This window comes from Crassostrea angulata, chromosome 10 (assembly GCF_025612915.1).
Source record: "Crassostrea angulata isolate pt1a10 chromosome 10, ASM2561291v2, whole genome shotgun sequence".
In the NCBI taxonomy this organism is placed as follows: Eukaryota; Metazoa; Mollusca; class Bivalvia; order Ostreida; family Ostreidae; genus Magallana; species Magallana angulata.
Window position 1 is genome coordinate 4,699,216 of NC_069120.1, and position 71,412 is coordinate 4,770,627.

General features: G+C 35.2%; 6 protein-coding genes across 9 annotated transcripts; 2 read left to right on the forward strand and 4 right to left on the reverse strand.

The window, feature by feature from the left end:
* Positions 1-567: 567 nt before the first annotated feature.
* Positions 568-1,960, reverse strand: LOC128166854 (serine/arginine-rich splicing factor 2-like). Of its 2 annotated transcripts, XR_008241178.1 has the most exons (3): positions 1,540-1,960; positions 1,155-1,445; positions 568-907 (listed from the first exon to the last, which is right to left on the reverse strand). XR_008241178.1 is itself a non-coding variant. In XM_052832280.1 (2 exons), the coding sequence occupies exons 1-2, from the start codon at positions 1,881-1,883 to the stop codon at positions 1,238-1,240; spliced, it is 552 nt and encodes a 183-aa protein (XP_052688240.1). In that variant the 5' UTR covers positions 1,884-1,960; the 3' UTR covers positions 937-1,237. The 2 variants fall into 2 exon arrangements, 1 of the variants encoding a protein (XP_052688240.1); XM_052832280.1 differs by lacking the exon at positions 568-907 and having other exon boundaries at positions 937-1,445.
* A 307-nt stretch (positions 1,961-2,267) lies between these two features.
* On the forward strand, positions 2,268-13,533 carry LOC128166851 (UNC93-like protein MFSD11). 2 transcript variants are annotated; one of them, XM_052832276.1, is made up of 14 exons: positions 2,268-2,417; positions 3,549-3,613; positions 3,710-3,817; positions 7,152-7,231; positions 7,423-7,519; positions 7,617-7,799; positions 7,952-7,989; positions 8,106-8,171; positions 8,724-8,849; positions 8,985-9,153; positions 9,336-9,399; positions 9,604-9,675; positions 10,408-10,572; positions 12,937-13,533. In XM_052832276.1, the coding sequence occupies exons 1-13, from the start codon at positions 2,316-2,318 to the stop codon at positions 10,564-10,566; spliced, it is 1,329 nt and encodes a 442-aa protein (XP_052688236.1). In that variant the 5' UTR covers positions 2,268-2,315; the 3' UTR covers positions 10,567-10,572; positions 12,937-13,533. The 2 variants fall into 2 exon arrangements, with proteins under 2 accessions (XP_052688236.1, XP_052688237.1); XM_052832277.1 differs by lacking the exons at positions 2,268-2,417; positions 3,549-3,613; positions 3,710-3,817 and adding an exon at positions 7,053-7,071.
* A 1,775-nt stretch (positions 13,534-15,308) lies between these two features.
* Positions 15,309-26,930, reverse strand: LOC128166850 (transmembrane protein 184B-like). The gene is made up of 8 exons (XM_052832275.1): positions 26,779-26,930; positions 25,929-26,150; positions 21,367-21,532; positions 20,913-21,003; positions 19,936-20,011; positions 19,726-19,817; positions 19,047-19,216; positions 15,309-18,843 (listed from the first exon to the last, which is right to left on the reverse strand). The coding sequence occupies exons 2-8, from the start codon at positions 26,148-26,150 to the stop codon at positions 18,290-18,292; spliced, it is 1,371 nt and encodes a 456-aa protein (XP_052688235.1). The 5' UTR covers positions 26,779-26,930; the 3' UTR covers positions 15,309-18,289.
* Positions 26,931-26,969: 39 nt separating this feature from the next.
* On the forward strand, positions 26,970-50,716 carry LOC128166849 (DNA ligase 1-like). Its single transcript, XM_052832274.1, has 24 exons — positions 26,970-27,064; positions 30,447-30,500; positions 30,724-30,913; positions 31,438-31,534; positions 31,626-31,834; positions 33,629-33,740; positions 33,837-33,899; positions 36,722-36,788; positions 43,057-43,161; positions 43,299-43,355; positions 43,807-43,979; positions 44,082-44,146; positions 44,696-44,797; positions 45,022-45,190; positions 45,356-45,455; positions 45,559-45,644; positions 45,915-46,030; positions 46,176-46,382; positions 46,547-46,763; positions 46,991-47,073; positions 47,210-47,362; positions 47,609-47,806; positions 50,070-50,162; positions 50,548-50,716. The coding sequence occupies exons 1-24, from the start codon at positions 27,048-27,050 to the stop codon at positions 50,626-50,628; spliced, it is 2,814 nt and encodes a 937-aa protein (XP_052688234.1). The 5' UTR covers positions 26,970-27,047; the 3' UTR covers positions 50,629-50,716.
* LOC128166853 (complement C1q tumor necrosis factor-related protein 2-like) lies at positions 36,795-40,833 on the reverse strand. 2 transcript variants are annotated; one of them, XM_052832279.1, is made up of 4 exons: positions 40,139-40,833; positions 39,370-39,582; positions 38,004-38,138; positions 36,795-37,312 (listed from the first exon to the last, which is right to left on the reverse strand). In XM_052832279.1, exons 2-4 carry the CDS (start codon positions 39,569-39,571, stop codon positions 36,903-36,905), a joined length of 747 nt encoding a protein of 248 aa, XP_052688239.1. In that variant the 5' UTR covers positions 39,572-39,582; positions 40,139-40,833; the 3' UTR covers positions 36,795-36,902. The 2 variants fall into 2 exon arrangements, with proteins under 2 accessions (XP_052688239.1, XP_052688238.1); XM_052832278.1 differs by having other exon boundaries at positions 37,995-38,138.
* A 5,734-nt stretch (positions 50,717-56,450) lies between the features above and the next one.
* LOC128167496 (protein Tob1-like) lies at positions 56,451-60,129 on the reverse strand. Its single transcript, XM_052833253.1, has 2 exons — positions 59,969-60,129; positions 56,451-58,693 (listed from the first exon to the last, which is right to left on the reverse strand). Exon 2 carries the CDS (start codon positions 58,600-58,602, stop codon positions 57,442-57,444), a length of 1,161 nt encoding a protein of 386 aa, XP_052689213.1. The 5' UTR covers positions 58,603-58,693; positions 59,969-60,129; the 3' UTR covers positions 56,451-57,441.
* Between the last annotated feature and the right edge of the window lie 11,283 nt (positions 60,130-71,412).

Consider the following 71,412-nt stretch of genomic DNA (forward strand, 5'->3'; position numbering starts at 1 on the left):
TTTTTTCGTGTAGCTTTATTTCGTTGTTTTACGTGCGTTTACATTTACCTGCATGCATTATTAAACCAAGGTTTAATAATACGAGGTCTGCTTTAAATTAAAAAGGAAAATAACTTTGGGTAGCTTTTAACTATATTAACTTTTTTGCTTCACCAATTCAAGACTTTACTTGGTTAATTATTGTGACCGTAATGGTTTTACATGAAGATTTGTTCAATACCTCAAATCACTTCCGACATAGTACAAATGGAGTTTAAGACGATAGGACAATTGCCAAGGTCTGTCTGGACACCCAACATACAGTAGTACATTCTTCATAACTTATAATAAACTTCGTTTACATGTGCCAATATATATTTTTGCTGTCCCCGTTTAATTACTTGAACTAGTATATGTACAGATCACTATCCAATACGTTAACAAATGTTTAAACCATGGAGTAGGGACTCCAAGACCTAACTTGTAATACTGGATTAACACTGGTCACATTAAATCAAAATAATGAAATATCATTCCTACAGAATCCTACTTCCCTTTTTAAATACAAAAGATTTTAATCACTATCTATACCCGATGAACATTTTTAATTTATAATCGTGATAGTATCCATTTGTTATTATTTTTACAACACATCATCCCCTCATAAAATTTCACTGCTCCCACCCCAAAACCTGTTTTTGTTCGTTTTTTCCCCCCAAACGCATTATTTCCCAATTAAACTGAACTGCTCCCGCCCCAAAACCCATTGCTCTGCAATCAGGAACAGCATGAGGTGGGTCAGCCTCCCCACTGCATTACTGCACACAACCAGACCGCTACTGCACAATACTGCAACTGCACAGCACTACTGCAATACTGCTACTGCACAGCACAAGCAGTGACCTGCATACCAGCAGCTTATATACTCCTACAGCACATGTGAAATAGAAGAAACAATCATGTTAAAACCTTTACATTACTTCAGAATATTCTGTGTTAAAACCATCTATAACATATTTATTTACAAAACATCATGAAGTCATATGATTGTTAAAATTGTCAATGATCAATAATAAAAATATATCATTACTGAATGTTTCCACACAATTTTTACCATTTTGCCACCCGATTTGATAATTCAAATAAAAGTGCAAACATTTGTGGCACGTATTAACCTTTTATAAACGGGAGTATGTCAAGAGAGAAACTGCTTTTAGTTTCAGTCAAGGCGAGTAATGATTTCGAGTAGTGCACTGGTTCAATCTTCTTCTCGCTGCACATCATCAGTTCTGTCTGGAGATCTGGAGGCCGACTTGCTTCGTGATCGACTCCTACTTGGACTTTTACTGTTGCTCCTGCTCCTTGACCTGGATCTACTGTAGGACCTGCTCCTGGAACGCCTGCTCCTGCGTCTTGAACGGGATCGTGATCTTCTCCTAGATCTGGAACGCGATCTAGATCTTGACCTGTTAAAATATGAACATTTCAACCATTTAACCGTAAGCGATCTATTTGAAACTGGGTCATTAAAAATCTATAAAACATAAATCAAATTCTAACCTGTATCTTGATCTGTAACCACTATTGCGTCTCGGTGGTCCCCTTCTGTAAGGTTCGGTTGGTCGACCATATCTTGCCATCTGTACTCTTAATTCTCTGCCGTCCATTATGGCACCATCCATGGAATCCAACGCATCCTCGGCATCACGTTTGTCGTAAAATCTGACAAAGGCAAATCCGCGGCTTTCTCGAGTGAATCTGTCTCGGGGTATGTAAACATCGCCTACATCACCATATTTGTCGAATGCCCGACGAAGATCTTCTGGCGTTGTTCTGTAAGTTAAATTATCAACCTTCAATGAGGTCATACCATCAATTTCGGGGGGTCCTCTTCCGTAACTCATTTTCGGGGTTTTTTTTCCACAAGTTTGGCTGCACCTTTCTCCTTCGAAAGCGTGCGTTGCAACTGCGCATGTGTAGTGAATGCGCATGCGTAAATTAAATCATGTGTACAACGTTTGTCACATGTTAGGCCAATCGCAATTTTCGGTCTTTTCCGTTTCATTTTGTGAATGGCCCGAGGAACTACGATTGTTTGGGGTTTCCGGATTACCTTAGAATTTAAGGTTACTGAAATGACCAAAAAGTTACGATTAAAATTTTGATCTACTTGGCCTTGTTATTGAATTATTGCAATGACTTACACCATTGGATAGCACTATCTTGACACATGCACAAAAGCATATTATGAAAAAAGGGCTCTAATAACATTTGACCGGGAATGTTTCTTATTTTACTAATTCCTTGATCATGTGACAGCAGATTATAAACCAAAAATGGCGGAGTCATTATTTGACGTTCGCTTGTACAATATTATTATTTTGGGGGTGGGGTTTATGTTATTGTTTACGGCATTTCAAACAGCTTCAATGGCAGAGGTAAGTGTAGCCGATGTTTAATTTTTAAATTTTTGAAGCTGTGAATCGAGGTCCATATAAGTTGGGGGGTGCAAGACGTGAAAACCAAATGCTTACCCACTTTAGCTATTGCTAGATGTGTTACGTGACGATATATTAGGCTCTTTCAGTCTTTAGCATTCGTCCCTTGTGAGTTTGTAGATCATAATATCTCCTTCTTAATTTTCTATTTTCTTCCTTGTGTCTAAAGAACTTCTATTCATTGGGATGAAAAAAGTCCCAGGAATTTCTTTTAAGCGCCTCATAATAAGGGACACAGCTAAAATAAAAGTCTTAATTCGGGAATGGTGACCATATCATGCATAACTTTGATAGCTAAGATAAATTTGCAACCTTTTGTTTGAAACTATTAAAAGCCAGAAGTTTTATATAGACTGATCTGAAGCGTATCATCACTATATAATAAACAGAGGACTTTGAATGTGCTTAAAAAAAATAAAAATATAAAAATACAAATGAAAGCATAACTCTGATAACCTTTCCTTAAACTTAAGGTCAGATGACACGTTCCTCAATTTTATATAAGTTTTTCCAGGAATTTGCTCATGGTTTACTACTACTTTGACAACCTTTTTGCAAAAAATTAGGATACCTTACCAGGCATTTCTGCAAAATACTAGAGTATGCAATTTCCTATATAATCTTCTGAAAATACACTTGAATTGCTGATATCATAATAAATAGATATACAGGACAGCGAAATTCACTATATTGAAATTCTATCTCGGGCGAAGCCAGGCTTTGAACTCACAACCTCTAGAAGTTACGCTCATGACGGTGAGCGGCCATGGCTCTAACCACTCGGCCATCTAGGCACTTCTCCATACACAAGTAAATTTTAATCATTCTAAAATTAATTATGAAAATAATAATTCTTATTGGAACTCTTTATTACAAGGAGATACTAAAAAAGATGCTCGAGGAACGTGTCATCTGACCTTAATTCTCTTCTTCCATGAACAAGATATCACATTTTGTTCATTTCTATCTGTCCCTAGATTTGGTGACATTCCAGTCACTGAGGTAGTCAACCCTGCATACTGCTATTCCTAGTTCATAATTAGCATCAGAACTATTGTTTTATTTTCATAGCAAAGTGTTTTGTCAAGTGAAAAAACAAATACTAATGGAACATTCACGGGAAATGGATATACAAGGTTAGTTATTCATACAGAGATTAGAATGTTTATTCTAAATCATCTGTCATAGTCTTCTTGTCACTAATGCTTTATAATTTGTCTTCTTTTTTATAGTTTGAGCATCATCTATATTGTTTTCTCGGCAGCTAATTGGATTGCCCCACCTATTGTGGCAGTTCTTGGTCCAAAATTTACAATGTTTGTTGGCAGTATTCTTTACTTGTAAGAACATTTTTTACCATATTTATTAAATCTGTTTTGCATAGAACCAAATATTTATGTTTTAATTTCAATTAGCATGACACATACTGAATAAAATTCATCTTACCTGCAGGTTTTTAGCTCACGGTCTGGATTGACAACCTTTGAGTTACAGTGCCTCCCATAATAAAAAAAAAAACTGCAATCTATAGTGCACAAGAAATTGTGCTAGTTTTGGACTGATACACCTTATTATACCCCCACAAACGAAGGTTAGGGGGGTATATTGGTTTCACCCTGTCCGTCTGTCTGTAGACGCAACTTTGTCCCCCCTGTAGAATTTTTTACTACTGCATGGAACAGTTTAAAAATTTGTGCATGTGTTGATCACCATCTGAAGATGTGCACCTGCAATTTTTTTTAAAGATCAGACAAGATTTAATGATTTTATGACAGTTTTCATTTTTCTTATTCTATATATTGTACACTGATGTTGAAAAGTTAGGGAGGCAATCCTTACAGATTTTATTAATTAATTAATAGTATTAAAACACTCTAAAATATATTTATATAAATACATCCAGATGGAGGTTTTTTGTCTTAACTAAATTTATTTTTTTTATAAGTATTCTATCAGCTGACAATGCAAATTCTTTTTTTTTTTTGTCAATGATAAATTCTTAGGTGCTAATAAGAACATCAAAGACAAGTGTGGCTGAATTCATTTGTCCCAAGGGGGCCATTATCTGAGCCATGGTTTAGATGGGGCATGTGTTTAGGGAAAATTGATAATCAGTAAAATGAGTGGTGGCTTTGGGGCTATTTTTAGACTGTTTCATGTAAACCAAAAGTTTTTATCATTATAAGGATTGGAATAAATAATATCATTATTAATAAAGAAGTTAACTATTTTTAGAAGTTGTTTAAATTTATTAGTCAAGTAAATTGATGAAGTGACCCTATAGGGCATTAATTTAAATGAATTTGAAAATTACTTACCGGTATATGGTCGTTGTGTTTCGGCAATTTCAAAATTGCTTCTATGTATTAATATTAAATTTTCTTTTTTACATATTTTTCATAGTATGGTAATTATAGTTATGTTTTGGGAGTTTATTAAATTGAACAAGCTAATTAAAGAAAATCACAGTCCTATGGGATCAATTTTCTGATATTGAGTTCCATTGTACCACAGGAGAAAGTGGGGAAAATTTGAAACAACTAATTGCATCTGTCAAGACTTTTATTAGAAAGATATTCAAAGTTTTATCAACAGAAGAGCATTGCTTAGCTACTGGTATTTCCATTTACTGCACAGGGAGGGGTTATTGTCATTTTGTTGGTTTTTCTTTAAAACAATTGAATTTAAAAAAAAATATCATTAGATACATAAATTTGTAAATGTATTACTGTTATACATATGTATTTACAGTGAAATTCTGACAGTTTTGATTTTTTTTTGTTTTTGTTAACTTTTTCATTTTTTTTTACAATTCTAGAATTTTTTTTATTTGTATGTGGTCCAAACCTTTATTATTCAATTCAATTAATTTTCCCATTTAAAATTAGCCTTGCGGGGGTATTAGTCCCATTAGGACAGTTCTAGTTTTCACAGAAACTCTGTGTAAAAAAAATTTAGTAACAATAAATTCTTCAGTCAATTTACTACTTATATCAGTATATTGCATCAAACTTTCTCTTAAACATGCTAATTAACCTCTGAAATTGAAGTATGTTAAATTCACGTCAAGATTGGGAATCCCACCTTTACATTTTTTCAATTCAATGGTTTATTGACATCACCATGTTGGCATACAGTCAAAATGAAATCAAATGACAGACAAAAGAAAATTGTAACATAGAGGCTACAGCATGCAAGACAGTTTTATACAATACTTCATAGTCCCTGGAACTGTTTTCTCTGCATAAAACATTTATCCAAGTAGATACATTGACGTTTTGTAGTATTATAATCACCTGAATTAACAATTTCTTTTATGGGATCAATACCACAGTACAATTTATCATTGAAAATATCACAATAATGAAATCGAAGATTGTCATACACAGGACAGTAAAGTATAAAATATTTTTCATTTTTGACTAATAATTTACAAGCATAGCATAAACGTTTTTCCTTTGGAATAATTGGTTTAGAATATCTACGGTACCTGTTTCAATGAATAGTGAATGTGCACTTTTTCTTAATCTTGTTAGCTGGGATCTTTCATGCTTTTTCAAGGAAAACTTTAAGTAATCTTGCAACTTGTACTCGTTAGTATTTAATATTTTACTGTAAAAGTGAAGTTTTCCGAGTTAGAGGATGAGATTTTATTCAATTGCTCAAAGATCATATCAACAAAAAATTTATTTAACTTAAACCTCAAATCCTTATGAGAAATATCTAAAGATGTTAAGTTTAGTTTTTGTTGGAGATTAAAAATCTTGTTTTGCCACGAAGTATACCCGGTAACTCTTTTTCGAAGCTAACTCTTTGTCTTCTTTAAAAGCTAGATACTAACAGTGCATTATTATATGTGGTATTTGATTTCATATTTCTTAGTCTGATATAGTATTTAAACATGTTTTCAAAACAAAAATAGTAAAGTGGATAAGAACCTAGTTCAGCATTGACTGCTGAATTTGATGCTTTTCTATGTACACCTAGAATATCTTTGAATATATGATTTGGAATTTTTTCAAATGAAAAACATTTTGAGGATTTTAGATCTAGTTTATAGTCTGAGATCCATATTATTTCAGATCCATATGTTATAATTGGTACAATCATTGAATGCTATAGTTTAACTAACACTTGAACTGAAAGGTTATAATTTCCAGGTATACTTGATTTTAGTGCACATGTTACATTTTAGTTACATGTAAACAATCTGCACCACTTCACTTTAGGGGACTGGTGATGGTGTTTAAAAGGTAATCGGAGGGAAGTAAAGTGATGATATATGTAGTAAAATGGCAGAGGATTTTTTTTAATCAAATATTTGTATAGAATGTGTTCGGAAATAAGTTTATTCAGTCCAAAATTAGCACAATTTTTCGTGGGCCGTAAATTGCAGATTTTTTTGATTTTTTTTTATCAGACTCTTGGAGGCACTGTAGCTCCTTGGTCGTCCATTGGAATTTTTTCACACTGGGAATTACAGACCTGCAGCTAGATTTATCTTTGCTAGCCAAAGGTGACTGGGTGATGATCCTTCTTTGTTCATTACAGTAACACTGGGATCATCACCCTTGGCTAGCAAAGATGGAATAAGGTTATGGTTTGCTAAACATTATTTTCTCTTTTGAGTCAGTAACACAGACATCTTTATGTACCCTGTACTTCTGTTTGTAGTGTCTTTATCTTGTCCTTCCTAAAACCAATGGTTTGGGCCTTGTATCTTGGATCAGTTCTTGTTGGTATAGGAGCTGCAAGTAAGTTCTGATGAGGTTTCATCTCATTTTTGTTTAGCAATTAATTGTTTTCCTCAGTATGAAACTTCTGAAAACCAAATTGTTTTGAGAAAAATTGCAATCAGTGAACATTGATTAATGAGTCAGCCCTGTAGTGGTTTTCCTACTTTGTATTCATGCATCTTTTTTTCCCCCATTTCTTTGCCATTCAGTATTGTGGACTGCGCAGGGGAACTTTCTGACCATCAACTCTGACTCTGACACGGTTTCTAGAAACAGTGGCATATTTTGGGCACTTTTACAATGCAGGTAGTTAGATTCATGATTCAACACCAAATACTTAAACAACGTTCTGTATTCAACATTGGATTTTTTAAAATCATTTTGTGATTTTTTTTGGTTATAGTTTGTTGTTTGGGAACATATACAGCTACTTTGTGCTGAAGGGCAGTACGGATATTACTGATGATGAGAGAACCAAGCTGTTCATTGGTCTGTCTGGGGCTGCTCTGCTGGGGGTCCTCTGTTTCTTACTCCTCAGAAAACCTGTCTCCACAGACACTGAGAACCTGGTCAACTTATCACCAAGGTCAGGGTGTTCTCAGTTCATTGAGGATAAAAAGTGCCCTAGAATGGACAACTGATAAAAGAAACTTTATATCCCGGCAGTTCAAATGAGTTGAATGCTGCAAGCAATTAAATAAATATGATAATCTGATTATTTATGTTTTATTTTGACAGTGATCAAAGTGAAAGAGAAAGTCCTCTACAAACAATAAGTAAGATCCTAACTGTTGCCTTGTGTCAGTCTTCTCCAATACTTTGATTTACTGGAACTGTTTGTATGTGGAATTTTTATGCATCATTCATTATCACTGATAAACTTCTCTTTCAGAGAGAGCCTTCCATTTACTCAGAACGAAAGAGATCATGCTTTTAAGTTTGGCCATAGCATATACAGGTAATGATAAGTGAAGACCACTTTCCAACTGAAAGACTATGGACTCTTGATACAATGTAACTATCTAGTTAATGCATCCAAACAGTTGATATTTGTGCTGGCCAAAACATTTCAAAAGGTTCTTGATTGTAAAGGTAAAAAGGTAAAGGTAGGGGTTTATAGTCTTGCTCCAAAAGTACATTGCCTTACACAACTTTTATATATTACCCCCTGGTGGGGCACGTACAATCCATAGCATCCTGAACTTCCTGTGGAGCATACAAACATGGCTGCCAAATTACGGCGCTAATGCTTTTTCATTCACATATATATCTAGCTCGTCTCATGTGCCAAGTACCTATATTAACCCCATGGTGGAGAGAGTGCACAAGTGGAGTAAAGTAACTTGCCCATGGTTACAATGTTACTGTGATAGCGACACACCAGACTCTAACCCAGGGCTACCGTGTCCAAATTTGTTGATGCTATCAAATGCGCCAACACCTTGCCAATTGTATCAATAAGTAATAGTTATTACCAGAATGGGATGTTTAAATTTCTGATGTCTTACAGGTATAGAGCTGACTTTCTTTAGTGGTGTATATGGAACCTGTATTTCTAACACACCACAGTTTGGGGACAATGCTAAGGGTCTCATTGGTATATCTGGAATGTTCATTGGAGTGGGGGAAATTCTAGGTAAGCTGTTGAAGCAAGTACAATGATTCAAAAATACTTACAAAAAATAAAATATTTATATGCTCAATTATACTATGCTACAAATGTACTGGTTATACTTTTCTAAGAAAGTATTTTTTTGACATGAATAATTAGGTGGCGCAGCTTTTGGTTTGATGGGGAAAAGAACCAACAAATATGGTCGTGATCCTATCGTGCTCCTGGGATATCTAGCACACATGGCAGCTTTCTTCCTGATTTTTATGAATATTCCCAATGGGTCTCCTCAAGATAACACTGATTCTGCTACTTACATGACTCCTAGGTAAGAATACAAAATTCAGTTAGATAAAAGTTTACATCATGGCACTCTGAAAAGTTCTTAGATACTTTTAAATAGACTTTAAGAAAGTACATGTACCGTACATGTACCAGTATTTTAGATGGTCTTTAAAACGATTGATCTTTATGATTTTCTCTGAGATGATTTTGTTTCTATATTTACAGCCAGTATGTAGCTGTGTTTTCCTCTTTCCTCTTGGGTTTTGGAGATAGTAGTTTTAACACACAGGTAGAAGTCTCAATTATTCTCCTCTGATATATTTGGTTTTGATCTCTAACACTGCTGTCACAGCTTGAATAGAGGTTGATGGAAGGGAAACATGTTGTAAAGGATTGGATACCATATAAAGAAATGATGTATTGTGCCTTGTAATATGTATACTGTTGAATTTATTTTTTACAAGTTTTAATTACTACTGGTATGTTTTTTCAGCTCTATTCCATTCTGGGCTTCATGTTTCCAGAAGACAGCTCGCCAGCTTTTGCCTTGTTTAAATTTGTACAGGTAGTAAACTTTATGAAAAATAGATTTTTGTTGAAAATAAAGTACCTTATAGATAAATGTGAGTATCAAAAAATGATTTATTTTATCAATTTTCACTCATAATTTAGAAATGTGAATTTGTTAAACAATAGAATTGGGGGTAGAAACTATTTTAAAAAGACAAAATTTATTTAATAAATTTCTACTGTACCACCTCATTCAATTGCTCGCTCTCGCTCTCTCTCTCTCTCTCTCTCAATGAATAAGGAATGCAAGGGAGCAAATCATTAAATTAAATTTTGACTGTTAGAAACATTTTATACACAATGAACAAAATCAATTTCAAAGTTCAGAGACCTGTAAACAAATTGATAACTTCACATAGATGGCTGTTGTGATAAAAAAAAGAATTCCCCTTAAAACAGATTTTTTTTTTATAAATTAACATACAGCATTTTTGATAATGTTAAAAAAAGTTAATAATTGTCCAATATATCATTTATCAAAACCATGTTAACAGCATATACTTTTTTTGTAGAGACAAGTTTATGTCTTACTATCTCATCATATTTAAATTGAGATATTGGAGTGTAGATCCCTGTAGGTTATGTATGTACCTTGATACATGTATTAAATGAGTGTTAGATTTGCATGGGAGGGGAATTATACCCAGATTATCAGTAAATTGACCAATAATAGAGCAGTAGCGTTTCAGACCTGATTTTCCTGTAATGTTATTTGAATCTCTTGCAGTCTATAGCAGCTGCCGCAGCCTTTTACTACAGTGAGGCTTTGCTGCTCTACTACCAGCTGTTGATACTCACTGTTCTGGGAGCCATTGGCACCCTGGCCTTCTGTGTTGTAGAGTGGGGAGTCAGCAGAGCGTATAGAATGGGATACCAGTCTATCTGACCCCAGGTACGAGCATTTTGTTGATGACTTAGAGGGAACGAATGCTTTACATTCAATAGTGTTTGCTGACCATTTCTTCATCCTCCAGAATTCAAAATGATGTGAAGTTGTGCAAACAAAATATTGATAGATGTAATAAATGCAACAACACCAACATTTTTAGCTCACCTGAGCCAGAGGCTCAAGTGAGCTTTTCTGATCACAATTTGCCCATTGTCTGTTTTTGTTGTCGGCATTGTAAACTTTTCACATTTTCATCTTCTTCTCAAGAACCACTGGGCAAATTTCAACCAAATTTGGCACAAAGCACCACTAGGTGAAGGGGATTCAAGTTTGTTCAAATGAAGGGCCACTCCCTCTTTAAAGGGGAGATAATTGAGAATTATTGAAAATTTGTTGATATTTTTCAAAAATCTCTTCTCAAAAACTATTAGGCCTCAAAAGCTAAAACTTGTGTGGAGGCATTCTCAGGTAGTGTAGATTCAAGTTTGTTCAAATCATGGTCCCCGGGGTAGGGTAGGGCCACAAGAGGGAGACCAAGTTTAAAATAGGAATATATAGAGAAAATCTTTAAAAATCTTCTCAAAAACTATCAGACCAGAAAAGCTCAAATTAAAATGGAAGCATTCTCAGGTAGTGTAGATTCAAGTTTGTTCAAATCATGGTCCCCGGGGGTAGCGTGGGGCCACAATTGGGGGGATCATGTTTTATATAGGAATATATAGAGAAAATCTTTTAAAATCTTCTCAAAAACTATCAGGCCAGAAAAGCTCAAATTAAAATGGAAGCATCCTCAGGTAGTGTAGATTCAAGTTTGTTCAAATCATAGTCCCTGGGGGTAGGGTGGGGCAACAATTGGAAGATCAAGTTTTACATAGGAATATATAGAGAAAATCTTTAAAAATCTTCTTCTCAAAAATTATTAGGCCAGGAAAGCTCAAATTAAAATGGAAGCATCCTCAGGTAGTGTAGATTCAAGTTTGTTCAAATCATGGATCCTGTGGGTAGGGTGGGGCCACAATAGGGGATCAAGTTTATATAAGAATATATAGAGAAAATCTTTTAAAATCTTCTTCTCAAAAACTACTAGGCCAGGAAAGCCCAAATTAAAATGTAAGCATCCTCAGGTAGTGTAGATTCAAGTTTGTTCAAATCATGGTCCCTGGGGGTAGGGCGGGGCTACAATGGGGGATAAGTTTTTATATATAGAGAAAGTCTTTAAAAATCTTCTTCTCAAAAATTATTAGGCCAGGAAAGCTCAAATTAAAATGGAAGGATCCTCAGGTAGTGTAGATTCAAGTTTGTTCAAATCATGGATCCTGTGGGTAGGGTGGGGCCACAATAGGGGATCAAGTTTATATAAGAATATATAGAGAAAATCTTTTAAAATCTTCTTCTCAAAAACTACTAGGCCAGGAAAGCCCAAATTAAAATGTAAGCATCCTCAGGTAGTGTAGATTCAAGTTTGTTCAAATCATGGTCCCTGGGGGTAGGGCGGGGCTACAATGGGGGATAAGTTTTTATATATAGAGAAAGTCTTTAAAAATCTTCTTCTCAAAACTATTAGGCCAGGAAAGCCCAAATTTGAGTGGAAGCACCCCCAGATCGGATAGATTCAAGTTTGTTTAAATAATATCCAAGGGTAAGGTGAGGCCACAATGGGGGATGAATTTTTACATTGGAATATATAGAGAAAATCTTTAAAGTCTTCTTTTTAAAGACTATTTGGCCAGAAAAGCTTAAACTTGTGTAGAGGCATCCTTGGGTAGTGTAAATTCAAGTTTGCAAAATCACAGTCCCTAGTGGTAGGGCGGGGCCGTGATGGCGGTTTGAATTTTTATATAGGAATATATAGAGAAAATCTTAAAAAGCATTAGGGGAAAGTTTTCGGTCCTAAACTCAGTACTTAGTGTGAAAGCACAGGTTATGCAGATTTAAGTTTGATGAAACCATGATTCCATAGAGAAAAGTGGGGCCACGAAATGGGGGGGGGGGGGGGTTGGGGGGTGATTAGGAATAGAGAAAAATCTTCTTACAGGTACACCAACAAAAGGGGCTTGGTATTTACCAAAAAAAAAAGAGGTGGATAAGAATTGGCAGATTTTCAATTTTTTTTTTTAGCAAGATCTACTGTACTTAGTTGTCAAGATATTTTGATACTGTAATGCTAATTTGATCAGAATTAAGGCAATTGTTGCTCAGGTGAGCGATGTGGCCCCTGGGCCTCTTGTTTTAAAATTCATATAGTAAATTACAAAAAAGGCGTTGCCCCCACTCTTCCATCAGTATACTTTTCAAATAAGTCTACATAGAAAATGAACAGTCACCTAAGCTTTACCATAAATCAATCTTTCTTTTCCTTTACATCAGGAGGAGAAGAATGAAGAGATTGGCCTGGCTGTGTATGACTGTGAGTCCCCAATGAGTGATGACTAGAGAGAGGTGGGGACTGGAGACGTGCAATAATCATTATACATTCCCTGGTTGTAGCAGACAGAGTTTATGTGTGATAGACAATTACAGTGCCAAAGCAACGATTTGTCACTGATTCTGGGATTAATTTTGGTAACACAATATTACAGAATTTTATGAGGAATATATGTATATACTGGTAATCTGTACTAAGTCTTGTATTTTACTTTGAATATTTTTAACTATTTGTGCAGCTTTTTATTTCTATTTTAAATATACACCATGTTCTCACATATATTTTCATAGCAAGGATCATGTACATGTAATTTATATAAAACAAGGATGGAATTATATGTAAAATGTATGTATTGGCCAATATTTTTACTATTAGATTATTGCATGTTTATGTTTTCATGATATTAAAAGATTTTCCAACTACCCTGGCATGTAAAGCACCTTGGTGGCAAGAATTGTAGAATTATTGAATCTGATCATTAACCTCATATTTTTTTCCCAAAAGAATAAGGAGAAAAATAAAGTAATTTGAGTTTCTAATGCTTACAGTTTCTATTTGTCTAGGTTTTTTGTAATGTCAAATAATAAAGTGTTAAAACTTGGATTTTGATAGAGGAAATTCTTTATTGACTATAAAATATGTTATGGGAAGAATTCATCTACTGATGCAAAAATGCAATGTCTGTTTGTGTAGGTTTTTTGTAGCTGCTTGTCTGTGGCTCCCAGTCTAAAAAAATTCAAATGGACGACCTGGAAGTTACAGTGCCACCCCTAAAAAAAATGTGTATTGATTGCACAAAAACTTGCACTAGTTTTGGACTGATAAACCATATTTATATGCACATTCTGTGAAAAAAAAATTAGTGTTATTAAATTCTTCATGTAATTCACTACCAATATCTTCTCTTTACTAGCCTGAGACTTTCTCCTTAACACATTACTGACCTCGAAAAATCAAGTATGTTAAAGAATGTGGGCGCTTAAGATGTTCATTCGGCAGGAATCTGGGCGCACAAGGAGAGTGAAAATTTCATCAATTAATTTTGAATATTTTTCGAATTATAACCGTTATTTGGTTTCTGTTGGATGTGGAATGAGTGGAAAAATATTTGAAATGCAAAAGGTTTTATTATAATATGAGTCTAAATATAGCAACACGATGCAATTCATGCAAAATCCTACTTATTTACAACTGTTTTTAAATGATTTTGTTGTCTCTGGGTCTTCTCTCCACAATTTGAAACGTGTATAGATTAAATATTTCAACATTAAAGATGTCGCTTTTTAAAAAAAGATGGAGAGATGACCCAGAGATGACTAATTATGTACTTTTTCAAATTATTTTGTGAAGGATAAAAAACAGTCCATTGATATGACAGTGTTGTTTCAAACAGTACTTTATAGAGCTTATATTGACAAGTCTCGCATGGCTCAGTGGTTTCGTCCTGGATTAGTGAATACAAACATTCAGTGTTTTGGGTTCAAATCCAACTGGTGGTCTTTAAAAAAAAAATTAAACTTTTTTGTTTTAAATTTTTGTTATGATAACATGATGTTGAATTATAATATACCAGTATATTTTAATTTGTTGTTATTGATTTCTAGATCTGCTGTATAAACATTATTAAAAAATTCTTTTCTTATTTCTAGTTTTTAAGGATATACACAATACAACTTCATTAAAATATGTTTGCATTAACATTTCCAACTAGTCATCGGTTTACCTCTCATTGCCATTTTTTGAAAGCTTTGTGAGTTTTTTAATAACCGGAATATCCATGTACTTTGACTCTCAACATAATATATTTTTGTTGAAACCTGTACATAGCCTTTCGAGGTTATAGACATTTAAATCCCAGTTGATTCATGTCTAGGATTCCTGCAAACTTACAATCTTGTGCGCTCACTTTCTCTACATTGAAACCCAGAGTCGCCATTTATACATGTAAGCAAACTGCACCACTTCACTTTACGGGGCTGTTGATGATGTTTAAAAGACTATCAGAGGCAAGTAAAGGGATGATATCAGTTAATCAGTCAAAAAACTAGCGCACATTTTTTGAAAGCAATAAATACACATTTTCAATGGGTGGCACTGTAGCTCCCAGGTCGTCCATCCAAATTTTTTTAGACTGGGAGCTACAGACCTGCAGCTAGGTTTGTATGTCAAATAATAGTAAAGTGTTAGAACTTAAATTTTGATTGAGGAAATTGTTGACCATAAATACGTAATGGGAAGAATTCATCTTCTGATGCAAAAATGCAGCATCCTTTATCTTTTGCAAGAATTCTGATAGACAAAAAATACAAGATGGTTGAATTTATGCTTTATTGTAACATCCACATTAAACAAGACAACATGGCACGATCAAAAGATATGTTCTAATCTACACAGCTACAGTGTTCATTTAAGTATAAGTACCGTCAATGCCGTGTTAAAAAAACAGGATCATGTATGTGTGCTAACAAAAATTGTTACTTAAACTATCACAATACAATATGTCAGTCATTTGTAGTAAAAAAGGAGTACCATACATCCCTTAATTTTTGTGATGATCTAATTTTTTTTTTTCGCGATCATTTTTACTGTAAGAAACTTTTCAAATCTCAAAAAATAACTTGCGCAAAGTAAAAAAGCTATACACTTTCGTAAATTTTGTGATGTTACAGTGTAAGGGCAGTCACTCATAGTCAAAATAGAATATAATGTCAGTTTATACAACATTTGTCCTTTATCTAGTTTTAGGTAAAAGTAGTTCTCAAGCACAGCCAAAATCTACTGTCAACAAAACAAAATGCCAGATTATTCAATTAAAAACACAAATCAACAGAAATAATGTGAACAAATAACTTTAGAACCAAAGAACTCCAAATTGTATCAGCTTTAGGTTCTGATACATGATTTAACCTTTGCAGCTTTGTTTTTTAAGATGAACAGAGAAGTTTTATACATGTTACTGCCATGTGTGCAATTTATACAAAACTTTATGTATCTAATATTGATAATAATAACTGAGACAACTCAACTCTGCACAATACTGCAAAGCAATATAAATTTGTGCATAACCTAAAATATATCTAACTATTTAAAACATGTATATAAATTAAATAACAAAAATAGATTTGACATTACACTTTTGCATGTACATGAAAATGAATGTAAAAGCATATAAGGTTACTAGAAGATGTACAGCTCTAGAAATTTCTCACATGCAATAAATGTAAAATTGCTCAATCCACGCCAAATAATAATTCCTGAATGGCCGAGGAGCAGCAATAGGAAGGAAATTTGAAACCAGGAGCACTTTGTATCAAGCCATGTTGCAAGAATTAACTTTGGTTGAATATTTACTTTAAGTCTTTGTTTGAAAAGTTCTACAGATAATATTTAAACTTAATTGGCTTAAATGTTATACTTATCAAAAAAATATTTTACAAATGTGCATAATTATTTAGTACAAGAAAAAAAAAGATAACCATAAATTTATTTTCAAATTATCATTTAAATTAAAATCAGCACCCTTCTCCAGAGTCCATATGATAAAGAGCAAAAAGAGGGTGGTGGTTTTAATCAGATTGTATTAAGGTGCTATTCACAAGAGGCATTCTAAACAGTACTTGCCAATTTATACTTATATGTATGGGTATGCATTCGGCAATAGGGCATGGAATCAAATGTTAAGAATGTTACCAGTACTTTATTTTCTACCAAACAGAATGCAACATCAGTTTTTATTGCATGGATTCACTTATTCCAAGAGGAGATCTGTATCGAGAAGGGAGCAGTCAGTTTCTGTTAAACATTGAAGAAAAAAGACTAACACTGGCAGACAGAGTCTATACTAGGTACTTACAAGGACTCAAGTTGAAATAACATGTGATGATATTACATAGTTTAGGACAGCACTAACTGATGAAATTACAATTACTAATTTACAAGAAGCCATTTTATGTCACTGTATCCTGCCACCTAAAACACGAACTCTCAAGGGAGACAACTTCTCATTCATACTTATCAAGAATTATTCAGATATGCCTGGCCACTGGTCCATACCTCTACATATAGTCTGATTATCACATGCTATTACTTGAATGATCTATTATTCAATGATTTTGGTATATAATTTTTGTTCTCAAATAACGTTGATTTTAAAATTTTTAAAGGGCATTCAGTATTTAAATTCATGATCAATTTCATTTTCAAATGCTATTTAGTATACATGTATTTATAAACAATTTTTAAATATGTACCAAAATAAATATTCACATTGGAATGTTGAAAAACTGCAAATTTTCAGACACTTGCATTTCAATAAAAAGCATTTCCTAACAAAACAATCTATAAAGACAAGAGGGTCACAAAGCAAGCATGAAAAAAGAGTAAAATTGGCATTCATATCATGAAAGTACATTGTTAGTATGGATGCTTCATCCTATCTACATGAAGTCCTGTCAATCGTGTCATGTATTACTTGATACTCTCATACATCACCCTACACACTGCATGTCTCAGTTATCTCTAATGGACAATAATACATTGTAAAGACAACCTTACACTGAAATCTAGAACAACCTACACAAAAATGGGAGAGATTCTTTATAACATTTTGTTCAAAATAATTGCTCACACCAATAAAATTAAACTTAATAACTTTTCAATATATACATAATGTCTTTTACAGCTACTCATTGTAATGCACTAACTGTTCACCAACGTTAAAATAATATGACCTAATTATCACAATATCACAACTACTTAGGTAAATACTTTAATAGCTACTAAAAATAACATTAATATATTTACAGCATTTCTAAAAATGAAAATTCACAAACCCTATAAATGTGAGTTATACTGACTTACCATTATCTACAAAATACACCTCATTAGAACGGTGGGTATTGACAGTTTTGAACATTTTAATATTATGCAGGAATATTTCAGTTATTCAGATACAATGATGAGGAATTTTGAAACCAGCCATGCTTAAACAGCTTTCCTGTAAATAACATGTATTCTTGTAGTTATGTCAAAACAATTTCATCCTGAAAATTTTCCAATTTTAATTCTGTGTGTTTGGTAGATGGGGTGGGGGGGGGAGAGAGAAGGGCATGGTTGCACATCAAAAAAAGAGTTTCTTGGTTGTTGTTGAAACTCCTTCATTTGTAGAGAACAACTGATGTCAGGCTTAGTTTGCTAGAGTGCTCTGCTAGGAATTCATAACACCTGTCTTTCAACTCTGAACAATGCTGAACACTGAGACTAGAGATTGTTCAACGCAGTCCTTAATTCTAGAGCTCACTGAAATTCATCATCAGAACTTAACAGAGTTGTCTTCTCATTGAACTTCCTGCTAGTGGGCCCCACTTGAGGGCGCTGTGGCTGCTGGCCATGGGCAGTTTCAGGCTGTTGATGGGGCAGTGGCCTTGACAAGACATCGCGTGTGGCATTGCCGTTACGAGCTGGCCGACTCCTGTTCTGTTCGTATGGCCAGCCATCAGCCTGCTCCTCCTCGTGGGGGATTTTACTTCCCTGCTGGGTATACTGTTGATAATTAGGGTGGAAATTGTGTATTGCATCCTGCATAATGTCCCGAGGATTCATGGTCTCCTTCAGACTACTGGAGATGCTCTGTAGTGACACGGTCCTTCCTGTGGTGTTCGCTGGACCAGAACTGTAGATGGAGTGAGGGAATGCAAGTCGCAGTGCTAGTGCAGCGAAAAACATTTCTATGCAAATGAAGAAGTTCTGGTAGCCTGCTGAGACAGTTCCTAGGCCCACCTTCATTGTTCCATTATCTGAGAAAATGGGGCTAATAGCACCTCCCTTCTCCAGAATAGCCAACACAATACCTGCAAACATTTACATGACTTTAAGAAAAAATTCTTGTCCAAGCTATCAATTATCTTCATCATTGCTTTAATTTTCATATACCGTATGTATATTTACTGATTAGTATTAGTGTTGATCCAGTAATTATCTCCCTGAACTGTAATAATGTTATTTTTAAAATGATAATTTTATCATTATCACTAATAATGATGTCCGCATGTACCTTGCCAGAAAGACAGGAAAATGACTGATTTGACAGTAAGGAACTTCCAGACAGGATCATATGGACTCAACAGTTCCCTGGTGGCGAAATAAAACAGGAACAGAGCGTAGAGGGCCAGACTGACGGACACATTGTAGATCAGGGTCACGTACAGGAAGCCCGAGGACGGCCTACAAACAGTCAATCAGGTCAAGTACAGAAGATCCACACATTACTTTTGTACAGTCCTGTATATAGCACAATATTACAAATACAATACTGGATATAAGGCAAAATAAAATTAAACTTAAGCCTGTTTAAATAATGCAGTAAGCAAGTCTTTTTTTTTTACATTAAAATATTGCTCCAAGATTTGAAGGAAAATAATTACGGTAATATTTTTTTACTCAAAATTGAAAAACTGCTATTACCGGTAACTCCTCTTTACAAAGAACAATAAAAATAATCAATGTATATGCATTTGATATAAGATAGTGGAGCCTGAGCTACATATTATCTTTGTTCTGTACAACAGTTTCGAGCTAAACATTTCTGTCAATATTTTCATTTATTTCCCAATAAAAACAATATTAAATGAATGTATCTTAAAACTTTTTTAGTGAGTAATTTATTAGATCTGTACCCACAATAGTGCGATGGATTTCTAAATATATGGTACTTTGTCTATGTGAACACCTACGAGAAGTTGCCATCCTTGTAAAGTCCAAAGGCTTGTAGAATGAGAGTGGTCAATGCCATCACAGGTTTCACAATACAGAACTGAAGGGTTGCCTAAATGTGAACATAAAGGTAACAAACTAACTTATAATACACAATTATTTTTTTTGAAGCATTTATTTTACTAAGTGTGGTCTTGAAGATAGAATTATTAATTTCATTACATCCCTACCTGTTTACAGAACCTTAGAAAACCAATGGTGTATTGTCGACCAGCCAGGCAGCAAGTACACCAAATCCAACTTGACCTACAGTAAAGAGACATAACATGATACACAGCAGTAACCAACCCCTACCAAATGATCTAAAAGGTCATTGATGGTACCTCTGAATTACTCTTTTAACCTTTATTTACTAGTGCCTGTTTAAATGGAAGAGTGAACAAACTATAGAACATTATGACTTTTTAGCCGGGCTCTGCTGAAAGCAGAGTTCTGGCTATAGGCAGGCAAATCGCCAATGTTACTATAAATAGCACAACTTCAAAAGTAAACAAAAAACCAAACAGCGTCAAAGTAAAAGCTTCCGCTATACCAAATAGTTACACAAAGAGCCACATTTTGTCAAAAGTGTTGGCATTTTGTTTCTTTTTTTTAATTTCGGGAGAATTGTCTATCTTTTTTAGTTTTCCTATTAGTAACGTGTTTCGAAAACAAGACTATGCATTTTGGACACATACAATGCGCATGAATTTCCATGAACTACTTTGCCGCATGTTGAAGAAATGAGGATTGAATATATAACGCTTGCTGCAAAATTCAAGGCAGCAACTATTGAACTTTTTTCTACTAGACAAACATATTTTTGTTTATAGCCGCTTACAAAATTTGGTAGCTTTCTGACGCCTTGCCTACTTTAAAAGCATGAGAGAGAGAGAGAGAGAGGAGAGAGAGAGAGAGAGAGAGAGAGAGAGAGAGAGAGAGGAGAGAGAGAGAGAGAGAGAGATTTTCAGTCTTTACTACACAATATGCATAATTAAAGACACGCCAAAAGAGCCCGGCTTTCAGTACTTCAGTACTTTGATTAGTATATACAGCTCTAGAGTATAGCAGTAAAGTAGGATAACCATTCACACACACGCTGAAAAGCTTTGTCTGGTCTTTCTCCATTTTTACAAACAAATAAAGTTACCAGTAAAACTAATCTTACTTGATTGGTTTCCCTCTGATCTCGGACATTATAGAACTTTCCCCTCCCAGATATTCATAGCACAAACTCAGGAAACTGTAGATTACAAATGCTGCAAAAACACACACAGAAAAAAAGGTACACTTCAAGAAAAAGTAAATCCTTAACTTTTTACCTTTATTTCAAATCAAATTACAATAGATATGTATGTTAGACAATTTTTATTCAAAAGCACCATTGAATTATATTGTATGGTAAGCATGTTAATATTGTTTCATCATGCCTAACTGCAAAGAAAAATTCTTTACCTGAAAGCATATTTTACTTGAAAAAAAAAATACAAATACCCATAAGGTGATACTAAAAATGAGGAAAAGAGAATACTTTATCATTCATCATATTCCTATTCAATTTCTTTAAAAGATTCAATCACAGAGAATGAGGTATGGAATAAACGGTGGTGACATGACCTTACCCTCATAACAATCTCGCACACTATCAAAGTACACATAGTAACTGTCATTGTTGAAGAACATCAGACTCAGGAAAGAATCAAAGGAGTAGATGGGGACGATGAATAAAATCCGAATGATCCATCGCTGCTCGTTAGGACAGGTGTAGTAACGCAGGTGGAGGTAGATCTGAAACAAAAAGCTAGATCAGGCTGGTCTTGTATCCCTTCCTATGATACTGTATACACCCAATTAAACACAAGGAATAAATATCCACATAATTCATGAGAAACAGCCCTCTCGATTTAAAATATTGCATTTATTTTTCTAAGAGTTGTGAACAATATTAAGTCAGAGGCGATTTCAACAGAATGAGTGCTTGCCATACTAAATATGTTTCTAACAAAACCTTTTGTTTTCTGCAAAAATTTTCATAGTCAAAATTGTCTGTTTCCAATATATTTGTGAGTCTCTGTAATTTGAGAGGGTACCATCAAACAAATATTTTACAACATAAGCTAGGTACTATTTGACAGTTACACAACGTAGTACATTGTACTCTGTTCTCTTGTACAAGACAATTATACCAGTACTTAGAAAACTCTAATATTACAAATGAAGACTCAAGAGTTTTCTCCAAATACCGGTATTGAAAAATGTATGCTTAAGTGATAGGTATCAAACGATAAAAAATGAAAATATAAAATACATTAAAAAAATACATGTATTCATTAAAAATATAACAATTTTTTGTGGGTGCTATTTTTTTCTTTTGTTTTAAAAATAGGTTTATCTATTTTTTGTGATTTAGTCCAGATATTTAAAAAAAATATCTGGACTAAATGCATATTTTGCTATTCAATTTTGGCATTTGAGATGATTCCTGAAAATTTAGCCAAAAAATAATAACATCTTGCAGAAAGAGCCAGTCATACCTTATTGACTATACATGTATTTGTTTATTCTAATGCTGGACTTCTTAAATGCTGGTCTAGTTATTTTAATAAAATCTTTCATTCTTTAGAATGACTTAAATGTTCCCGACAACAACGTTATTAGTGTGTAATTGTTTCCATGGATATTGTGATAAGAGGGAGAGGATAGGGAGAACACATTTCACTTACAGAAGAGCAAACTTTGATCAATATGCCTCCTGACTAGCAGGAAATCAATAATCATATCAACAATAAGACCGACACAGGTCTTACAAAGGACCAGGTTTTATTCCAGAGATAATTAAACAATCACACTTAACCAGATCCTGCTCGCTTTTTCTTTAGTCACAGAAGTACATGAATGCAAATATTTCCTCTCTCTCTTCTATATGGCACTACTTGTCAAGAAGCAAATATGACAGCTCTTTTTCTTTGGAGCAAGATGTTTAGAACAGTGAATTTTTATAGCTTTTTGGCTTGACTTAATGCATAAACTACCAGAATTGCATCTTCAGTCTATTTATAGTCTTTGGGACTTGTGTATTTAGATTTAATAACAATGACTTTATAATATGTGACCAGAAGCCAGTGACTATGGTTTAAATGGAGTCTTAAGATCTACCTGTACTGTTAATCATATCAGTCTAATATCACATTTGCATAAATCCTAAGAATGTTTGTTTGTGTCATATTTAAAAACGAATTTTTTGATAGAAATAATATAAAATTCACAATCAGATAAAAACAGACATCTTAAAATGGTAGGATCGGGGCATTTTTGTAGGTTAGGTCGGGTTACCCTAAACACACAGCTTTTTTTTTAGGCCTTACTGTGCCAGTATTATTCTAACTCAAGATTTTTTCTCTGTACCCAAAATTAATTGTCAAAATTATGACTTATTAACATCTGCTTTGAAGCTTAATATTAATAATTATCAATCACTAAATAAAATATACTGAAATAACTTTTTTCTGGATCTTGCCAGTGTTCTAAATATGATTTATATGGGTATATGAGAATTTGCAGTTTTAAAACTGCATGTAAGCACTCTTCCCTTTTTTTTAAAGGAGCAATCTATTTAAACTGGTGAGGATCAAGTTTTGATGATAATCCAAAACTGAAGACCTTTTTAATTACAGATAAATTAATTGATTACAAAATAAGTACAATAATTTCGAAGGTTCTCCGATCTCAGAGTATTATTTCATCATAAAAATGTTATCTATCCTTCAAACTTTACAAATGAAAGGAAATAAAAAGAAATTTACTGACGGTTTCCATGCATTTTACGAAATTGTTGCAATTTTGGCCACAATGGATGGAGTGGAATAAATATAAAAGTGGAGATTGAATAAGAAAAAAAAAGTTTATACTGATGAATTGTTGGCTCGGACCCGTTTACCTCTGTGGAGTAGGTCTCTGTACATCCACTAAGCCAACAAATTCATTGAAAAACTTGTCATAATAATAACACTAGAAGACTAACTAATTTTGTCAAAAAGGATAATTTATGGTCCAAATAAAAAATTCCGGATAATTTAGAGTTATTGAACGTTGCTGAGGATCGAAGATCGTTAATGCTATAAGTTTAATAGTAACACAATTTTAAGAGGATTTAAAGAGATGATATATTGCAAAGTTAAGCATAACATGGCAAAATGAATATATAACATTTTAGTGAATTTTCTTACAGAAATAAGATTTATCTTTTCATCTCAGCAATTGCATTCCAGATGTACAACTCCACTTGATAATCATATACTGGTTAAGTACAGTTCATTTGTTTTAAAAATGTTATAACTTGGTTTCTCCACTTACTATACAATAATGAATTCTTTGCCAAAACATTGTGGCAAGGCCTCTTTTGGATAAATGCTGTGCTGATGCACCATTTGATATTGACCTTGGTCAACTGACCTAATATCATGGTCGTTGCGAACCCTCATAGTTGCGATATGAGCAATATTTGAGAAAAGTTTAACTATCTGATGCTTCATTCTTAAAATATCTATGGACCTCTGACCGAGAGAAAGGGACAGATGACCTGATAGACAAAATGACATGAAGCCCCACACCCTTCCTTATAAAAATACCAACAAAACTTACCCAGTAGTAAGTGATCATTCCTTAATAAGGCAAATAAAAGTACAATGGAAACTCAATTCAAGTAAAATATCATTTGATTTGATAGTATCCTAGAACATGTGCAAACAAAATTATGTTTAGGTGGCATGGGACAGGTTTTTTATACAATTCATGGTAGCCAGTGGGTGTGTGTCTTCAGAACTCTGTAACTAGAATTTCCTCAATTCCCATTCAGAGCAAATACCTTTAATTCACTCTTTATAAGGCCGTGCAATCACCAATTTCCAAAGAAAATTACTTGTCAAAACCTGTAAAATTTTCTACAAACTGGATTTTATTGGGAGTTGATTTTAATCAACTCTCCTATCCAGTTACTCTGGCAAACCAAAACTGAAACAGTGTTTGGACCTAAGCACAAATCATCACCACTGACAAGATTTAGGTCTTGAAAATAATCGATAAATTCAATGTAATGTACGCTGAAGCATTTTTTTTAAAGGAAACTTATTTATAAATACCTAAGAAATAGTCAGATTTTAAATAGTATGAACAATTTAGAAGTTTTTTTGCAGTCGTATGTATTCCTACGCCAGAGTTCAATATAGTCTCATTCAACCATCGACTGTCTCCATACATCTCGGACAAGCAGAGAGTCAGTCTATAATTAGAGGTCGCATCATCAAGCTATCACGTGACCTGGTATCTCTTACTTGTTGGAGATTAACGGAGACAGCCGAGCATCTGGTTGAACGAGACTAGGGTTCAATTTTGGTTATATCCATACACTTTTTGAAGTATTTCGAATACCGATACATAGTTTGATGAAATCAATTCTATTTCTAAATTTTACACAACATGATTCATAAGAGGTTTTCTCGAAATTCTTGTCTGAAAAGTCCGAGGATCCATGTTACAAAAATGTGTGTAATTCAAATACAGATTATAAACTACTTGCCAAGCAAAATAACATATCGTTGATTTTAAGATAAATAATAATCGATAAAATCAACTCCCGTCAGTACTTCAGTACTTTGATGAGATTCTGAGCCTTTCATATTTTGCTAATTTTGCATGATTTTTCAGCTTTTTAGACCTCCCCCAGCTAATTCCCTGCAAAGGGCTGACCTTCCGTATTGTGTGCATGTTGCATCATCACATGTCAGAATCTTACCGTATATAGTTTACAATATCCCATCCACCTACTTTTCGTGTTATTTTACCTCCCGTCTGTAACTTGCAATTTCACTTTGTAAAGTCAACACAACAGTCATAGCCGCAGATTTCACATTTTACTTCTGATTATCATGTACCTAACACACTGGGCCTACATATTGGATATCAATTTCATCAAGAGACATCCCTCTGACTAATGATAATCATTAAAAATCATTTCATGAATTTTAACAACATTCATAAGCCTTTAAGTACAGCAACTCTCAATTTTACAAAAATATTAACTGTTACTTTATCCGAAATGGTCCCTTGCTACTTTACAGACATTGAACCAATTGAAATGCTTTATATCCAGCTGGCCATTCTGCAGATAGTTATGGATCTTGCTTACCTGATGAACGGTTATGAGGAGTGCAAGAATGGAGAACGCCCCACCAATGCCCTGAGCTGCAGCAGTCTGCAGAAAGATGAGCGGCTGATGTACAAAGGTCCCATTGTGTGCAGAGCTGTTGGTGGTGGTTGGTACAAATGGTGTGGTGCTGCTCAGATCTGAGTGATTGGTGGTGGTACTACTCAGTGTGGTAGGTGGCATGGTGGTGTTTGTATCCGTCATCTACAACATACATTCTGCCTCAGTATCTCAAGAGTCATTAGCAATAACATAATTTTAGTTTGTTACATACAATTTCATTATCTTACTATTTAATTATCTCATTATCTCAAAAAACCATAATTTCAGTACCTCATCTCACAAGTTTGATAAACATTGCTTTGGTTCAGTAAACAGGAACTATATATTGAGGGCTTACTGAACTGAAGTGTATGTTACAGAAAAACTCAATTAAGTCATTAATCTGGACAGTCTCATACAGTGAGTATAATGATTCTCATCTAAATACATTCATACAAAACTATATTTAATTATTCATTCTTTTTATCACTTTTTGTCATCCTGTCCTGTCGCCTTGCTCGTGCTGCCTGTATTTACAACAAACAGCCAAAAATATGATAAAATTGCCTTCACATGTGGTGTCATTCAGGTCTCTTATTGAAAAATAAAACATTCGGACTTGACATAACTATACAGTGAGTAAACCCCGCTGGACTGGAATGTACACGACAGTTGAGTTCATCGCGACGTGTTAATTATTGAAATTAAAAATACTTCTTGATTAAATCTTAAAAGTGAAAAAAACAATATGCTCTTCCAATTTTGGCACAAGCACACATTCAATACTAACCTCTTTTCAATCCGTCTGACCTGTTCACATTTATGGGTTCATTGCTAAACACATGAATTTTTAAATAACCACAGTGACAGTCTGTCGATGTCCACTGACCAATATTTCTAATTTTACGGATGTGACGTTTTCGATATTATGACAAATGACGTATGATTTTGTTAACTCATTCGTAAAGGAAGTCGTATCTGAGCGAATAGAATTAAGTACGGGTTAACGAAATCTTCATCTGGCGGGAAACGGCAATTTTAACGAAACGGTAACCAACAATGCAAAAGTCCATAAAGTAAGTGCATCGTAAATAATTTCAATTTTCAAACAGATACACTTATCGGCAAAAGTGTCTTTAATAACAAAAAAATGATTCTTTAATAAAAAGTTAATATGTTTTACGGTGCTACCGTTCTGGCGAGTGCAGCAAGAATTACACATACTGTACCTTGCATCATTATTTAGGTATCAACGAACGTCAAAGAATTTTTGAGAGAGTATTGCTCTACAATAAGTATGCCAAAGGTACTAATTTTAATGGTTATGATACATACAGCGCAACCCCCTACCCAGAGAGAGAGAGAGACACACACACACACACACACACCGGTACCTGTTGTAGCTGTGTAATTTCCCACTTTTAAATTTAATGGTCTGACTATATGCAATATCTACATAATTTTTTTTTACCTGTTTATTTTTTCATTTTATTCCTTTTTATTTAGATTAAAATGTCCTATTGTTTATTTCCTCCATACTCATATACTTACCTGCCTAACGTTACTGTACATGCATGCACAATTATTTAGTTTAAAATTGATCGATATGACAGTAAAGTATAGCTCTTGCTAGTATATATATATAAAATCTCAATATTACAAAAAGATTAAAAACAAATCATATGTCAATGAGGCAGGTATCGCAGACTATACTGAAATAGCCAGTACACTCATTTGTTTGATCCACCTCTAAATTTATTGCTGGAAATATAGCGCGAGTGCACTGTGACGTCATCAATGACTTTGTTCGTCTTTGTTTACGTTTCTCGACTCAATACGAAGGTATGGAAGCATGTAACAAATCTTTTGAGTCTTGCCAAAGCACATGCCACATGCGGTACTCAAAACGTGTCTTCAAACTTTAAGTCACAGAAAATTACGAGTTAAAAGTCTGCCATTTTTGGCATAGCACCACGGGTGAAAACATTAGAGAGCATTATGGGACATAGACAAAAAATTTTGTTTGATGAACTGTAGGTTTCGATCGTTCTTTTTCCCGCGCACACTGGTTCTTAGAGCTCGCTTTGCTAGCCGGCGCTGCGCGCCGGCGAGCTGCGCTCAATATTATTTTTATAGGCCTTTAGTTGTTTCAGTTTGTTGACAGGCTGTTCTAATCGCGGAGATTCTGTGTCCCCAAAAAGGGAAGAAGGGATACAGTTAAATACTTTCAGAGATTCTCACCTATAAATCATTTATATTTTTGATCCATAGGTCTTATGGGTTCACCTGATATACAGTAAATGACCCATGGAGAACATCATTGAATTTCAGATTGTTTACTACATCTGACCAGAGACATAAATAACATTTATTGTTATAGTCTGTCACAAGTTATTGCTTCCATCAGTTTTTGATGATAAAAATACACATACCTGTGAAAGAAGTACGGTTGAAATCGATGAAATGGAAAATATCCAAGATATCTTCATTGAAACATTATCTCTTTTCACCCATAAAAGTTTACAGGATGAAAACAAATTTCTTACGGAGAATTATAATGGGAAATGTTGACATCTTTTCTTCATTTGGAAGTACTCAGGACACCTCGCACAATTTTTCAATGTTATCATCTGGGTTTATTAATACCTGATGCAATGCAAAATCTCCGTAGACTTTCTATTTTGGGATTAGTATTGAAACTTGAAGCTGTAGAGGGGGCATTTCAAAAGAGATAATCTGGACATTTTTCATATTAGTGGATGAACAGAGTTCGAGCACAATTCAAGGGTATTTATTATTATCGAAATATCAAGCGAAAAGTGGTGGAAGCAAAAACTCGGGACAGAATATATTTATGTTTCTGATCTGAAATGTTGGCTTCATAATCAGATAATTAAACATTCATTTCAAAAACTCTCCAATGATGGTGTCCTTCATTTTGAAGACTTTATAATCAACCTAATTAAACTGTTTTGGACCCATCGCCAAAATGGGATATAATAGCCTGTTCAGAATATAGTATCTCAGATGGGATATAAATTTAAAGTGCAAAAAAAAAAATTTCATTTGGTATATTTTGATAAAAATCCATATTAGGCCTAACAAAAAAATGTGTTTGTTTACAGTTACCCGACTGATCCTATATTTAATCGCTGACCCTAATTGGTTTTTTTCCATCGTTTGAAATCCCGAAGTCACACGTGGGTACATTTAACTTTTATATTCATCTTAATTGTCAAGCGTTTGAAATCGAAAGCGGAAAAAAAAATGGCGTCAACATCTACGTCCACGTTCTCTGCAGTTCGAAGAATGCGCACACATAAAGCAAATGAAGTTGATATTGGCATTGCCGAATGCAACAGGATGGCAACACAACAAGTTTTCTGGATTTTCTTTATTTCGCTATCCAACCTATATTGAACACCAGACATCAACTCCGTGGTGTTATCTTATCAATTTCTTGCATTTATTTCCCTAAAATTATCCTTCAACATCATTTTAAATCCATTTTTGCACATCTTGATCATGGCCATGTTTGATGCTTGTGGTGTTCAGTATCATGTTTTTAAAAAAAAAATAATGGGTGTCTGTTCTGTATAAAAACTTAGCATATCGAGCCATTTTCAAGGAACATTCTGCATAAAATAGTATAGTCTATTGCACTATTGATACTATTACTAGGCCAGGCGCAGATCGAAAATTAATCCTCAGGGGGGATCTCTACTCAGCATGGTAATTGTTGCAACAGCAGACAAAAACTAATGTTTTGTATTTCTAGAACACATTTTATCCACCAATTAATGAAGATAAAGTTTAAAATCAATAAACCTCTAGATTTTATATTTGATTACAAGTACCTAGATTCTATAAAAAAGACTATAAACAAGGCACGAATTTTACTGCAAAACTGAAAGGGTTAAATAAAACCACGTGGTCTAAAATTTAAATGACAATAACATTCGCAGGGGTGCATATGGCAAACAAAAGTAAGCATGGCAAAAGAGTTTTGTATTATCAGGTTATGTGACGTTTGTGAACAAAAAATCCTACCTACCGACCCTATTTTTTTTCAGCAATTAACAGTAAACAAACATATTTTTTTGTTTGGCCTTAATGTATATCAAATGCAACAACTTTGGTAGACAAGTTTTCCTAAACGTCTATAGTTCATCAGATTATTCAAAAGAAGTTTCAGATATACTGTGGGATTAATCGCCGTAATAGTACGGTTACAAAAAATGCTTACCAAAAGTTGCTACATTTCCCCTATTCTGATGCGGATATACCATAGGGTTAGCATAATAAAAAAGTTCTAGTTTTTTGCACTTTTATATCCCATTTGGACGATTGGTCCCAACCTATTATAATTACATCATGTTTGATAAACTTTTAACTTGTAATCTAATGTAGTAATAATGTACAGTTTGTCTAATTTTAGTTCTATTTATCATCACACAGATCATTTTTCTCATCTCCAAAGCCCAAGAAAGATGAAACACCTACTAGCAAAAAGTGAGTCGGATTTATTTCATTAGATTTAGATTCAAAGCAAGAATACAGTGATTATTGCATACCACCTACATCTGTTCTTGATATGCAAAGTTATTGTTCAAGGAGAAACTACTGCTGATTATATTTGAAATTGATGGAAATTATATTCCTGTTGCTGATTCTAACATGATATATTTATAGTTCCCATATACTGTTGAATCAAATGTTTGATTCTCTTTAACAGTGCTATTGAAGATGAAGTTAAGGACGAGCGATCTCCCCTGAAACAAAATAATGGATCCCCGACAAAGGACTCGCCTGTAAAGGCGACAAGAAAGGGAAGGAGATGTTGGGTTATTGAGAGTGATGACGAGGAGGAGGGAACTAAGGAAACAGAACAGGAGAACCAGTCAAACAGTACTGACCCGGTCAAGGTATATTACATATCAGCAAATCCTTGGTATAAAGGTTCTGATATACCTAAGAAACAGATTGGCCTATCTCATATTAAAATAGAGAATGGCTAAACCAATAAATGTACAGACTACATTTTATCTTAAAATAATAAATGTATATTCAAAACGTGCGATAACGTTTATATTTGTGCTCATGGTGCATTATTAGGCCATGTGTATTCATCAGAAATTGAAAGTCGCAGATTTCCAATGCAAACATAAGGGGAAATGTACCTTGAATGTGAATATAATACTTTTGAACTGTTATAAGGTCTGTGACTAATTAAGGGGTTATAGCGATGGCAGCAATGAAAGAGAAATATGGCAGATAACTTTCTAGGCTAAGACTGCCAATATTTTTGATATTCAAAAATCACCTGCTACATTTTACACCTTAGACATATCCAATTGATGAATTAACTTGCAATATTTCAGTTAGAAATGATTATCTAAGATTGGGAAAATTAACTATTATTAATATTCCTTCCTTGTGTATATTTCAGGTTAATGGTGTTGAAGACAAGAAGACAAAGAGTGATGAAGTTGAGATGGTTGAATCACCGGCAAAGTCTCCATTTGGACTTCCAATCAGAAAAACAGGTTATTGATCATAGCTGGATATTTATTTACATTTACACAGTATGCTTGAATAACACATATTAATAAGTTAGATTAAAATTGGTTCTTTCAGCCCGGAAAAGTATGACAACCCCCAATAATAAGAAGAAGAGTCTGTCCTTTAGTCCTCAGAGTGAATCGCCGGCCAAGAAAATCAAGCTGGAGAAGGAGGAAGAGCCAGTCTCCAATGAAAAGTCAAATAAAAATACAGAGGCTGATGAGGTGAAAGTTGAGGTCAAGAGGGAAACTGTGGAGGAAGACATGGAGATGGAGGAGGCAAAGGTCGGTGTCAGAATCAGGGCAATATAAATTTAAGTGGACACAGTAGAAGGCAAAGGGTGGTGTGAGAATCAAGGCAATATAAATTATAGTGTCACAGCAGAAGGTAGAGGTCAGTGTCAGAATCGGGGCAATATAAATTATAGTGAACACAGCAGGAGGCAAAGGTCGGTGTTAGAATCAGGGCAATATAAATTATAGTGTACACAGTAGGAGGCAAAGATTGGTGGGAGAACCAGGGCAATATAAATTAAAGTGTACACAGAAGGAGGTAAAGGTTGGTGTCAGAATCAGGGCAATATAAATTACAGTGTACACAGTAGGAGGCACAGGGTGGTGTCAGAATCAGGGCAATATAAATTAAAGTGGACACAGTAGAAGGCAAAGGGTGGTGGGAGAATCAGGGCAATATAAATTATAGTGAACACAGCAGGAGGCACAGGTCGGTGTCAGAATCAGGGCAATATAAATTAAAGTGGACACAGTAGAAGGCAAAGGGTGGTGGGAGAACCAGGGCAATATAAATTATAGTGAACACAGCAGGAGGCACAGGGTGGTGTCAGAATCAGGGCAATATAAATTATAGTGTACACAGTAGGAGGTAGCTGCAATAATGAAGACCTCTCCTGATTTTTTTTTTTTTTTTTTTTGGGAGAGGGCTACAACTCCATAGGATCTCCGTAATGGTGCAAGTGCGGGAGAGATTCACTCCCTCAACGATTTCGTCTCAAATTGTTTATAGATGACAATAACATTTGCATTTCTTACCTGAAGTCAAACGTTGTAGATGTCTTTGGCATAAATTAATCCAAAAATATCAAGTATAGTCCATATTTGGCATATATCGGTTATTTTTCGTGTATGTCAACAACGAAATTTGAATTTGTCCGCCATGTTTACTGACCTTGACCAGTTTTATTTTGGGACAGCCAATGAGAATTCAGGAGCGGATCTTGAACTGAATATAGGAATTCCCCTATTTTAAACATAATTAACGCGGTAAATATGAATTTTCCATTATATACCATTTCCTTAAATGATGTTTTAGTGATATAACGAGGTAAGATCAATTATTTACACTGACATTCACATTATCAAGCCCATCAAAACTGCAACTGTACATCCCATAAAATCACGCGAGAACTGTCATGGCTGCTGTAAAAGACGACTGGTAAACATGCTGATGCGTTTTATCTGGTTTTGATTTATATACGGTTAGTTTGTTCAACCTGAATATCTAAAGAAAGTGAAATATAAAATCGATCTTTTCAGACCGAAGTCAGTCGCATTAAAAAATTAATTTTGCAGCATTACGGAGATCCTGTGGAATTGTAGCCCTCTCCAGTAAACATCAGATATAAAAAATCGGAGAGGGCTACATTATTGCAGCTAAGTAGAAGGTAAAGGTTGGTGTCAGAATCATGGCGATATAAATTAAAGTGGACACAGCAGGAGGCAAAGGTTCGCGTCAGAATCAGGGCAATATAAATTAAAGTGGACACAGCAGGAGGCAAAGGTTTGTGTCAGAATCAGGGCAATATAAATTATAGTGTACACAGAAGGAGGCAAAGGTTGGTGTCAGAATCAGGGCAGTATAAATTATAGTGTCCACAACAAGGTATTTAAAAAAAAAAACTTTTCAAAAAGATCCCAGACAATAAAAGCAATGCATAAGATCTACGAGAAAAGCAAGGCATTTTTATTAAAATTTCTGGTTTATTTCTCAATCTACAGTAATCGGTTTAAATCTGTAATAATGATGTTAATTATTTGGTTGTCATGTCTTATTCTAAACAGGAAACTAAAACAACACCAAAGTCAACTAAAAAATCAGCGAAGAACCAGAAAAAGAAAAAGGAAGAGAAATCTCCGAGTACAAAACAAAATGATGCTTCTGAAGAAAAGAAAAGTAAGTAAGCATAGCTATTTTAAATTTTCATGAGATTTAAACTGACAAACATGTATAGTAAATTTAGAAGTAGATGATCCTTTGTTTTAAATTCAGGTTCAAAGACCACAAAAGATACTGCAGAAAAGAAACCACAGAAAACTTTTCACAGTTTTTTTGGTAAGTTTTTTTCTATTTATGTCTTATCTTAGAGATTTACAGCCCAGTGTTATTTTTTCCTTTAGGCATTAGAATCTCTGAATAAAGATGGCAATGAAGAATTAGGGCTTTTCGACTTTCGGTCGAAAAGACCTATTGTTATTCTGATGTTTTATTATTATTTTTCTTTTTCTCGACAGAATTTCGGCAGCGATTTTTTTAAAACGGAAAGGATTTCAGAAATAACTATACATTATTAGTCTTATAGCATTTTCATATGTCACCAGTATGTAAGGTTTTGGATTTCCGGTTCCGGTACTTCCGGTTTACACAAGCAAAATAGTAGAAATTAAATGAATCAATATATTGTTTTTATTTTTAAAGGAAATTCGTTGTAATTTTAGAGTTAGATCAACCATGTCAGGTTGTTAAAAAAGTAAAGTTGCGGCGAGTTTCTATCTCTTATCAGTTTTGAGATTTTAGGCCTCAAACTTGAGAAAAGGGGGGATGAAAAAATAAAAAACTCAGAAAAGCTTAGGAATGTTCTCAGATGGTTAAGATTTTGTTCAAATAGAAGTAATTAAAGTATATTTAAAATTTCATTGAAAAGTATTAAGTACTTCCGGTTTTATGAGACGATGAAAATTGTCTATGGGAGTTTCTATGTTAAATTGAATTCACGCATGTAACGTTTTCTCAAGCAGTTTTCAAGCAAATATTTTTATATTTTGTATTTGTAATAAGGGACCTAATGTGCAGACCGGAAAAGGTCCTGGGAAAAAAATTCTAAAAAATAAGGGATCTGAAGGGGTCAATATTAAAAACATACCTTTAGCTGTAACTTTTTTATTGTTTATCCGATTTTCAAAATCTTTTCGGTTTATAGTTCAGAATTAAGAGTACAATTTAAAACATATGGTCCGAGGGAGCAGTTTTTGACTCCTTATAGGGGTTTTAAGGGTCTGAAAATGATAACTTTATCACAATTCAATTTCAAGAGTTATCTCGCTTTGCTCAATAAATGATTAGGATAGATATTGTGTTAATAGACGTAATTAAGATATATTCCAAGTTTCGTTGAATAGTGTCGAGTACTTCCGGTTTTATGAGCCGATGAAAATTATCTATGGGAGTTTCTATGTTAAATTGAATTCACGCATGAAACGTTTTCTCAAACAGTTTTTAAGCAAATATTTTTATATTTTGTACTTGTAATGAGGGACTAAATGCGCAGACCGGAAAAGGTTTTAGGAAAAAAATTCTGAAAATTAAGGGACCTGAAGGGGTAGGTATTAAAAACAGCCCTTTAACTATAACTTTTTTATTACTCATGCAATTTTCAAACTCTTTTCAGTTATTAGTTTAGAATAAAGAGTACAATTTAAAAATTAGGTCCAAAGAGCCACTTTTTTGACTCCTTATAGGGGTTTTAAGGGCCTGAAAATGATAACGTTATCACATTTTTTAAAAATTAAAAATTCAAGAGTTATCTCGCTTTGCTCAATGTATGAATAGCATTAGAGCTTTAGGCATACCAAAACACTTGAATCTTAAATGAGTACTTTCTTATATATGAATTTTAAGAACTTTTTTTTCAAGAAATAAACGATGTAGTTGGATAAAAAATTCTGCAGTTGTCTTTCTTTGGGCATTTAATTTCTTAAATTTTAACGTGTGGGTATATGCTCATGATATTTTTTTAATTTTTAGAATACAGATTTTGAGAGAAAATATAATAAATTGAAAGAAGGGTTTTAAGGGCTGTCGAAAAGCCCTTCCTTTTTGTTGGAGACAAAAATAGGTCTAGTTCTAATTTTGCTTCTATTAATGCTTTAATATTTTTATGCCCCCCTTCGAAGAAGGGAGGGCATATTGCTTTGCTGCTGTCGGTATGTCGGTCGGTCCACCAACAGTTTCCATTCATTTTCTTCACAGAGGATGAACATATTGAAATGAAATTTGGTATACAGGTTAATCATGATAATATCTAGGTCAAGTTTGGGTACAATTGAGCAATTTTTGACAGAGTTATGTCCCTTGGATGTAGAACAATTCTATTTATTTGCCGTTTTTGTTTATTTTCTTTGCAGAGGATGCACATATTGATATGAAATTCGGTATACAGGTTTATCTAAATAAATCTAAGTCAAGTTTGATTTTGGGTATGATCAAGCAATTTTTGACAGAGTTATGGTCCTTAGACGTAGAAAAATTCCAATGAGTTATTTGCAGTTTCCGCTCATTTTCTTCGCAGAGGATGAACATATTGAAATGAAATTTTGTATACAGATTTATCATGATGATATCTAGGTCCAGTTCAATATTGGGTACGGTTGTGCAATTTTTGACAGAGTTATGCCCCTATGACTTAGAAAAATTCTAATTATTTGCAGTTTACGTTCAATATCTTTGTGGGTGTTTCCAAGGGAGGGGGGCTAATTGTTTTTTTAAACTAGATTCTGTTTTATTTGTTGTATTTTCTGTAAGAGTTGTAAATATTTTTTAAAAACTCTTGTGAAAACTTGGTCACACTGTATAATTATGATTTTTAATCTGGATCACATACACTCTGATAAAGCAAATTTTATGCAGAATCCTTAAAAAACATATACTAGTATACGTTTTAGGAGCAATTATATAAAGATGTTTTTATTATTCTCAATGCGAATGGTAAACAGTGTTTAACAAATTTTCCCATATTCTTAATAACACATTCATAGCAGAGAATAGGGGTAAACATTTTCAGAAAGAATAATGTAAAAGACAAATTAAACTCTTCCCTCAAAGCAAGGAGAGATTGAAAAATAGTTTTTGATTTTGCAAAGTTTTTTAATTTCTTTTAGCACCAAAAACTGAACCAAAAGTGGAAGATTCATCAAGTGAAGATAAAAAATCCAGTGATGATAAGAGGTAAAACTCTAACTCTATCTCTCTGCACATCTTTCTCTCAAACATGCTTACAAACTCACCATAAAAAGAGAATATACACACATTAAACAAATATGTAAATTAACAGTTGTAACATCAAACATCTTTGTATATTAGATAACCTGAAAAGGTTGAGTAGTCATTAAGTAGGGAGGAGTTCTTCATCAGCTGTACCCACACATGGTCATCTCGGACCAAGTGGTAAATCAGTGTGTTACTCCCTGTCCCATACCCTGCTTGGTGATCCCCGTGCATGGGCACCATGGGCTGACCATTAAACATGATCCAGGCGTAGGCATCGTTGTTCTGTGTGCCCAGTATGTGGGCTGTGAACAGATAGGTTCCATTGACCTTACACACAAAGTGGGAGGAGAAGATGTCGAACGAGTCGCCCAGGTTAAGGAACACCTGGTCGTAGGTAATGATGGTCTCCTCCCGCACAGGACCCAGGGGAGAGCTTCTACTGGCCGAAAATGCAATGGAAGGGGGCAGAACTGCAGGCTCACCTAGAAATAGAGTTCATACTGTCATACTGAAGCAGTTTGTGTTGTAAAGTATTATGCTTTCTATTTGTAATTCTTTTTTTTTTTGTACCATGTGTTTTTTTTTGCCTCTACAGGGACCAGGCAGATCAAACCATGTTTAAAAATGCCTTTATGGTATAATTGGAATGATTGCATACTGCTATACTTGATTAGAGTATAGAACAACTTTATGCTATGATGATGGAGGAACATTATCTACAACATTCTGCATCCATTGCATTACTGTATTATACTGTGACTTAATGGTGTGGGTCTTTTGTTTTGGATAGTTTTATTTGCAGCTATTGATAGAACCATAATTATACTCCACGCAACAAAGTTGCGAGGAGTATAATGTGTTTGACTGGTCAGTCAGTCTGTCCATCCATCCTTCAGTCGGTCCAGCTTTTTTTGTACCTTATGTCCTTTATCAAGTTATTTTGTGTATTTGATGCATAACCTGTCATTATTTATGTTTATTATTGTCAAGTAATAGGGGAGTATGAGGCTTGTGAGATTCCTCACTTTTTCTTTCATTTTATAAATATTTGATAGTACAAATCAGTCTTAAAAGTTTTATGAGTTTTCAGTAATGCATCAATCAAATCGTCTTTAACACTCATTTGTGTCTGAGCTATTTTTAAAACTATGTACTGGTTCTGACCTTTCTGACCTTTGGGTCCTAGTCTTCCTTCGACCCCAATCCGCCCCAGTTCTCCTTTCTGTCCTTTTTCTCCAGTGTAACCTTTTTTACCTCTTCTTCCTCTTTCACCTGAGCCACCTGGTGGTCCCATTAAGCCCTGCACACCTGTAAGAAATGCAGAATTTGGGAGGGTTGTACATCAGAAGTGGTAAAATACATTGTATAAAAATGTCCACGAGTTCTTGGTTGTAGATGAATATTTTATGAATATGATCTTTTAAAAATGTTTATAAACTTACTTTTTCTCCAAACAACAATAAATCTGAGTAGATAATTTGTAATTAGATAATGTGAACATCTTACTTTAATCAGCCTCATGCTGACTATAGTAGTTCTATTATGGAACAGGAGTTCCTTCTCATTAAATTTAAATTTAAAGAATGAAGAAAGAAAGGCAAAATGACAAAAAAAGGCATGCTACTGACTTAAAAAGGAAGTCGGGACAAACTCAGGGAATTTGTACTTGAACAGTGAGCATCATGCAGAGAATTTACAGCCATAAAATGGCAGAGACCCTCAACATGGACAACTTAAAGGCAAACCCTTCCTGGCGCTACAGGATTATGAAGAAAAAAGGCATGTGTATGCAAATGGGAACACTTCTTGTCATGAATTCCTTGTCAAGAAGATGGATTCCTTCCTTTGTTTTGGACGGGAGCAAGAACAAGTGATAACAACAACAAGCCCCACAGCCTAGCTAGCTATTAGAAAGCAAGCTACCACTCCATAAAGCTTTTCAGCAAAAAAGTACCAAAAAAGAAAAGCTGCCTAACAGTATGACCAGAACCAGAGTGATTAGGGGATAGATGTGGTATGTAGGAAAACACAGTAGCGTTTTACGTAATCCTAAAGTCTGTTGGTGCTTGACTCCATGCATGCCGACATCACCTGTGCATCAAGGCAACTGGCTCCATCCCTGCTGCAATTCCTGAAGGCCCAACTGAAGGCCATCATTTACATTTCCATGTATTTTAATTAAGACAAATAAACTAACATTTTCTGACAGCAGGAAAAGTGACAAAACTACAGGTTGTATGAGGCGACCGGTGTTAGTGTGCCAGTGGGATAAAATATGCTTAATTAGCTGGGTCGTAAGTTATTTTATCAACGCTGAGATTGTCATTGCCTCATTGACAGAATGAGTCCTGATAGCAAATTTAATGACCTCTTGTCTCATGTGCTCACTACATTATTCCAGTAAAAATCACAAGCTCACTATTTATAGTCCATGGCAACAAACTGTCTGACAGAATCTTACATGGAATCCCAAACTTACTATGATAATATTAATATCATATTCACCACCTTCTAAATAGTAGAAAGGTGCATGTCTTACCTTGGATCCCAGGGTGACCGGGGTCCCCTCTCTCCCCCTTTGGGCCTCTCTCTCCTTGAATTCCATTGGCCCCATTATGACCAGGCACCCCAGGGGTTCCAGGAATCCCTGGGGGGCCGGAGCAGTAGTCGTCTTTCATATTTCCCGGCCTGGCACTCAGTGCTGGGAGACAGAGAAGGACTAGGACTGGAATTACCGGCATTATTAGCTGGTCTAGAACAGAGATCAACCAAGATTTACACTCAATCAACAGGCCAAGGAAAAGTTAATTGATTTCATTTCGAGAAAAAATGGATGGACCAAATATAAATCAACTATTACTCTGTCTTCAATGACATTTCCCTTTTAGAGGTAGTCACAACTCAGTCATGCCATACATAATCTTTGTCTATTCTCCACCCCCAGCCCCCTCTCAACCCCCCCCCCCCCAAAAAAAAATAAAAATAAAAATAAAAACCCACACACAAATATTATACACTATGATTCTTATCTGTCTAAGCAAAATGATAAGTTTTAATTGAAACAGGTATTTAGACATAGATTGTTTGATATTTGATTGCTGTAAAATTGCAAAATGTCCATGCATTATTATAAAACATTGTGAATGATGATTTGAGAAAAAAAGATGACGATCATATTGTTTAATAAGAAAGGCTTCTATTTGTCATTTGAAAATTAGAGAAATTAAATCCTTATAAAAAGCCATCAGTGTATTGTATCAGTGAATGATTTAAAATATGTTCACAAGATATATAAAAACAAATCTTACCTATAAGAAGTAGACTTTTAATAAGCCTCTTTAATTCTCACCATCTTAGTATTGGAGAACCAATTAGCACACAAATGAATGTCCTTTGTGAGTGATGATAAGATTTGATGACGGCTATAACATAGCGACGACGTCTGCACTTAGCTTTATCTCTGGTTCAGCGTTGAGTGGAGTGCCGACTCCCTGATGTATTGGGCTAACTGGACCCTGGGTAATGGCAGGGACCACTGATGATGTAATTTGATTCACTAAACCATTTTTTTGTCCAGTCCAGACTCTGCAAAAACGAGATAATGAGATCATTTATTTTGACTTTGATGCACAGAATTTCCATTAAAATTTGATGATTGTGTTGAGGTCTTTTTGGTGGTTATATTGATTCCAGTAAATTAATATATTGTAATGATGTACAAAACTCTGAAAATGATGATTGTTAACCAATGGTTTGCTGTTTTGGGAGAATTCAAGTTTCAGATGATTTGTGTTTTCTCATTAAGCTTGAGTTTCATGGTCATTATTCTAAATGAAGAGTTTTTTCTGTCATTTTGTTTTGATACAACAAATTTTTCAAATCAACATTTAATCTTTGTAATTTTTGTTTAAATTTGAAGAGCAATATGTAAACAATCAAAATTGAACTGAAATATTGGTATGTTGCAAATATATTTTTCATGCTGTGGGAGCTAACACAGATACCGTATTTTCCCGACGATAAGTCAGTATTTTTTTTCATTGAAGCAGAGCACTCGACTTATCGTCTTGATAGACTTGTCTTAGGCTTGAGGTCAGAAAATTGTGAAAAATAGTATTAAAAATTTTGGTTTTAATCATCTTGAGCTGGCTGTGTAGTTGAAAATTACGTTGTTGAATTCAATGTTCATCTTTAATTATTATCATTTTCACTCATCTGTTAACACTAGAATACATATTAATAACAGTTATTGAACAATGGTGCATTGTCTTTAATCAATTAAAAGTTTTACCGTTCCGTTTTTATAAACACATTGTCACATGATTCCATATATCACTATAGTGGGAAGATAATATTGCGCAGTAAAATTGAAACCAAACTTGGATGGATAAAAATATTGCAGTAGGTCCGGGGAATGTTTTAAAGTTTTATTATTTTATTAGTAAAGAGTTGTTAGTGGAAAGTATGAATAAGAAATATTTTACGGTCAAAATCAATCTTAAAATACGTAATCGGCAATTATCAACTCTATTGTTTATACGGTAGACTGATCCCGATTGTGTTAATTATCTTGCTAAGGCTGACATCTATACGGCAATTTCACTCCCTGTGTACATAAAGAGTACCGTTATAAGAGTGATTATAGGTCATGAATTAATTATTGTCCAATTCTTTGATTATAAAAAATTTAGAAAACGTATGTATGTCGTATATCGTCATTATCAAGTCGTACAAATGATCGATCTATTCTAACAGTGTCTCTGTAAAATAATAGCGTGTAAATGTATTACTGGATACAAAGTAAACAAGTTTAATCAAATCATAGTAATTGCTAAGCTTTCTGCACTTGAGATCCCCCTTTTGAAGTCCGACACGAGACAGGTGCATGCCTCTGACACCGGAAATTGTTAAACAAACATTGACCACGCGCCGAGTCAACAGGTGGCTGGTTACGTAATGGCGAATACACTGGCGATAGTCAGAGTGGATAATTATTTTAATGCATGGGAATAAAATATTTCTGTCAAAGTAAGTTTAGTTTTGCATAACACGCGATATCGGGAATTGTTTACAATGCAAGCGACTTTGTAGATGTTGTCGGTATTTGAAAATATGATGCATAAGTATAAAGAGTAATTGTTTAAATGTTTATCATTAATAATAATTGGTAGCAATATCGGGGACATCGTGGCATCAAACACTGATAATGTTACTGCAGTTTTATACACCATTTTGAAGCGATAAGTTCGACGTGTCGTCTGAATCGACGTATCGTAGGATTTTGTTAAAACTTTGGCTAAAAATGAGCAATTCGACGAGTCGTCCGCATCGACGAGTCGTCGGGAAAATACGGTACACTATCAGAGCAATTATAGCGACAACTGCTTCCCAACTTAACTGATTTTTTATCTTATTTCCACATATATGTATAAAAGCAAATCTTAGTGAAGTTAATTACAATCCTTATTTATGTTTGTATTATCAATTTAAGGCCATTAAAACTTGTAGGTATGTATATTATGGCATTTGCAGTGCATTTTAATCCAATTTTTCAACCTTGAAAAATACATATCGGCATCTCAAAATGTTTATAATTTTTTTAATAATGGTTCAAACTCACTCAAAATTGCTACATTTGTAAATTATATATCCTATCAAAGTATGCAAAGAAAAAAAAATACCAAGTGGGGTAAAAAATGTTAAAATATGGTGTATGTACATGACTGCTTTATACAGTTTGTCAGTTTTTCATTGAATTCCCCAATTCAATCTAAATTGTTAAATATAATTGTCATTTCACATTAAATAACGAAAAATGTGTGTACAAGCATCCTAAAATGAATTGATATTGCCAAAACCAATATTCACATTTCACTAATAATAAAAGCTGATAACAGTAAAATAGTCTGGAATGCTCCTGCTGACGTCATGCGACAGACCTTAAGACCTTTAGTAGGTCTCAGTATATGCACCATTCAGATTTTCTTGCTGCCCACCTGTAGTGTAAACAAACTTCACTGGTATGATAAAAGATTTGAAAGGTTTGCCAAAACCTCTCCATCATCAATTTTTTCCACAGCAGTTTATATATCTTTTAATGTATTTTCTTATTGTTTATTCCAAAGGTTCTAATACAAACCAGTTTACCACAAGTAAATTGAGGTAATAAAGTTGTGTTTGAACTAAATTTGTTTTACATTATCATTGTTCGTAACACATCTTTCAGTGTAAAGAAGGCTTGTTTGTCAGAGAAGAGAGAGCATGGAGGATATGATCCAGCCAAATCAAACTATCATCCCATCGAAGATGCAGTCTGGACACGAAATGAAAAGTAAGTTTTATTTAGGAAATGGAATGTGTTGTCATTGTTCATTTGAGAGAATTGCTTTTTGCTCTTTATGCATTTCATATTTGTTTTAATGTGTAATGAAAATGTAGAGTCTCATTCTTGCTTCCAATCTTCCACAGAGTTCCCTACCTGGCTCTAGCCAAGACTTTTGAAGCAATTGAGAACATTTCTGGAAGGTAAATATCTTATAACTACTTGTCATTGAAACTTTGAAGTCAAATTAAATGTCTCTTCACCATCATTCGATCATTGCTGAGACAGTAATTTGAAACAGCTTTTGGTCACTTGTAATCAGTAAATTTAGCCAATTTGTAACCATAAGGGACACGTATTAGATTTAAAAAAAAAAGAACCAAAGGCTGGCTATGATAAAGTATAAAATGTAAAACAAATGGTGTAATACTTAAGTACATTCTGACAATGACTCCTTTAAAGATTCTTAATGCCACTTACTGCTTGTCTGAGCTGAACTGAAATTTGAATTCCTTGCAAAACAGTTTTCATTTTAAGATGTAAGTGTATATTTTGTCCAGATGTAGAGCAATGTTGGATAAATTAGGTCTAGGGACTTGCAGACTTGTACCATTTTGATTGATATGGTTATGAAGTCCTCTGACATGCTTTCAGACTGAAAACAATAGAGATTCTCTGCAACTTCTTCCGGTCGGTAATAGCTCTGAGCTCCAGTGATCTGGTTCAGTGTGTGTACCTTTGTCTGAACAAGTTAGCCCCGGCGTACGAAGGTCTGGAGCTGGGAATAGGGGAGACAGTTCTGATGAAGGCCATTGCCCAGGCAACAGGTGGGAACAGAAAGATGGAAGGAAATTTCACTATATCAGTGATTAAAACTGAAGTAAGAGAGCTTCTAGCACAAATTTTGATATTTTGAATTTCTACTGTAGGTCGAGGAATTGACAAAATTAAAGCTGATGCTCAGGAGAAAGGGGACCTAGGACTAGTGGCTGAGGTATGAGGAGTGGTTATTGATTAAACAATGGGCTGGTCTATATAATACCTATTACATAGAAAAAATGGTGGATTCGATTCTTAAGGCTTTCTCTGTGAAGTGAATAGTTTGTCTGTTTAACTTTATGTCTAATATATGAAAAACCCCTTCTGTGTCAAACTTCCCAGTGCCTTTGTTTAAAGGTGTGCAATTATACATACTTAGAACCAGTATATATATTTTTTGTTAATTCCTTGTCCAAAACTTCCTTTCATCGTATCTGGCTCATACCTTACCTCAAGAGTGCTTTAGTACCTTTGGTTAAAAGTGAAATGACCTTGAACTAAAATGTTTGCAAGATTAAAGCTTGATCCTAAGCAAACCCCCATCATTCCAATGTCCTTATTTTAAGAAGGACCATATAAAACGGGCACCATCTCAATGATATCTAGTAATTCATTTATTTTTTATTTTCACTCAATCAGTTGGTACACAAAAAACATAAGTATGACTTTTGGACAGAAGAACAAAGTCTTGTTAAAACTCTTACAGTGCTTTTTTCTCTTGTAGACGAGTAGGAGTTCCCAGAGAACGATGTTTGCTCCTCCAAAGTTGACTGTACCAGCAGTGTTTAATAAGCTCAAAGAGATAGCAGGCATGTCAGGCAATGCGGTAAGTAAACAATAAATTCTGTGGTGATACTACTTGTAAAACTTGTTTTTTTAATTATTTAAACTATACATTTATATTATTTAAAATAGAAATAGGAGAGGAAGATCATAGCCCAGGCTTATTTTCACTCAGCATAGTATTATTAAGCATATTTTAGATTGTTTAATATTATTGCTTCTACAGGATTTATATTTATGAAAGCTTTTAAATCATCAAATTTGTAGGCCATGACAAAGAAGATAGAAAAGATTAAGGGTATGTTTGTGGCATGCCGACAGTGTGAGGCACGGTACCTGATCCGCTCGCTGGGCGGGAAGCTCCGGATCGGCCTTGCGGAGCAGAGTGTGCTGACCGCCCTGGGAAATGCTGTGTTCAGGACACCTCCAGGTCAAGGTATGTGAGAGAAGTTCCCAGTTCTCTCGGGTAGGGGCTCCTGGTAACTGATTCTCTACAAGTTAAGGCTCGCGAGCATGTTTATTTGTATCATTTTATTTTCTGAACATATCGTTCGAAGCCTTGTGTATTGATGTCAACATGTTATACATTGTATCCTCACAGAATTTCCTCCGGAAGTATTGGATGCTGGTAAAGGTATGGGAGCTGATACCTTGAAAAAGAAAATGGAGGAATGTACTCTTGTAATCAAGACAACCTACTGGTAAGTGTGACATCAAAATTAAGTGGGTGTTATATGAATTATTATATTACATTGTATTATCTAATGATTGCCATCAAAATATATCTGTCAATCCTTGTTTTAGTGAGTGTCCAAATTATGATGCCATTATCCCAGCTTTGATAAAGTATGGCATTGAGGAACTACCAAACCATTGTAAACTTACCCCGGGTGAGATTTTGAAATTATCATGTAAATTGTAAAGGCCAAGTAGAGGTTGTTGATAATTTATTGATGACCAGTTTGGTTTTTTCTTCACATTTGGAACATTTAGGTTGACAATTTACTTTGAGGGTGCATCTACAGTTATAATCATGAGATTTATTCTACCGTTAAAACAGTGCTATTATATTACCATATTTACAGTGTATTCTACTGTTATGATGAATTATTAGTATATTCTACAGTAATATGTACGATGATATTTATTTACACTTAAAGGTGTTCCACTCAAACCCATGTTAGCACATCCTACCAAAGGAGTTAGTGAAGTTTTCAAACGTTTTGACGAGGCAGACTTCACATGTGAATATAAATATGACGGAGAGAGAGCACAGGTATTGTTGTTTACTTGTTAAACTTGTTTAGAATATAATGTTACCCATCCTTGTGTGTTTGATTTGATTATATATGAGAATAGTCAAGGCATTGTATGGTATTTTTAACTGAATTAAATGAAGAAGAAAATATGTGTCTACATAGATTCACATTCTGGAGAATGGCGAGGTACACATATACAGCAGGAACTCGGAGAACAACACAAGCAAGTACCCAGACATCATCGCCAGGATCCCCAAGGTACGAAACGACTCGGTCACATCCTGTGTCATCGACTCGGAGGCTGTTGCCTGGGATGCAGAGAAGAAACAGATCCAGCCATTCCAAGTTCTTAGCCACAGGAAGAGGAAGGTGAGTTATATTTAACTCTGAAAATGAAATAGACAGAGTTTAGCAAATGTCTAAAAGTAGGAAAGTTTGCAAGATAACATTTTCTTTGAAATTTGACAAACACTATTTAACTAGATTAACAGTAACTACTGGTACAAATTAATTGTTTGAAATTGAATTCTTAGGATGCTGATGCCTCAGAAATTAAGATCCAAGTGTGTGTGTATGCCTTTGACCTGCTGTTTCTCAATGGAAAGTCCCTGGTGAAGGAGCCTTTCAGGAAGAGGAGAGAACTCCTGCACTCTTCATTCAAAGAAGTGGAGGGAGAGTTTGTATTTGCCAAGTCCATGATTTCATCAAACACTGACGAGATCGCAGAGTTTCTTGACGAATCTGTTAAAGGTAATAAAAAAGTTATGCACTAATTATTGATCGAACATTGATATTATAATATATTGAATATTATCTCACTGAATTAAATGTAAATCCAGCAATAGTAATTTTTTAAGACATACTTGTAGTATTGGAGTAGGCTATACTCTAGGATCTCTTCTTTTTTTCTTCTTAAATGAAAAAAGAGAAATGTTTATGAATTGATGACCTTGATACGGACTGTGATTATAATTCAGGAAACTGTGAAGGTCTCATGGTGAAAACTCTGGATGTGGATGCCACCTATGAAATTGCCAAAAGATCTCACAACTGGCTCAAGGTATATATGTCTAGGCAACTTGTGATAGCATAGAGCCAAAATCTGTTAGGTTTTTTTTTCCTTATAATTAACGTTTGTGTACGTATACTATACACAGGTTATAAATTACATGTTTATATACATATACTATACACAGCTGAAGAAGGACTACTTGGACGGGGTTGGGGACACCCTAGACCTGGTGGTGATGGGGGGATTCCTGGGGACAGGAAAGAGGACCGGCAAATACGGGGGATTCCTACTGGGCTGCTACGACGAAGAAAATGAAGAGTTTCAATCCATATGCAAGGTACATTTCTCATTAGTTATGTAAAAGTGCAAAAAACATTGAATTAATAGTGGAATTTAGTCATATTAAAGTGGTTTATACATATACATGCATGTTGGGGACACTTACAAATTTTTCCTACCTTGGTTTAAAACTTTTTATCAATTAATGAGAAACATCGACTTTTTTTGTATCAGCCATATAGTAACATGTGAACTCGTAAATATTGAGCAACTACTACTATTTTCCATTTTACTTGTAATGCAGATTGGAACAGGATTTACTGATGCTGATTTAGAAAAACATGCCACATTTTTCAAGGACCATGTCACAGAAAAGCCTAAACCATATTATCGCTACGATTCCTCTGTAGAACCAGACCACTGGTTTGATGCAGTGCAGGTTTGGGAGGTCAAGTGTGCTGACCTCTCTATATCTCCCACACATCTCGCCGCTGCAGGAATCGTAAGTACTGCTGACCCAGGCTCATTGGTTAATGACCTTTACAACTATTTGATGTTATATCACAACATAAAGGATTTAAAGGGACTTGGACACGATTTAAATCGAAATTTTATTTTTTATTAGCTCACCTGAGCTGAAAGCTCAAGTGAGCTATTCTGATCACATTTTGTCTGTCGTCCGTCTGTCCGTCCGTCTGTCCGTAAACTTTTCACATTTTCAACATCTTCTCAAGAACTACTGGGCCAATTTCAACCAAACTTGGCACAAATCATCCTTAGGCAAAGGGGATTCAAAGTTTTGAAAATTAAGGGTCACACCCGTTTTCAAGGGGAGATAATTAGAAATTAATGAAAAATTTCAAGATATTTTCAAAAATCTTCTTCTCAAGAACCAGAAAGCCAGGAAAGCTGAAACTTCTGTGGAAGCATCCTCAGATAGTGTAGATTCAAAGTTGTGAAATTCCTGACCTCCGGGGGTAGGGTGGGGCCACAATGGGGGGTCGAAGTTTTACATAGGAATATATAGAGTAAATCTTTAAAAATCTTCTTCTCAGAAACTAATCAGCCAGGAAAGCTGAAACTTCTGTGGAAGCATCCTCAGGTAGTGTAGATTCAAAGTTGTGAAATTCATGACCCCCGGGGGTAGGGTGGGGCCACAATGGGGGGTCGAAGTTTTACATAGGAATATATAGAGTAAATCTTTAAATATCTTCTTCTCAGAAACTAAACAGCCAGGAAAGCTGAAACTTGTTTGGAAGCATCCTCAGGTAGTGTAGATTCAAAGTTGTGAAAATCATGATCCCTGGGGGTAGGGTGGGTCACAATGGGGGGGGGGGGGGGTCGAAGTTTTACATAGGAATATATAGAGTAAATATTTAAAAATTTTCTTCTCAGAAACTAATCAGCCAGGAAAGCTGAAACTTGTGGGAAGTATCCTCAGGTAGTGTAGATTCAAAGTTGTGAAAATCATGACCTCTGGGGGTAGGGTGAGGCCACATAGGGGGTGTTGTGTTAAAGTTTTACATAGGAATATATAGAGAGTAAATCTTTAAATATCTTCTCAGAAACTAATTAGCAAGATGATTCTTTATAATTATTAAGACTTTGGCTCCAGGACAATTCTTCGGCCTCACAAGAAGGTTCAGAGTTTGATGTAGCTAAATTTCCCATATATAAACAATTGTAAAGGATCTTTTTGAGAACTGCAATACTCAACATGTGATATAACTATAAAATTGAAGCAGGCAGCTATTTGTTCATTATAATCTTTTTGTATTACTGTTTTGAGTTATTGCCCTTGATTTATTGATTCTTGATTATTTTAATTAATGCATCCACTGTTAACCAATTATTGTGATGATTATTTTTATACAATAATAAATATTCAATGTATATAAGTTGTTCTGCATAAGTAGTTTTGGGTTAGGCCGGATTAGTTTGTTTATTTTTGATTTCCAATTTTTAGATACTATGAATTATTTTAGGCCGGCACATATATAGGGACAGTGTCTATTGCAATGCGATGAGCGACTGTTTGGGGTTAATTTGAACAGGTACGGAGAGATTGTGGATGTTAACAGCCCTGCTCTATCTAATCTTCGTGTTTTTCTAACCTACGATAAAGAGTGTGCGGTCATTCCTGCCCTGTATCGCATTAATACAAGTGTGCGGTCATACCTGCTTGTATTGGTGGTGGTTGCAGTGGAGCTGGTGTTCTGGCCTTTCTAGCGCAAGTGTGCGGCACTCCCTGCGTTAGGTTGAGCTGTTGGCGCAAGTGTGCGGTCATCCCTGCTTGCGTTATCTCTGCTTGCGTTAACGTTGGTACCTGTTAAGTTGCGTAGGTGTGCGGTCATCCCTGCCTCGTAACGTTGAGTCCCTATATATGTGCAGGAGCGGTGATTAAAGTCTGCTCTTGTAAATATTGGCAGCAATCAGGGCTATCCGAGTTCCAAGGGGGAAAAATGGATTTTATTTATACAGGATCTACATGTATTAGTGTACATTGTCCAGATTATTTGTATTAAGACTCCATTAGGCTGACGTTATCATACCTATTGTTCCTCAGGTGAGCGATGTGGCCCATGGGCCTCTTGTTTCTTATATGTAAAATGGTTTACTTGCACATTTACAAGAAATAACAACAAAATTAAAAAGCAATTATGCACAGAGACACCAGGAAATGTAAATACATGTACTTATAATATAACATGTTGTACATGTAGATATACCGTATAAAGAATAGTAACAGTTTATAAATATTACAGGTTGATCCAGAGAAAGGTATATCCTTGAGGTTTCCTCGGTTCCTGAGAATTAGAGATGACAAGAAAGCGGAGGATGCCACTTCAGCCTCCCAGGTCAGTGTCACAGTCGTGGGGGTGTTGTTGTTTAATCCTGCCGTTAAAGGCTAGAGGATTTTGATAATTCATGCTGATCTTGTAATCTTTTCATTTTCTTCTGTTTCTTTTGTTTGAATGAAATACATTTGTTATTTAAACAATTTTAAGCTGAAGATACATGTTTTGTGATAATAATCTTTTAATTATAATAGCAAATTGTTTAATGTATAAATTTTTAATACAGAATAATTATTTTAGATGGAAGTTTTATATGGCAAGAATTATGATTATTACAGCATTCAGAATTTAACATTTTAATGTTCTAACACATGTACCAGTCTATGCATTTCTAGCAGCATGTCAATGTCATTTATTTGATGTGAAACTTTTTGTTCCATTTCAGGTGGCAGAACTCTACAAAAGCCAACAACAAATTCAAAATCAACAAAAATCTGAAAAGGAGGAGGTTGAAGACTTTTATTGAAGATACATTTACATTTAATTTATAGTATGAATTGTAAATTATTATACAAATACATTTTTACATCAGGAAAAAGAGTTATTCCTCTTGGAATTTGATTACTAGATACCTGGTAGGTTAACAATATGAACATGAAACTGCCAGTGGGAGGACTTAAGTGATGGGTTTGGGGGTGTCAGGTAGAACATGAAACTGCCAGTGGGAGGACTTAAGTGATGGGTTTGGGGGTGTCAGGTAGAAAATGAAAATGCCAGTGGGAGGACTTAAGTGATGGGTTGGGGGTGTCAGGTAGATGTGAGACACACAACCAACTGGAAAATTGAAAATAAACTCATCAAGTAAGAGACATAAAAAGGTCTTCAAACATTTTCCCACCCCAGCCCAGCAAACCAAATCATCCTCAAAACCCCTTTCCTTCACTCCCCACACCCCCAATGGAGCAAAAAGCTTTATAGGTGTTTTTTGATCAAGGGTTGGTGATAAGATGACTATTGTGAGAGTTCTGCTGTTAATCTTAGTCCTGGGTTAAAATGCTTTTACAATTCAAATTCCCTCTTTTAGAAAACATGGGGTCCTTGAAATATGTATTTACTAATTGGTTAAGGGCCTGTTTTGCAGTCCACAATGTATAACACTAGGTAAGTGAGCTTTGTTTTGATGGAGGCTGATGAGAGATCTGTAGCGTAATCAATGATGGGGACTTTATCAATCAGAGACTCACGATGACAGGATATTGAAGCGAGCACATCTAAATCACATCCAGTCCTGTAAGCCAGGCAGCCTGGATAAACAGGAAGTCAAGAAGAAAACCAATTTCATGTGAACATGAAGAGGGTTTTGAGGCATGTAGGAATTGATGGTGCTTTCCGCCGTTCGCTGTCCTGCTAGTTAGCTGGCAATCTGTCAGCTCTTTAATTTAACGGGTGCAGAAGGTTGTTTTAACGGCGCTGTAACGATAGACTGGCTATGGGGAAAAGGCATTTCCAATTTAGGCATCATTCTTAGAAATGTTATCTCTAAAGACATGAAATCAAATAGCTCTGAATGACTGCGTACGAACCCTTCTTTCTCATTGATTAGCCGGCAAAAGAAGGATATGTTCAGCAGAGAAAAATCTATTTCTGTAGCCATATTCTTGTCTTTATAAACATTTAATAGAATGGAGTCCTGCTGACGTCATCATCTGGTATCGAGGACAGCTGGGAGAGGCTTGGTCGCCAGTCGGTGGTCGGCAGCTCTCTCAGGCTTGTTGTTATGGACAGGATTAAGGCTGTCACATCAACAACCCCGGCTCTTGTTTCAATTTGTTAAGACTTTCTAAGATTGCAGCTATTTATAAACTTGTATCGTTTAATAATAAAGGGAGAGGGTTTAGTTCTTTCGATAAACATTTGCAAAGTAGCGCTGGTATAAGTCTGTTGGTCAAAAGGTTGAAGTAGTTGTCTGCAGGGTGAATAGACGACAGCCTATAAATATTAAACAATTTCTCTGTAGGAGCCGGGTATTTGGTCTTGCATCGGATCAGACGATCTCCGGTCGCGTGCCGAGAGAAAGCCGCCATAACTAAAACCTGCGTATGGTGATGAGTTGAATGGTTTATTGAAACAGCACGACACTACAGAAATACACCTGCTGAACAGAAAGCCGATAAATGCACTCCATTCTGCGCCGATCTTGGGATTTTACTGTCAGAACGGTTCAATTGATACCACCGATTTAACGTAGATGACGTCATCACTCGACCGACAGATCGTTCAATTATGGACCACTTCATTATTGAAGAAATGAAACTTGTTTTTTAATGCTGTGGGTTAAGGCATCAGGAAAAGCTGCATCAGTGCTCTAAGTCATTTATGCAAAAAATGAAAAAATAATAAAACCGTCAAATCGCCATCATCTGAATAAAATAGTATTAATTTGATATTATTTCATCTTTTGATGTTCATATGTATATGTATAATATATACAAAACAAAACCAAAAAAAGTTCCAATGCCCAACAGATAACAATAATGAATCCGCTATAAATATGTACAAGTTCAGAATTTGTTAAAATTTTGTTGAGAAAGCATAAACAAAATTATTGGACCAACAACTTGGATGTTTTAAAATAACAAAGCTATTGTATGAGGGTTCTTGGAATAAGGACGCTAAAACATGGCAGTTGGTTTAAACAAAATAAAAATATCGGACTAGTTTCTTTGTTTACGATTTTTCTCCACTAGAACAATACGCATCGACGACAATTTCCCTTGATATTGCTCTGTGCTGGGTTTTCTGTCACTCCGACCTCGGCCTACGACCTCGCACAACGGATCTACAGTGCTGTATCTCGCTGTCAACTAGTGTACAATTCGGGACATAAAAATGAAACCATTTGTCTCCGTACCGTCTGAAATGTATACTACGTCTGGGAATAAGAAACCCTCGTCAGAAAACAAAATGTCCCGAATAGACTGTCGATCACGTCATTAATGACCTAAGAGTTGACCTTTGTCCATCATACCGTGCTGCAAGCAGTTCCGAAAAAAACAAATAGAGTGTTTTTTCTTTATTAACCCTTTGGATAATTTTGTTGAAAAACAAGGTCACATAACATTCATTGTGATGACGTTACTGTGCCTTTGATTAGTCGGTGAAATCTTGAATTTACACGAACTCATCATTGTTTACTATAGCATGTAGTATATATTTGGAAATAACAACGTAGTTCAAAAATAGCTCTGTCCGTGATGTAAAACTTGACCCAAAATGTCTGAATATAGGTCGATTAGCATGTGCAAACACGCTCTCTGCTCTAAAACTACAAATTATTAACAAATGACCTCGTAACAGTAAAGGGTTTTTGGTGACCAGTGAACGTACAAATTCGATAGGAACAAATTGTAATACTTTTTTTTTGCAAGGTTTTCAAATCTTCAAGAAGTGGTTTAATTTTATTAAGATACCGCCTAAACTGTACAAAGAAAATTGAAACAAGAGGCCTTATAATGGCCGCGCCAGTAACCCGGGAAAAAGTTTTCAAAATAATATTTTTATTTATCTCTAGCTTTAAATCTTATGTAAACTCTGAACACAAAGTGGCCACACTTTAAACAAAAACTTTCTTTAAAAAAACAACGATTTTTCGCCTATTTTTCAGTATGCATGTATTCCTGTATGTTCTTTTGTACCCCTCGTGCTGTTCCAGAGATGTACACAATATCAGTAAGCTTATCACTAAAAAAAACACAATTTATGGCATTGTAGTGCCTTACAGGATAATTTTTTCTCTGTGCAAGTAGTAGTGTTCCAATGTAAAATTCGGCACGTCCTTAACATGGTTGGTTTGGCTCTCGCCGTTTCTGACAGACTAGATGATACACTTTATCATGATAGTTTGATAAACCTTGCATTGTGCGTTATCTTTATTGAAGGGAAATTCAATTGAGAAGATCACTCTTATGAATTCCTAATAAAATTCAATCGAATTCAATATCCTGTTGAATGATATGAATTTTTGTAAAATCTGGCACAAAAATTAACTTGATTTTTTTTAGGTGAAATTCGTGTGAAAAAATTAACGGAAATGTTATTTTGGAATCAACTGTGCAATTGGCTTGAGATAAAAAAAAAATACGAATGTAGTTCTTTAAAGTTTTAAAATCACTTTTACTTTGCTCTTCGATAACTTTTATTGGTTTGCTTTTTGTCACTTTTTTTTGGCCATTTTGAAATAAAATGAAATATTTATACATTTTCCAGTGTCTTTGCGATAGTTCAAGTTCATTTATTTTCACTCATAACATATAATGTTACATGAGGTGCAGAAGAATTATATACAAAAGAATAAGAAAAGCAGGATTTACAAAGAGAAACAGAATAAAGCAAACAATGAATTTGTTATAGTTGTTAGGCAGGATGACCGACCAAATCAAATATTTCTCTAATTAAAGTACACATTTTCATGAGTATAAAAATACGAATCAATTTTGTAATGTATAGTCTAATACATTTCATTAATTATATCATTTTATTTAATTGTACACTTGTTGAAAATATATAAATAGAAGGGGAAAAAAATCATGTTTGGAAAATCGCGAGTAGATCAAATACGGTCGGGTGTGATCAAATCTATTATGACGCCTTTAGGGCTTTATTGGATTTGATTACTGCAAATCATATTAAGTCACCTCATGACACTTTAGGAATGATTTCTTATTCCTTAGATAAAGTGTTTATTTAATTAAGTATAATTTAAAAATCAAGGCATACATATTCTACTATATCATCAAAGAATACAAAAGATTTTGTATATGAGTTGCATATCGAAATCTATAGTACACTGTATTCGAAGGAGTGACCGAATCATAGTCCAGGTGAGCTAAAAAGAGAATGGAAAACTTTTATTATAGGGTAAAGTTAAGTTACTTGTGTATTCGGAAAACAACAAAACATTACAAATTATGCTATTTGATGCATGTTGTAGTTTCGGCATAACATTAACTTATTTCATAATACTGATAGTTCATATCACATGCCAATCATTTTTTAAAAGGAATACTTTGTTTCTGTACTGTTTACCGACAACTTTACAATTACCACTCGGAACTACTCGGATGTCTCGCGCACTCGACATTTGTATGGAGCGTAGGGGAATCAGCCGAGGATTGCCGATTGTACAATTACAGCGCCTTTGAACTTAAGTGTGCATATGGCACGGAATCCCGATCCCGATTCAGATAAACGTGTGCTAGCCTGGTTCCCTGAGCTACCCATTACGCACAGGAACCAGGCTAGCTCATGCGCAGGCTGAATTTTCCCCATTGCATCCGGTTTAACCTCGCTTATATATTTTCTGCGTGGACCTCAGGGTCCACGCAATGCGTTAAAAATGAGTGCAATTTCTTTAAACAATATTTCTCTACAAGTGTTCAGGTGTTTTTGTCTCCATGATTGATTTTACAAGATACCTGTAATTGTAACCCCCATCCTACCCCCTTATGAAGACTTTTTGGACTTCATTCCAATACATTTTGTATAGGATGTTGTGAGAAGTATCCTTTGTCAAACTAAGATTTAACAAGTTCTACATATGAAGGTTTGACACCAAATGATAAACCGCAACACTGACCAATGTTGATATTCGACTGTGCAATCCTTCGTTGGAAAGGTTGTAGCCAGTTGTATACTAGATCATGTAAAAGTTAATGATTGTAAATAATTTATATTTACATGACATTATTATAATGATTATAAGTTTACGCGAGCTTGACAACGCAGATACATGTATATTTGATTTCCCATACATCGTGTGAACACGTGGAAGCGACAGTTATACTTTACATATATTAAAATCGTACATTAAGGTAACATTGACTAGATCTGATATTCAAGTATGTACTTTATCTGGATTATACTACAGTACTCTGCTTGACTCGATTTTATCCAATACTCATCATCAAGGATTAACAGTTCACGATAGTTTCATAAGGTAGCGTACAGGTGAGTACAGGTGTGACGTGAAAGTACCCGGTCCCTAATGTCTGTATAATGCGTCCACAGACCTTTCCTGACGGTTAGATGTACACGCTCCTAGTCTGTACCAGCTGTAATTGACGGGCCACAGGCAGTGCTTCCGCCGATCCCAGCCAGAACAACTATCAACGCTTACACAAGCGACAATCAATGAAAGATCTATGTAAATCAAGTCGCACGATTTCATTCTGATCTCTCCTACGTCATGGTCATAATTAACTTTTATCTATTAGTTTGGATATAGAAATAACACATGACAACCCGATGACAATACGTGCAGATGAAGAGATAACAATAGAAAACACCGACTCTAAAAATACCAGTTTTATTAGAAACTTAAAAATATGTAGCAATATAAACAATACAATTCTCAAACATAGAAGGCCATGGAAATGAACGATTATTGCACAACGTTTGACCAGTCACACCTAGCTCGGAGAACAGGCGTTGTTTTGGCGCGGAATCCCACTGTCTCCCCAGGGACGGAAATCGACACACGACCCCCACACACCCCCACACACCCCGCCCAGCCGCGGCTGCTATTGCTCTTATCGAAGTAAAAAACGTGAAAAATTAGCAGTGGTTCGGTGCTATGGTGAAGACAGGCTGCTCCGTGGTGTTTTAATGTTTGTTGTACTTAGACGGAAGGTAATGTGTTATAAGAAACTATTTCAAACGTGATTTTCTGAATTTAGTGTTCGTATTTGACCATTGAGCAGCCTCCATAGAAGTTGACAGCAGTAGTAATGAGACCAGCGGGTAGTTGTCTGTCAACCCAGACCCCCAGTACATGACAATGAACATGGTGTGTATATAAATAGGCTCTATCAAAATGATGCTGACATTCCATAGAAAACCTAACCCAATCTGTATATATACATATAGACCGTAATAAAAAGTGTACGAATATATATAATCTTTTGTACGAACATCCTCTTGGAAAAATTATAACTAATATAAAAATAATTTAACAGCTTAGCTATATAACATGATATATGTGTGGAATATCTACTGAACAATAAATCTCCACTATCTCTCATTTGTAGAATAAATCACTCTACTATGGGACTGTAGTACGATAATTGATGCCCTCCAAAATAGTCATATGTAAATAAAAAAACTAGGTGACACAGTCACTGATGGCAACATGAACCAAACCCAGCTACGACCGTGAACATGGAGTCGGGTTCATGTTCACAGGATGAACACCAGAAATATCTCATGATCCGAGGAAAAGTCAATCGTCTATGTTTAAACACGCAACGTGTCGTCGTCCGGCGCTAAGACCTCTAGGACCTATCTAATTAGCCAACAGCATGTGTGGAAACTGCGCTGTATATGAAATGTTATTTAAATTAATCCCATCCATGAACGACTTATCCGACTCCGGTGACACGGCCGTTGAATTGGCGGGAGACCCCAGCGGCGGAGAAGCGGGCATATTGTAGTCGTAGGAGTGTCCAGGAACCAAGCCATGACTTGTCATTGGGGATCTGATGAGGCCGCTGTCACTGAGAGGTGAGGACGGGCTGCCGCCGTGCTGCGGCGACTGGAGCAGATGCTGCTGTTGCATCTGTTGCAACTGCTGGTGGTGGAGTTGTTGCTGGGATAGGAACACGCGGTTTTTCTGATCCATGTAGAACTCCAGTCGTGGGTCCCTTGGGGACAGGGACCGTGGTCGCTGGGGAGGAAATCCACTTTGAGGGTGGAGTACTGCTGTCCGCTGACGGAAGTAGTTGCCCAGCTCTGTCGGGGACAAGCGCGTGGGTCTTTTAGCGTTTGTTTTCAGTTTCGTGGATCCAAACTTTGTCTGGGCAAACGAGGCTGCTGTAAACTGGGGCACGACGTTGTCCTTTGAGACGAGGGTCGCCGGCTGCGCGGGTCTGGATAATGTGGAGTTAAACAGGGAGCTAGACGGCGACGTAGACGCGCTAGCAGACCACCCTTTTGATGACGTAGGCGATGACGGAGACAACATGACAGGAGATAAACACAAGTTGTTCAGAGAGGCCGACAAATTGTCAATCGGTTTAAAACACTGCGCATCCGGGTTAAACGTGCGCCCCGCCGCCTGGACCTCACGGTCAGCTGTTTCAGTGCTGTCATCTTTTCTATCACTGTACAAAATCTTGATTTGACCTTTCTCTCCGATGCGGTAGGAGACCTCTGCAGGGTCGATCCAGATGGTGAGTTCCTCTGGGAGATAAGACTTGACTTCCTCCAAGGAAAGTCCACACTCGGTCGCTGCGTGGGTAAAAACAGGGTCGACATTCTCTCCGTTCATTCGAACACACCTAAAACCCGAACCTTTGAAGGGTTTGTCCGGATACCAATGGCCCTGAAACTTTTTCTTCAATCCTCTTTCTAATTCCTCCGCTAGCATATCGACTCTCCTTCTGGGTAATTTGTTGTACAAATAAGAAATAACAAAGTTAAGAGCCACTGAAACTTCCACGTGCATTTTGTCCGTTTATGGGTATCCTGTGAATATTGTTGTTTTCCAAAAAGTTTGTTTCAACTCTCTTTATTTGGCACAGCAAATCCGAGGATCGCTGAAAGTGAAATAAAAAGAAATGTTATATTGACGATAGTATACGTCGATAGTTAGAATGAATCAATACTGCTCGGCGTGTCTTACATGACACAGCTGTTATTTGTAGATGTATAGGTGTTTGTCGATACCTAAACATGATAAACACTCCCCCCCTCCTCTCCAAGAAATAGTTTCTTTAACACCGCTAAAGGTTATCATGACAGCGAAGGTTAAACGCACTAAGAGTCGGTGTTCGTAGTGCTAGAATATTTTGGTAAACATCATCTTGGAGATTTGCTGTCATTGTTAGGAGACTAGGATTTTGATTGGCCGGAGAACAAGAGAAATTTCAAGCATCTTATTGTTTTCCCTCTCGATGTTTTCAGCCTGATTGTATGTACGCTGTGAGATGTTTGGGATTGTTGGTAACCCCCGAAGTGAATAAGGCAGCAATCATTTAAATGCTGCTGTTGAAAGCGGAGTATTATTTCTGAATGCATTTTCATGACAAAACAACCCACTGTATCAAAAGGAATCCATAGATTAGCGTAGTATTGACGTCACGGCGGGATAGGAAGCAGAAGATAGTAACATATTGATGAGTACTAGTAAAGTGTTTGTCCAACTTCATTAAATCTTACACGTGTGATTCCGCCTGACTTTTAAGGAAGAAATGCCGCGACCAAAATAACCATTAATGATTCTTATTTTTCAGAATTGATCCCTCTCTACAGTTAATATAGAAATAAACTCTCACTCTAACCTAGGTGTAAGCTACGTTTTCTGATGAGAGATAACAGTTATCGTAAAATTACCCCTATTTATCGGGCACCAGCCGGTACAAGTTGTGTGTAGATGTATGAATTTATTGCGGAATCCAGACAGCATATATAGTCAAGTGAGGGTGTTTTTATTTCTCCCGAATCTATTGCATTTGTTATACTCTTTCTTGCGTGTTATCAGGGGTAATACAGTATGCATTGAATACCATAACATTATTGCGAAGATAATGTTGAGGTAAATATAGGCTTATGACGTAAAACCAGCTATTTCACCTTCAAACTCCAGATGATGAGCCAAGGGAAAAAATCCCAAACACTGAATGTCACTCACATATCTCGCTGCAGATACAAAGTATGTAAGGGCAGTTTCAAAAACACTTCTTTCAAGCTGACCTGGGCTAACAATCTAGATCCGACAGTATATCTTATCACCTATGTTTTACCATATGGTTAATTGAATAAAACGTAACACGTTTACAGGTACTAAAAGTAATATGTTTTGTATATCTTACCTTTTTGTAGGGTTTTTTTTATCCCGTTTGAATAACACGAGGGGAGTAGAGTTTATACATTGGTACACGAGGCGACTGCGGTCCGGTGTTTGAGGGACGGTTTCCCTCCCCGTATGTTTATCTGTCTTTATGGATGTCGTGGTTAGCAGTGCTATAAATACGGAACTCATTAATATTCATGAGCTCGCAATAATACATAATTACTGTGCGATGTGTGGTATTTCTACGGTGGTATAGTGAACTAACAGATGTTTTCGATTATGTGAGGTACTAATTGTAAAAAGATATTATAGAGATAATTAATAAGCGGTTTGAGGTGTTATTTACAAAAAGTCTTTTCAATCAAACTGAAGCAGACGATCAAAATTCATTGATTTCATTAACGATCCTTTTCTTATGGGCGAACTTTAACCTGGCCATAGATTATGCTAATCGATTTAGTGTCTTGTACCAGATTGCAATATATTTTTGTTGAATTGACATAATTGATGGTTCGATTTAATAAGATGTATACATGTAAATCATGTTTTGTTTTGTTGTTTTTAAAAGTTTGCCGTTAAAAACATCGTATATTGAGATATAACGCTACGTCAACATAAAATATCCAGGTTTTATCTTGCATTACATTTTTCATTCATTTTCCCATACTTACACATATTTAAACATCTATTTAAGCGCTTAAATAACAAATAAAACGTAGGTACGTATTGATGTGAAAGTGTTTGCTTGAGGTGTTGTTTTTAATCGCTTTACAATCATTACACACCTTGTAAGGTACAAGAGGAAGTAGAACTAGGTAGTTGATAGATCAGTACCTGTACAGGCAAGCGCATGTGATGCATCGAGTGTATCTGGTCACCGGCTGTGAACGTTTGATCTCGAACGCGACCAAGTGAGCAGTTTTAATGTCATTGTATATCGTTTGAATCAAATGTGCATTCCCTATATCTGTTGAATATCGTCAGTCTTTTAGTTGAGATAACTTGCATTTTTTTCTTTTCCTTTTTTTGTGGAAATATGAATTCAGTACACATATATTATTAAATGATACTACGGATCATATATGTAGACTAAGAAGCGACTAGCCATAAGTGTGGTCGCGAACACGGGGATCTTACCTGTAATATAAACCCCCGAATCCCTATTTATAGTTCAAATATATTATAATCGATATTTCTATGAGATTAGAAATTTCAGCTTTTATTCGATATGCAGGCGACTGCCCAATGTGGGTTTTAACAGCCATGGTCTACTTTTTATCTAATTAACATGATTAAACTCATGTGATAGAACTTTATTAAGATTCCATAATTGTTGAATTACGTCAGAGGAGACCTGTTTGTTCATTAGAATGAAGAATGGTATTCTCTGCTCGGGCAGGTCTATTTCGGAATCCATCAAATTAAAGCAATTTTATGTTTGCACACAGGTTAGAAATTAAAAAGGTTAAAATAAGAGCTGTTCATACCGAGAAAGGAACCGAAAACTTCTCTGGATTTAGGAAAGAAACTCTCTCTCTCTCTCTCTCTCTCTCTCTCTCTCTCTCTCTCTCTCTCTCTCTCTCTCTCTCTCTCTCTCTCTCGTGAATGTACTTACGTCATTTCTACATAAAGAAATTGTACTTTTGTTATCAGTTTTGTAATGTAAATTAATAACACCTGGCTTTTTCTGTGTAAGTCTGATGGCTTTATAGACGTTACAAAACCATACATGTTAAGTTTAATTTAATACGATGTGACATATGGGTATTCAAAATGATTGGTAAATATCAAATTAATGCTACTGGAACCTTTCTGGTGTTTTGTTTTGTTTTTCAAAATAAGGGTTGGAGCAGATCGGTTTAGAAAAATAAAATATCCATCGGTATGAAATAAAGTTTTAAAAGGTATTTAATTTTGCCAAACCCTAATCCAAAACTCAACACAGGATGGGTATGGATGAGGGGGTTGGGGTGGTGGTAAGATAGAATTGACTACTTTCACCAAATTCAACTGTTTATTTAAAATTTCTTAGAAAAAAGGGAAGGAGAAGACTTTTCTTGAACATATTAGTTACATAAAGCAAGAAAACTGTCCATTCCACCCCATCACATCTCTTGGCCTCTTACTGGGTCCTTTTAAAGATAGAGCTGTCTGGACCATAAATCGTTTTCGATTTGAACAAAAATTTATCAATCGTCTTAAAAATCATAAAACTTCATGTACCATTAGTTTTAAGAAAGTCGTTTACCACACATTTATTCTTTGACATGCAATTCGCTGTGATTAAACTACATTCGGTCAGTTTCTGTAGTCTTATGTAAGGAGTCGGGACTGCGAATAGTCACGATTTCTGATATGTCCTAAATAAGGCCTTGCCCCACACCTTATGGCTGGTGTGTACATAGCTCGCCGTAACAACCAGGTAACTGGACAGGTTGGTCACGTGATCTAGCACTTGATGCGACCCTTGTCACAGTTGAGTAACATGGTCGTAACATTTATGGGTAGCTCGCAAGCAATCCCGCAAAATGGAACTTAAAAGATATTTACCCCTCCTTCCAACCAATTTGTGGACATCGTTTCTATGGCATTTTAACATGGGTAATTTTTGTCATGGTTGTTAAGGTTTTAATTTGTAGAAGAAAACAAATTCGGTTTTTGTTTTTCCGGGGGAGGGATGTGCTTTATGGATCTGCGTCTATATTTACTGCACTCGTTACTACAAATCCCCGGGATTTATCCTGTAGATAGATATTATTTAAAGAGTGTACATGTATCAATGACATCCCCCTTTAGCGTTCCAGCACAGCTGGGAATGTTTTATATAAAGTTTATAAAACAACAACCTGTTTTGTGAAAGGTCTTCTCAATATCCATATACACGATCTTAATAGTATGAAATTCACCAAGTCCATGGACAATAAAATGATATAATTTTTTTACCATGACCATCCTTTTATGATTTTATTTTTCAAAAAAATACTCCCAATCCTATTCCATATATTGTGTTGAAGTTTTTGCTTAGTTTATCGTGATCAAGTTTCTCAGATTATTAACAATGGTTAGTGGTTCAATCTTATGGGGAATTCACGCGAGCCAAACAACTCAAATAAGAATAGTCAGAGTTATAAATCATCCCCATATTAACAACAATAGAATAGAGTATCTTAGAGAAAAAAGTGGAGTACCTTTAGTTCTTCAACAGAGGAGTTTATAAAAATATTTATCATTTTAATTGAAAATCAACCTATTAGGGATTGTAAATTCTAATTAAAAATAGGGACAATTTTCAAAAGTATATTTCTTTTTTTCTGCATACAAGAGGTTCAGCTGGCGCCTTCTATTTAGAGTCCGAGATCGGTTTAGTGTTTTATCTCTTTGGTGGCAGATGGTCGGTAATTCAGTACTGTGCAGGCGAACCCATCATTTCCCTATATAAAATTATTCAGATGATTTTTATAGGGTGTTTATAAATCTATGAATTTGTTTTTTTAATTTTCCTTTCATGAAAAATGAGCAAGCACGCATTCCAGAACAAGGGAAACATCGATTCCTGTCCCCACTGAATCAACATGACCAATGTTGGTCCCTTTCATAGTCCATCATGAACTATCAATCTAATATCCTCTTATATTTTTAAATGTATTTCTTAATCTATATTGGCCGTTGCTTAACTAAAAGAACTAAAATACGCACTATATTGTGATATTTAGAAATATAAGTGATAGCTAGCTTATGTAGTGAGTGCTTGATGGTCTTGGTCCAGTTTAAACGATATAAATATTAAAAAGAAGAGTTTTACAGGAAACTATTTAAATTCTAAAGTAAAAAAATGTATGGAATTTTTCTTCACTATAAATAATCCATTCTGTAAAAAAAATATTTAGGTAGATCTGATGGTTAGTTTGTTGACCCCCCAGCCTCCTTAAAATAACATTGATATACATGTAATTGGTTGGTGTACGGTTGGGGCATACAGTGTTTGCCGTATGTGTCATTCTGTCTCCTATCCCTGCGTCACACTTTGCTCTTTGAACTTTCTGACCGTCCGTCAAACTTTGCTGTTTCTGTCCGTCCGTTAAATTTCGTTGTCTCCTGTCCGTCCGTCAGACTTTGCTCTTTCTGTCCGTCCGTAGTTTCGTTCAATCAGACGCTCGGCTGTCTCCGTAAATCTTCGACGAGCAGAGATTTACGGAGACAGCCGAGCGTCTGGTTGAACGAGACTAGATCGTCCGTCAAACTTTTCTTTTTCTGTCCGTCCGTCAAACTTTTCTGTTTCTGTCCGTCCGTCAAACTTTGTCTCACTATTTACCTCCAGTTCAATAGATGTTATAGGTTTTTTTTTATTACACGTTAAACAAAGATATAGATATATATGGATGTGAGCAGGGTTTTTTTTTTTTTATCATTGACCTTCCTTGGTAGAAACTTCCATTTTGACTACATTATCCCTTTATTTCCATTGAACACTGCTCAAGGTACTTCTAGATTTAAAACTACATTTGGATGAGTGTAATTCGACTTAATCTATAATTGTTCATCTCCTTATTCTATGACATTGATCTCGCTATTCCCTAGTTCCAGTTTAGTTAAGTTTCTACGACGATTATCGTGATTTTCTCATACTTTGTAGATACATAAGGGTATCTACGCGATTCGACTGTATAACGTAGTAGTGGTATACCATAATTTTATGACCCTGACTTCTCCTATGACCTTAATAGAACTAAAATGTGAATCTGTTTTATATATTTATATGAGCTTCAACTTTTCAAGATAGTTTTTATGATCTTCATCACAAGATATGTATTGTGTGAGCAATTCAGTTACATTTAATTCATTTATTTCTGACCTTGACCCTCCTTAGTTTAAAAATATTTTATTGACTAAATGCAATAGGGTTGGACAACAGACATAGCCTATGTATATTCTCTCAATATTACTAATATATATTAATGAAAATGCATATGATATTACATTATATTATTCTTGACCTTCCTTGTGATCATGACCTAATTATTCTTTATTCTGTAATTACCTTAGTCTGACAATATTGTTTATCGACAGTTACACCGAGTGTTATATTTAATATCATATATAAAAATATCATATATCATATACTGGTTTCATTACCATCATATTAAGAAATAATATAGATGTGCCTACATAATTATCTTTCAGCCGAATCTCGAGTTATTTTGTGCATAATATCATTACATTACATTATTAATTTATCACACAAAACTGTTCTATTGTATGCGTATTTATATGTAATCATAATTGTTACATGTAATGCTCCTTGAAACCCTAATTTGGAAATAAATTCTATCTTATCTTATTATATTCTATTGATTCTATTGTATTACGATCTCAGACCGTACAAAGATGCGTGTTGCTTTCATCTTGCCACACAATTGTACCACCAAGGGGAGCATTCATACTATCACTTTAATGATATTTAACAGTATTTCGAAGGGAATGAAGTTGATGATGAAATAAAAGATTTTTCTCACCCCAAACACCAAAATGATATGGGGTGGTCGTTTATTATTTTAGTGACACCGGGTATGACCGTGTGGATCTACATAGAGGATTGCAGCCTCTGACCACGGCTGTACACTATATCTGTCGCCTTCTCACAAATCGAGTTTGCCCGACTTCAAGACGCTGTGTAATCCCGGACCTGGAGCAGATTGATTTTGTCCTGATGACGCAAGTTGACGAGAGCCCCGAATAAAGGCCCTGTAGAGGTTGTAAATGGCCGCCATTATTACCATCCTTGAAAGTAGAAAAATCAATTCCCCATAAACATCTATACAAGACATGAGATCGACCCAAGCCCTCTCCATTTGTTCGTCCTGTGTTTGTAAACATCGATATACAAGAAAAATATGTTACCGATTACAAATATGTTACCCTGATCTAGATGTTCTTTTTTTTCGGGGGGGGGGGGGGTGTTGTGGTTAATGTTCCTAAAACAACCAAGTAGGCAATAACCAGGGGGAGGAATTCTATAGTTCAAGCGTCATTTACACTGTTTTCTTAAACAGTTTCTTAAGAAGCCTATTCTAGGAATATTTGAATTATTACAAAAGAAAGCAGTGACCCAGGAGACCAGATAAACATGGATTCGTTGGAGGAGTCACTTTACTTGTCAGCAACATACAATATATGGACATATACAGAAAAATTCCCCGGGGAATAGCCTTAATTGAATACACATAGTAACTGTCTTTTGTCCTCCTTTTTCTTAGAAATCCATGGTTATGTACTTTGGTCCGAAAATAATAAATAACTTATCTGTAAAAACCACAAAGATTCACAGAAAAGTCACGTGTTTTATTTTTTTTTCATTTGAGAACTGTGTTTTTATAACTACGTTGCATGTAATCCGGTGTTCATTCAACAGTGGCAACCAACGACAACATAATGATGATAGAACTCACGTGTCGACTCTCAATTTACATATACAAGGTATTGGAGAAGACTGCCTGGAGACAGCGGTTGGGTTATTTCCTCAAACGTCGTTTGTATCATTTCCCGGCAACATCATGATATATGTTAATATCTGTTTGTGTATAAGTCTACATTTGACCATTTTACATAATAAATGCAGTATGTTCCGTCTTCAATATGATAGACGTACATTTCAGGTGATTGTTAAGGCAGAATTTGGTCATGTTCACTTGGTATATATCATTTTCTGATTATAGCATAGTGTATGTATATTTCGGTTGTTGGCAAGGCAGAATTGGGTCATTTTTAGTAGGTTCTAAATGTACCAGTTCATGGCTATTGCGTTGGTAAATTACTAGACTATATCAAATTTTTTCCCAGCCTTTGTGGGACAGCATTTGGTCATTTTTACCTCGTGCTATGTGAGTGCAAACAATGAAAGTTCCCAAGTTGATTCGTCGACTTGAGTGGATTAAAACGCCTGCCATTAGTCTTGAGTCGCGAAATTGACAAAACAGTAACAAGGTCTTGAGATCTTATCACCACGAGCGAAGAGAATATATTATTTTAAATCAATTACAATTTTTACGTAAGTGATATAATCTTGTGCCGAGTTCCATTATCTTTATCGGGCTTATGGCTGAATTAGAACAGAGCGATGTTTGCTGACGCTCTGACAATCGACAAATCTAGGCATTTCTCTGGTGTCTTTAAATGGGAGGAGACCCGTTCGTTAAAGGCGACACATTTCCTTCTTGTACCGAGATCAATCAATTTATTACAACTGGCAGTAGATATGGTAGTAACAACGCTTATTTACAAGGATAACTATCGTTTTAACAAACAACTTGTTTACCGGGTACATTGCCAAAAACGGAGGTGTAATTGGAAAAGGAAATTATGCCATAATGTTGACACTGAATAATTATTGATTATTTATAATGCATCTGTTGCAAAAACAAAAGAATCAAATAGTACTTTTTTCTTTATTGTCATGTTGTTTAAAGTGAAAATAAATTTAAGAAAAACTGGTATTGTTATATCTAATCAAAGTACTGAAGTACTGTCGGGAGTTGATTTTATCGATTATCATTTATTTTAAAATCAACTTATCTTGCGTGGCAATTAGTTTCTAGTTTGTATTAAAATTACGCACTTTTTATAATATGAATTTTAATTAGACTTTTCAGACAAGAATTTAGAGAAACCCCATATGAATCATGTTGTGTAATATTCAAAGATAGATTTCAAACTATGTATTAGTTATCGAGACAATTCTAAAAATTGTATGGATCCAAGCACTATTGGTATTGAACTCCAGTCTCGTTCAACCAGACGCTCAGCTGTTTCCGTTTATCTCCGACAAGCAAGAGAGTCTCTCTGTTTGTCGGAGATTTACAGAGACAGTCGAGCTTTTGGTTGAACGAGACTATATTAAACTCTGGCGTAGGAACACATGAGACTACATAAATATCTAAATTGTTCGTATTATATAAAATCTTACTATTTTCAAAGTGTTTATAGATAAGTTTCCTTGAAAAACAATGCTTCAGCATACATTACATCGAATTTTTGTATTATATTCAAGAACTAAGACTTGTCAGCGGTGATGATTTGTGCTTAGGTCCAAACACTGTTTCACTTTCGGTTTGCCAGAGTGACTGCATAGGAGAGTTGATTAAAATCAACTCCCAAAAATGGATATTTTTTGTAAAACAAAAAAACAGAAAGGATTGTATATACTTACGAATCGTACGTATCGCTAACGAATAAACGCGAATAATTTGTTTCTGGTTGTAACGGAGCATCTGATTGGATAGAAAAATTTAGTTTAATTTGTATAACCTGGTTTGCACGTCACACGACACGTCAAAATGCACTAACGTCAAAAACGTACTAATCTGCTTGACGTTACTTTTGAATTTTTAAAGAGATAAATATCATTTTTAAACGTAAAACGCAATTTGTATGGTAAATAACAGAAAATTAGATTATAAGGAATGAACTCAATATCTACCCAAATTATACTCGTATAACCTGGGTTGGAGCAATTACGCTGTTTATAATCCGCTTCGCGAATTATAAAGCGTAAATTGCCCCAACCCAGGTTATTATATAAATAGTGCCTGTTTGGGAGGGTAACAGTTGAAATTGACACTCCGAGAAAGCCATTGTCAACCGACGCGAAGCGGAGGTTGACAATGGTTTTCGAGGGGTGTCAATTTCAACTGTTATCCTCCCAAACAGGCACTATTTATTTTGTTATACTGAATGTCTTTTCTAAAATTTTTAAGAAAATTTTACTGCTTTTATATAGGAATAACGTGAATTCTACAGCGAACCGTACGCGCATAATTTTCGCGCATGTAACATTTTTTAATATTACCCGTTGTCAAGTGCGTTGCTAACGCTGAGGGTAATAGTAAATATTATTAACTGCGTCTTAACCAATCAGATTTCAGTATTTAACATGAAAGTATAACAAACGAGTATAACATGGGTAGATATTGGGTTCATTTCTTCAATAAACGCGTTAGTTTCGCGAATAAACGCGTGACTTTCGAGACATAACGCTTAACTTTAGCGAATAAACGCGTTAGTTTTGCTTATGAAAAACACTGATTGAAACAGATATATATTAGTTTTGAATAAATTCCTATTATTCATTAATATTATATCATCCGTTTAACATCGATTTATCTAAACAAAATTATTTATTTTTGTATTTTGATTTAGATAAATCCTATAAAACATCATATAACTGTTAGATGTTAGATGGTCCAAGTAGAAAAGGAGGTAGAGCATCCCTTTTTTATTTGTTCACAGACTCTATGTTCGAACAAGCATTCATTAATAATCTTTTTTTGCTAAATCTTTAAAATCTTACTGCTGTTTTTCAAACAACATATGTTATAAATTCAGAGGACGAATTTATGTTATATTAATGAGAATAATGCTTTAAAAAATGTATTGATTAAACTTATTTTAATTCACAGCTCGACTCTTTCTGATATATATGTGTAACACCGAAACTCAACATGAATAACGAAATACTAGGCATAGGCGTAGTCACAGGGGGGGGGCAGCGGGGGCACTAGCCCCCCCACTTTCAGATATGGGGGGGGCAAGAGTATGTCTGTGCCCCCCCCCCCCCACTTAATGTCGAACAAAATCACAGCTATGTTGAAATTATATTAAACCATTATAACAGTTCTCATTTTATGGCAGATTTATTTTATTTTCAGCAACAACTGAGTAAGCATTTCTCTTGAAGTAATAGTAATGTATAGTAATTAAATCTGTCGAGACCTCTTGTGTTCGCATGTTTGGGATAGGGAGTGCGGGTCATAAATTTGACCTAAGTTTAGACGTTTCTGTTTCACTCAGCATCTGTTATCTAACATATAACTGATTGTGATTCTGAGATTCTGATTGTGGTATACCTGTGATGAATGTCAATCAACTTTAAATGCACTATTTGAAGTCCTCTCATTCAACTTAGACAGGGGCTTGATATTACATGTTTTACATCTTAATTTCTTTATATTACACGTTTTACATCTTTCTTGGATTTGAGCCCCCCCCCCCCCCCACTTTTAAGTTTGTGACTACGCCTCTGCTAGGTAAGCATTCTATTGCCAAATCACTTTGATATACGGCTTTTCTATCACTTACATGGTCAGAGCAATGCTTTGTTACATTACGATAACTGGACAACTACTGCGATCAAACGAAGAGCAAAAGACTAATTAAAATAATACGAGTGGTTCGTCACATGGTCAGATCTATAAAACAGGACAGGCAAAGCTTGGGCTTCGAAAAATACTCTCTGCAAAAAATGATGGAAACCCTTTGTAAGACTCAAGCAACAAATCGCTACTCGCTTTTTGCTCATCGGGATAGGTAGATGGTGTGAAGCCCCATGTCAGAAATTGCACTCCATTGATGGAAATATTTATTTTATCTAAGAGTTATTGTATTCAAAGTTCTATGAACAACAACCAAACCATTGCATTGCACTGAACATTACTGTCTTTAACATATTAACGTAGACATACATGTTGTAATTTATGTTGTTATACTTTTATGTTAAATACTGAAATCTAATTGGTTAAGACGCAGTTGATAATCCGTTCTATTACCCTCAGCGTTAGCAACAGACTTGACAACGGGTATCACAACAAATTGTTACATGCGCGTAAATTATGCGCGAACGGTTCGACGTAGAATTCACGTCATTTCTACATAAAAGCAACTAAGTTTTCTTTAAAAGTTAAGACATTCAGTATAATAAAATAAATAGTGCCTGTCTGGAAGGGTAACAGTTGAATTTGAATTTCGAATGTTACCCTTCCAAACAGGCACTATCTATCTATTATTTGGAAAATACGTAATTATTGTATAATCGATCAGTGTGTTACATAGATGGAAAAGCCAGTAATTGATTTTGGAAGTTTTTACCGGATCTATCCTTTAAGACGCACCTTATTGTAGAAATTGAACAAATGAATGCAATTACGTTTTCCTCAAATAAAGATATAGATTTATTATCAAAATAAACGTAAGTCATATCGTAATGTGTATTTGTTACTTTTGATTAACAATTTGAATCGTTAGACAATGAAAAAAGATATAGGGGTTAATTCCTTACAAGTAAAAATGTATGTGACATAGAACGAAAGTAATGAAGTTTCCTTTTTTCTGATCCGCGTTAATAAAAGGTTAACCGTTATACTCAAATAAAATTACATTGATCACTTCATTCACTTGCCTATAACGGGAGCCTTGATTCACTGAGCACGATTACAGTTAAAACCCTCGGTTCTTGATCGCTAAACTTATATCCAAGTCAGAAAAAGTCGTCCACAGACATAAAAAAAAATAACAGTCACTTGAATTTTGTTTGAATTAAATAACTTGTGATGGAAAGTATTGAGAGTCTTGAGAATTCTATAAAGCCGGTTACGTGTTGAGTTAGGGTTGTTTCAATGACGCGGATAAAAAAAA

What these genes read in the sequence shown, in the direction of transcription:
- LOC128166850 (XM_052832275.1), bottom strand. Translation starts at nt 26,150, where the DNA reads ATGACGGATACAAACACCACCATGCCACCTACCACACTGAGTAGTACC. An exon ending in ATCAGAGGGAAACCAATCAA is followed by an intron (nt 20,012 to 20,912) that starts GTAAGATTAGTT and finishes TCTTTACTGTAG; the next exon opens with GTCAAGTTGGATTTGGTGTA. An exon ending in TACAAGGATGGCAACTTCTC is followed by an intron (nt 19,217 to 19,725) that starts GTAGGTGTTCAC and finishes GACTGTTTGTAG; the next exon opens with GCCGTCCTCGGGCTTCCTGT.
- LOC128166854 (XM_052832280.1), bottom strand. Translation starts at nt 1,883, where the DNA reads ATGAGTTACGGAAGAGGACCCCCCGAAATTGATGGTATGACCTCATTG. An exon ending in GGTTACAGATCAAGATACAG is followed by an intron (nt 1,446 to 1,539) that starts GTTAGAATTTGA and finishes ATATTTTAACAG; the next exon opens with GTCAAGATCTAGATCGCGTT.
- LOC128166849 (XM_052832274.1), top strand. An exon ending in TGGAGATGGAGGAGGCAAAG is followed by an intron (nt 31,835 to 33,628) that starts GTCGGTGTCAGA and finishes TATTCTAAACAG; the next exon opens with GAAACTAAAACAACACCAAA. An exon ending in AGTTTCAATCCATATGCAAG is followed by an intron (nt 47,363 to 47,608) that starts GTACATTTCTCA and finishes CTTGTAATGCAG; the next exon opens with ATTGGAACAGGATTTACTGA.
- LOC128166851 (XM_052832276.1), top strand. Translation starts at nt 2,316, where the DNA reads ATGGCGGAGTCATTATTTGACGTTCGCTTGTACAATATTATTATTTTG. An exon ending in TGGAGTGGGGGAAATTCTAG is followed by an intron (nt 8,850 to 8,984) that starts GTAAGCTGTTGA and finishes ATGAATAATTAG; the next exon opens with GTGGCGCAGCTTTTGGTTTG. An exon ending in CCTTGTTTAAATTTGTACAG is followed by an intron (nt 9,676 to 10,407) that starts GTAGTAAACTTT and finishes AATCTCTTGCAG; the next exon opens with TCTATAGCAGCTGCCGCAGC.
- LOC128167496 (XM_052833253.1), bottom strand. Translation starts at nt 58,602, where the DNA reads ATGCACGTGGAAGTTTCAGTGGCTCTTAACTTTGTTATTTCTTATTTG.
- LOC128166853 (XM_052832278.1), bottom strand. Translation starts at nt 39,571, where the DNA reads ATGCCGGTAATTCCAGTCCTAGTCCTTCTCTGTCTCCCAGCACTGAGT. An exon ending in CGGTCACCCTGGGATCCAAG is followed by an intron (nt 38,139 to 39,369) that starts GTAAGACATGCA and finishes CATTTCTTACAG; the next exon opens with GTGTGCAGGGCTTAATGGGA. An exon ending in AGGACCCAAAGGTCAGAAAG is followed by an intron (nt 37,313 to 37,994) that starts GTCAGAACCAGT and finishes CTCTATTTCTAG; the next exon opens with GTGAGCCTGCAGTTCTGCCC.